This window comes from Cervus elaphus, chromosome 23, assembly GCF_910594005.1.
Source record: "Cervus elaphus chromosome 23, mCerEla1.1, whole genome shotgun sequence".
Lineage (NCBI taxonomy): Eukaryota > Metazoa > Chordata > Mammalia > Artiodactyla > Cervidae > Cervus > Cervus elaphus.
The window spans coordinates 66,289,792-66,353,251 of record NC_057837.1 but is presented as its reverse complement, the minus strand read 5'-3'; the positions used below and the strand labels follow the sequence as shown (position 1 = coordinate 66,353,251).

The window sequence follows — 63,460 nt, the reverse complement described above, 5'->3', positions numbered from 1 at the left end:
ATCAGATGGAAGACCTGATCCTCCATGTTACCTCAGTGATGGTTAGGACCAAGTGTGGGAGACGTGGCAGAACAAAGAGAGCATGTAGGTTAGAGAACGTGCCCTCATCTGCAAGTAAAGCACAACTAACTGACACAGCAGCCTGAATCAGAAGGGATTTAGTGATTGGTTACAGGAGTCTAGAGGTAGGGAGGTTCCTGTCTGGCTAACCCACCAGATCAAAGACCCAGTCTTCTCCCATCAGTCTTTTGCATCTCAAGTGTATCAGCTGCTCTCCACATGGCTGCCCAGTGATGGGAGAAATTCCCAGCTTACATGCTCAGAGGCTAAGCAGCAGAGGAAGAAAGTATGACTTCCTTGTGTCTCCTCTTAAGAAACTTTTCCCCAGAGGGACTTCCCTCTCCCTCCAAGAGGTGGCTGCTTGCATCTCATTGTGAATGTGACATATCAGGTCACATGACACTTCCTAAACTAGTCTCCAGCTCAGATAATGGAACCGCCCAGCATTGGCGTAGGCCAGAGTTAATCTACCTCTTCTGTGCCAGGGACCCCTTTGGTGAAACCTAGGGACCCCTTTCCAGAATACTCTACTTAACCTCATAGAATAAAAATGACAAAAGAAATCAATTGTATTGAAATACAGTTTTCAAAGTTATATTTTTTAAGTGATTTAAGAATAAACTTGCTTCTTTACTAGTGCACTAAATAACAAAATCTAGCAGCAAATCTAATAACAACCATAATTCTTAAGTAGTGATGAAGGTAAACAATTTTCTGAGGTACCTGTAATAACTGTTTTGTGATACGAAAATATTTGTGATTTCCATTGGTGACAGTCACAAGTTACTGCTAATGATACTGCGGTTTGTTGCTTACATTCATAATAGAAGGAAATGCTAAGTTTCAGTTGGAGTTTAATGCAAAGAAAGACAGTTTTTTTTTTTCTTTTTTTCCCCAGTGCAAGAGTGTGAATCTCAAGCATTCCATCCACAGACCCTTGACAGGAGTGGTCTGTGGACCCACATTAAGAGCCTGTAGCTTGGATTAAGTAAGATTTGTATTCTGAGTCTTATTGCTGTTGTTGTTCTGTCGCTCAGTTGTGTCCAACTCTTTGTGACCCCGCGGACTGCAGCACACCAGGCTTCCCTGTCCTTCACTGTCTCCAGGAATTTGCTCAAAACTCATGTCCACTGAGTTGATAAAGCCATCCAACCAACTCACCCTCTGTCGCCCCTTCTCCTCCTGCCCTCAATCTTTCCCAGCTTCAGGGTTTTTCCCAGTGAGTTGGTTCTTCACATCAGGTGGCCAAAGTATTGGAACTCCAGCTTTAGCATCAGTTCTTCCACTGAATATTCAGGGTTGATTTCCTTTAGCATTGACTGGTTTGATCTCCTTAGTGTCCAAAAGACTCTCAAGAGTCTTCTCCAGCACCACAGTTTGAAAGCATGACTTCAGTGCTCAGCTTTCTTTATGGTCCAACTCCCACATCCATACGTGACTACTGGAAAAACCATATCTTTGACTGTATGGACCTTGGTCAGCAAAATGATGTCTTTGCTTTTTACTGAGTCTGGGAATGGGCAAGTCTTTACTGAGACAAGTGACTTCAAAGATGTGTGAATATCTCTACTAAATCAGGAAGAGGGACTTCCCTGGTGGTCCAAGGGTTAAGAATCTGCCTTCCAATGCAGGGGACGTGGGTTCAATCCCTGGTCAGAGAACTAAGATCCCACATGCCTTGGAGAAACTAAAACCCACACTGCAACCACTGAGCCCAAGTGGCAGCTAGAGGAGCTGCCGTGCCTCGATGAAGATCCGACACAGCCAAATAAATAAATAAACAGTTTTAAAAATGAAAACTAAACTAAATCAGGACTAGCAAGCAAAGAAAAGAAGTGAGAGTGGGAAGAGGGTGGGAGAGTAAAGTAGAGGAGGAGTGAGTGTGAACATGACTCCAGGGTCTGCTCCATGTAGAGTCAGCAAGGGCTTCTTCCAGAAGGATAACACTGGAGGAAGAAATGTTGTCAAGGGGACTCAGATATACTAGGATAGCTGCCAACCTTGACATCTTACATTCCATTCTTTTTATTTACTTTTGTTTCTTGGTCAGTTTTCTTTAAATATTTGTATGTATTTCAAGGTACAGATATTCAGCCCCCTGGAATATATCCCTTTTATCCTAATCCTTAGAAGTGACCACAGCTCTCAGCTAAGTGGATATCTTTTCAGACTACTTGCTACGCACACATGATATCCCACCAGCTTACACATTTTTATTTATTTATTTTGGGCTGCGCTGGGTCTTCATGGAGGCCCTTGGGCTTTCTCTAGTTGCAGTGTGCAGGCTTCTTACCTCGGCGGCTTCTCTGGTTGCAAAGCACAGGCTCTAGGCTCATGGGCTTCAATAGTTGCAGTGTGTGGGCTCAACAGCTGTGGCGCATGGGCTTAGTTGCTTTATGGGATGTGGAATGTTCTCAAGCTAGGCACAGAACCTATGTCCCCAGCACTGGCAGGTGGAGAAATCCCTTAGTTTTAAAGTAGTCTTTATAAAAGCAGACAAAAGAAGTCCTACACAAAACAAGAGAAAGTTACCAGGGAGAGGAGTATTTTATTATTACTTTTTTTAAAAAAGCTTTTTTGATGTGGACCATCTTTAAGTTCTTTATTAAATTTGTTACAATATTGTTTCTGTTTTATGTTTTGGTTTTTGGGTGGAGAGGCATGTGGGATCTGGGATTTTAGCTCCTCAACCAGGGAGCCAACCTGCACCCTCTGCATTGGAAGGTGAAGTCCTAACCACTGGACCACGAGGGAAGTCTTGGTGGGAGTGTTGAGATACTATAGGAAGATGTTGTCGTAAAATGTAAGTTCTGGTCATGTTAATTTACAAATTTTACTGATGCAACCGAAATAACAATCAAATTCTTTTTAACTAGACAAGTTGATTCTAAAGTTCACGTGGAAAAACAAAGAAGAATCCACGGAAGTTCTAGAAACAAAAATTAAACAAAAAGGGAAGTAGGAAACAGGCTTAGACTATATCAAAATACGTTATAAAGCCATAATAATTGAAACAGTAAAGTATTGACCCATGAATGAGATCGGAGGTAGAAAAGAAAGTTGAGAAAAGGTCCATATATATGTGGGAGTTTGAAATATGATAATGATGGCACTTCAAATTAGTGGAGGAAAAATAGTGTTGAGATACGTGATAGACATCTAGAGGAAAATAAAATGGGAACCTTACCTCATACTTTGAAGCAATTTGAATTCCTGAAGGGTAAAATTTACATTTATAGACATGAAACAATACAGAAATCACAAATAATGCTTCATAGATATAAAGATTAATAGACTAATCTTATTAATAGATTTATAAAGATTAACAAATATAAGGTACTTAGCAATTTTTAAAAAAATTTAGTTGGGAGAAAAAACAGAAAAGAAAGCCAAAACACAAAGACTGAGAAAAATATTTGCCAATCAACTTACAAAAAATTCCTACAAATCAATAATATGACAACCAACAACAAAAAAAAATAGAAAAATGGGCAAGGATTATGAACTGTCAGTTCACAGAAAGGGAGTACAAATGATTCTTTAGCAAAAAGGTGCTCAGTTTCACTCATAAGGAAAATGCAAATTTAAACCACCACGAGATCCCATTTTAGCCAACAGATTGATCAGGATCAAAATATTTGATCATAGTGTTGGTGACAGTGGGGGGAATCAGGAAATATGGCCGCTCTCTCACATATACAGCTTGTGGGCCTGTAAGTTGGCCCAGCTTCTGCGGAGATCAATTTTGCAATATTTACCAAAATTAAAAATGCAGAAACTCTTTGCATCAGCAATTCTAACTTCTAAATATTTATCCTACAGATATATTTGCATATGGGTGCACAGATTTATACTCTGGGAAATTCACAATAAACATTGTTTATGATAGCACAAGATTGAAAGCAACCTCAATGTTCCACGCTGGGGGACTGACTACATAAATCATGGTTCATCCACATAATGGGCTATTCTACGGCCAATAAAAAACCCATGTGGAACCGTCAGGAAGGTAGATGGTTAGGTGGAAAAAGCAAGATTCAGAACTGTGTATATCATACTATATCATACAAGTATTTTAACACACACACAGTTACACAGAATTTAACTGGAAGGAGGGTAAGAACTTCCTAATGGCGGGACTTCCTTGGTGGTTCAGTGGTTTAGAATCGGCCTTCCAATTCAGGGGACTCGGGTTCGGTCCCTGATCAGAGAACTAAGATCCTACATGCCCAGGGGCAACTGAGCCCATGTGCCGAAACTAGAGAAGCCCGTGAATCGCAACAAAGATCCCAGGCAATGAGAGACCCCACATGCCACAACTGAGATCCAGCTCAGTCAAATAAATAAATATTTTCTTAAAAAAGAACTTCCTAATGGTAATTGTCTCCAGGAAGAATTGAGAAATGGTGGATAGGTGGGAATAGAATGTAATTCTCTATAAACACTCTTGAACTTTTAACATTCATATCATGTGCTCTTATTACTTATTAAAAAAAATTTTTTTTAAGATAGTCAAGGTTGCTTGGGGGGAGCAATTTGATAGAATATCTGGTGCTAGCAATTTCATGTTTAAGGATTTCCCCCACACTCTGAAATACCCTGAGAGTGCCACGCTGCTCACAGAGCCATACTTGGGTAATCATTACCCGTAATAGCAAATCATTAGAAATAACTTAGATGCCCATCAGGAGGAGAGTGGTCAGGGTAACTGTGGTACATCCTCTGCTGAAATACTCTCCAGTGAGCAGTGAAAATGAGATAGGTCTGTATGTGGCATGAGGTTAAGTGAAACAAACACCCACCCTTATAAAAAAAGTATTATATTTTAAAGTTATACATGTTTGTTTCTTAAAAGAATCATATAGTGCATTACTTCTCCAACTATACTCCTCTGGCCACCTCCATCAGAATCCTATTGGATGACGACTTCCCTGGGGGTCCAGTGGTTAAGAATCTGCCTGCCAGTGCAGGGGACTCCAGTCTGATCCTTTGATCCCTGGTCCAGGAAGATCCCACATGCTGCAGGACAGCTAAGCCCCTGCACCACAACTACTGGGCCTGTGCTCTGGAGCCTGTGAACCGTGACTGCTGAAGCTTGTGCGCCTACAATTTGTGCTACATAAGAGAAGCCACGACAATGAGAAGCCCATGTACCACCCCTGGAGAAAGGCCACACCCACCAACGAAGACTCAGCACAGCTAAAAATAAGTAACCCCTTCAAAATTCCTGTTGGACATACAGATTCCTGGGCTCCACTCTAGAATTAGTCACCCCCAATCCTCGATGGTTCACAAGCTCCTGTGACTCAGATGGCCCTGGGTTTAGGTGATGTGTGGGCCCCAAGAGGGCAGGGGACCTCGCCCATTCTCAGGGTCCCTAACAGGGCTCCTGAGTTCCTTCCTCCTCCCTCTGGACCAGGCCTTCAGCGTCCCTGCCCCATGCTGATTCTTCACTGAACTGCTTGGATGATTCTGCGAGGTCCCTGCCTGTCTGGTTTGCTGATTTCACAGCCAGCACTTACTAGGGACTCAGAGGGCAGTCAGTCCTGCCCTGTGCTGGGGGGGTCCAATCCCTGGCTGAAACTCACTGAACACTCTCTAACCTTCTGAAATGGGGAATCCCTGCCTCCCACTCTGAATCCTGGGGTGAAGGAGCAAGAACTGGGGTAAGGGGGTAGAGGCCTGATACTTTGCTGTCAGTTTCTCCCATTCCCACCCAGCAGGGAATGGAAAGGAAAGTTCTGCCATAGAGTTGACAGGGGAGCCCTGAGAGGGCCTGCACCTGAGGGCAGCTGGGGAGGCAGGATGTGCGGGGATTGGGCCAGAATTCAGGGCCTCGGAGACCGAGGGAGCTGGGCCAGGGCTAGAGTCACCCAGGAGCATGAGAACCACCAGGGGCACTAACCATAGAGGTGGGTGCCTGCGGATCAGAAGGCCAAGAGGGGTCTGGAGTTCTGAGTTTGCAATAAGCACCTCCCCCAGGTTACTCTTATACTAGGGAGCAACTAACTTTGGGATGCCAGGGGAAGTTTCTGAGCATTCAGGGCAGGGCCTGGGGAACCCCTTTAACTCTCCAGACTCCCTACTGGCCCAGTGGTTAAGAATCTGCCTGCCAAAACAGTCCCTGGTGCGGGAAGATTCCACAGGCCACCACAACTGCTGAGTCCATGTGCCCTGGTTATTGTTCCACAAGAGAAGCCACTGCAATGAGCAGCTTATGCACTGCAACTAGAGAGCAGCCCCCGCTTGCTGCAACTAGAGAAAGCTCGTGAGCAGCAACAAAGACCCAGCACAGAGAAAAAAAAACAAAGAAAGAAAGAACTTCCCTCTCTCAGGTCTGCTGTTTCTCTGCTACCCCCCCCAGTCCCACCCCTGGGCTGCCACTTTCAGCTCTGCTCTGAGGTCAGCACAATTTGGCTGTGGCTTCTACATAAAAATCACAGCAATATTAACAGAAGCCAGAATTTTCCAAGTGCCTCCCAAGTGTCTGTTGTGGGCACGTGGGTGCTTTGCTATCGTTAAGAGGATCCCATTTCCCTCAACAGCTTTATTGAGATATCATTCACATACCGTACAGTTCACCCATGTGAAGTGAAAAGTGAAAAAATGAAACTGAAAGTCACTCAAGTCGTGTCCAGCTCTTTGAGACCCCATAGACTATACAGTCCAGGGAATTCTCCAGGCCAGAATACTGGAGTGGGTAGCCGTTCCCTTCTCCAGGGGATCTTCCCAACCCAGGGATCAAACCCAGGCCTCCCGCATTGCAGGTGGATTCTTTCCCAGCTGAGCCATAGGGGAAGCCCATTCAAACTGTTATGATGATTTACATTGTATACAATTTTCTGTGCTGTGCTGTGCTTAGTCGCTCAGTTGTGTCCGACTCTCTATGACCCCATGGCCTGTAACCTGCCAGGCTCCTCTGTCCATGGGGATTCTCCAGGCAAGAATACTGGAATGGGTTGCCATTCCCTCCTCCAGGGGATCTTCCCAACCCAGATATCAAACCTAGGTATCCTGCATTGCAGGTAGATTCTTTACCGTCTGAGCCACCAGGGGTGGTGTTAAAATTTCATTGGTTTTTTGTTTCTTTACAGAGTTGTGTGTTCATCACCCCAAATAATTTTAGAACCTTTCCATCCCCCCTAAAAAGAATCACATACCCAATCAACCCCCACTTTCCTTCCCCCCAGCCCGGGCGACCTCTGTTCTGCTTTCTGTTTCTGTAGATTTTTCTATTCTGGACATTACACAGAAATGGAATCCTACAGTATGTAGCTTTTCGTGTCTGGCTTCTTTCACTTAGAGTAACGTTTTGATTATCACTTAGAATAATCCATGGTGTAACAGATATCAGTACTTTGTTCTTTTTTCTTGCCAAGTCTCAGTAATGTTCCACTGTCTGGACACACCACATTCTATTCACCCATTCATTGGTTGATGGGTATTAATGTTGTTTCCACTCTGGGGCTATTATTTATGAGTGAATAAATAATATGAGTAAGTATTCATGCACAGGTTTTTGTGTGGATATATGTTTTCAGTTCTCTCGGGTACATACCTAAGTGTACAATCGCTGGGTCATATGGTAACTCTACGTTTAACATCCTGAGCAACTTCCAGACTGTTTTCCCAAGGAGCTGCATCATTTTATCATCCCACCAGCAGTGTATGAGGGTTCCAATTTCTCCACAGCTTTGCCAACCTTTGTTATTCTGTCTTTTTTTATTAGGCATTTTTATTTTTAGCTAATTAATTTTTTTGGCTGTGCTGATCTTTTTTGAGGTGTACAGGCTCTTTGTTACACCATGTGGGCTTTCTCAAACTTCAGCACACAGACTTCTCTGGTTGTGGCTCAGGATTAGTTGCCCCGCACCATGTGGGATCTTACTTCTGCGATCAGGAATCAAGCCTGCGTGCGCTGTGTTACAAAGCAGATTATTAACCACTAGACCACCAGGGAAGTCCTGTGTTTTTGATCCTTGCCATCTTAGCGTATGCCAAGTGGTACTTCATTATGATTTTGATATACATTTCCTTGGGAGTGTTCCCATTTTACAGAAAAGGAAACTGAGACTCAGAGAGGTGAAGAACATTCCCTGGGGTCCTGAAACAATCATGGGCAGAGGCAGGATTCTATCCCAGGCGCTATCTCTCCCCTGAGCTGTATTCCCAGCGGAGCAAGAAAAAGCCCTCTAAGGAGGTGGGGACTCCCCTAAAGAGTGAGGGGACTGTAGATGAGATACCGGCCCTTGGGAAGGTAAAATGAGGTCCCGTGAAGCCTCAGGATTTCCTGTGGCAAAGTCCTCCCTGGCACAGTGTAGGTGATCAGGACCTGTAAGAATTGTCACCGCGCTAGCACGAACCTGTACCCCCCAGACCTGCCCAGAGGGACCTGGGCTTTTCAGGCCTGCCTTGCACTTGGGGATTTCTGGAAGGGATCATGTTCACTGAATAAAGGGACCATGTTCACTGACTGCTGGCCTGAAAGGACCATAGGTCACAGACCATCCAGACCAGGGATCCTACAACCAGTCCGAGCCCTGCCGGCTTCACAGCCTCGTTGATACACATCCTCATTCAACCAGCCATCCTCCAGCCTGCTCTTCTCCGAACTTCAGCTTCCTCATCTCAAAACTGAGGATACATGTCTCCCTTGGGGACTGCTGTGGCGGTCAGCACAGTGCCTGGGGCACACTTGGTGCTCAGCCAGCGTCAGTCATCATTTCCAGCATCTCCCAAACCCTGCTCTTGAGGAGGCTCACTCAATCTGGCTGGCAGGGGAGCTCAGGGACAGGCAGATGCTCAAGCTCCATGTGGGTGATGCCAATGGTTTCTGTAGGGGCACAAAGGGGGTGCCATCTGGGCATGCTGGCTACAAAGGCTTGACTGATATACCCCCAGGCAGATTCTCAGCAGGACCGAAGTGGGCAGGACTCTCGACTGGGATGAGCAAAGGGGAGTCCAGAACCCAGGGCATGATGGAAGCAACAGTCAAGCTTGGCAAAACAGATTTCATTAGCTTAGCCTCTCTGAGCCCATTTCCTCAACTGTAATATGGGGGTGTTGATACCTGGGGAGAAAATGAGATCCCTAAAGTACTGTGCCCAAACTTCCCGACTGACCAGTCCACGTGCTCACATGCAGGGCCATTGATTACAGTGCACCCAGATGGGACCACAGATTCTTGTCAACAGTATTAATGGATGAATAAATTGATAAGTTGTAGGATTGTCAAGCAGTAATAAAAATGGACACATTACAGACACATGAAACAATCCAGATGAATCTCACAAACATAAGAGTGTATGAAAGAATAGATACGGTATGATTTCATGCATATAAAATTCCAAAAATGTAGATAAAACTCAACAGTTTTGTTTAAGACGACATACATATAGGTAGTAACACTGTAAAAAAAAGAACACTGAGAATGGGATTACCTTAAAAATTAGGGTGGTGGTTCCCTCCGGGAGAGAGGAGGGGTAATCTGGAAGACACACGGTAGGGGGTTCTTCTCTGGGGCCGCCTGGTGAGCTGGTAACTCACCCTTACTTCATTTATAAGTTATTTATTCACAAAACAGTGTAAACATGTTTTTTGTTCGCTTCGGCATGGGTAATGATCTCAAAATCAGAATAATTCAAGTGCCTGGTAATTGGATTGGCGCTGGACGAGGGCTGGTTTTCTTTCTCCTTGAGCCCCTACTGGAGTTCATTCTGTGCTTGGGGAGTGGAGAGCAGGAGCGAGATGGGACTGAGTGAGGCGCGGGTGTGGGCTGGCCTCCCCCTGCCCATCTCCCCCTCCCTGGCGGCGCTGTTCCCAGACGTGAATGCCCCAGAAAGACGCTGCCCAGAGGTTTTTGCTTAAACCGCTTTATTCAGGTCGGCTGGTAGTCACGGACTGGATCATGTGTACAGGGTAACCCACACCCCCCCAGGCAAAGCCTAGGCCTCTCCCACATCCCCCGACTCCATCGCTGAGGGGTGGCCAGAGGTTCCAGCCAGTTCTGAGGGTGTGTGGGGCTCAGTAGAAATATTTACAAATCACCAAGGGGGTGGGTGCCCCCCTGCTCAGGAATTGTGAAGGGATTTGGTATGGGGGGGCCCTTGGCTCCCAACAGCCCCAGGCCCTTGGGGGGGGGGTGTTCAGCATGGGTCCTGGGAGGGGGCTGGGATGATAGGAACTGGCAGAGGGGGCTCCTGGGGAGCCTTGAAGACCCTCCAACAGGTCCCGCTGGTGCAAGACTCTGCGTGGGGCCGAGGGGTCAGAGGGAAAAGGCCCTCCTTCTGACTTGCCATGAGAAGGGGCAGATCCTGGGTCCCCTGCCTCTCCGGTGGGTGGGACAAGGGGCTGATTCTTAGTAGGAGGCTGAACATGAAGGACCTACCTGCAGGCAGGGGGAGGGGTCTCCCCGTCCTCCCAGCACCCCTGTGAGCCACTCGGCTAAGGGATCACGGCTCTCCTGGGGGCCTCTGTGCCTCACTCCTTCACCAGAGGCCCTGATTCTGCTCAGAAGATTCAAGTCCACATTTGGGAGGGGTCACCGCTCCACACCCCGGGGTCCAAGCAGGGGATGGGAGGAAGGAAGCAGAGTAAGGCTGGGAGGTCCCCGGCTTGGGACGGGATGGGGGACAAGCAAGCAAAGCGAAACACTGGACTCAACTGAAGCTGGTGACGGATGGGGGGCAGCCCGGTCCCGGTCTGGTGCCCCAGCCCAGCGTTCCGGGGCGGCTGTCCCCTGGGTGCCCCGGGCCACCTTCTCCAAGGAGCCAGGTCGCGGCGAGGGTCTGAAGGGGGAGGGTTGGGCGGGGCTTACATGCTGAGCCGAGGGGTGGCGGGCGCAGGGCCGAGGAGGGGGCCACAGGCCGTCTCGGGGATGGGGAGGAGCTGGACCCGGGCAGCCCCGTCCCCGGCGGTCCAGCGGCTCCTCGTGCACTCGATACAGCCGGAGGGGCGCGGGGCCGGCCGGCGGCGAGCTGGGCATCAGTCTAGAGGCTGCAGGCCTCCTCGTCCACCGAGCGCTTCCGCAGCTCCTTGCCGGGCTTGGGGGGCGGCGGGGCGGGCGCGGCGGGCGGGGCCTCGGGCAGGTGCAGGACGGAGTTCTCCCCCGGCTGCACCCGCAGGTAGGCCTTGACCTTGTGGTGCCGGGCCTTGCCGTCGCTGAAGTCGATGACACGGCACTCGTAGGTGCCTTCGTCCGTGGGCTTCACGCGCGACAGGCGCAGCTTGTGGGAGATGTTGCTGCCCACTACCTTGACCACCTGGGGGCGACACAGAGACAGTGACCTTGGCCCCTGGAGTCCAGGGCCCGCTCCGCAAGCGGGGCCCCACGGACACTCCCATCAGGGCTCGCGGAGCTCAACAGCAGAAAAGCCGAAGCAACTTAAGTGTCTATCAACAGATCAGATAAACAGGCATTGGTCCGTTCATTCAGCGGAATATTACATAGCAGTGAAAAAGCATGAGTTAGAACTAGCCCGGTTAGAGCTCAGGGATATGCAGGGTGAAGAGATCTCATTGCAAAACTTCTGCTGTGTGATTTTCAGCTTTTTAGTTTGAATTACGGACTCAGAGAAAGTTACAAAGAGGTCAGAGTCCCCTGTCCTCTTCTAGCTTCCCCAGTGATGTATCTGATAGCTGAAAAAAAGAGAACTTTGCCCTATAAAGTGGGGGTGGTGTGAAAGGGGGCTTCCATCCTTCTTATCCCCTTCTTCCTTAGAGCCAAAAGAAGCCTCTCCTACAGCTCCCACCCCATCTAGACAGAACAGGGGAGAACAGTCCCCAACACCCAGCTGCTGACCCCCATGCTCAGTGATGCCATTACCAGCCAGCACTGCAGGCTCGCCAGGGCCAGGATGGAGCTGAGTGAGCCCCAGACTGGTAGCCCCAGTCCTGAGCCCAGCTTGTCCTTCTCCCCTGGGGGGGAGTGATGGGGACAGATACCCAGCCTACCTGTTCTTGCCACACCCCAAATTCTGTAGGAGGACACCCTTGCTGATCAGCCTTGCAGTGAGGAGGCCAGGGTGAGAAAAAGGACGGTGTCTGAGGTGGTGTGTTCACCATGCAGCTGAGCCCTCACACACATGACTTCTAATCATCCCATCAATTGGCTCTGGCTTCCCTGGTTCCTTCCTCCTGGATGCCAGGCTCTTTCTGACCTCACAGCCTTTGCTGGTCTCTCTGCCAGAATGCTGTCTCCCATCACCTCTTTGACTCCCATTCATTCTCAAACATCACCTCCTCCAAGAAGCCCTCCATCACATCGTCCTGTCTATTTCTTTCCTAACACTCATCACAACTGGAGAACCATTTATTTGTCTGTTTACTTGATTTTTGTTTTTCTCTTTGGCTAAACTATAAACTCCATGAGGGCAGGGATGATATCTATCTTTTTCATCTCAGTGACCACTGCAGAGCCTGATACCCTGTATATAATAATAATGAAAAAAGAAAACATTTAAATGTTTAAATGGACTTACTCTAGTTCCTCCTTTCTCCAAATGAAGTGGTACCCAGATATCATGCTTGTTAATTTTGGGTCACATATATATAATCATACCTACTTTACAGATGGTGAAGTTAAGGCTCTGAAAGATGGCTTTCCCATGGGCATTGAGTCAGTGAATCCAGGTTGCCTTGGCACACTCTAAGCCTTCAAAGGTGTGATGGGCCCACAGAGGGTCACCCAGAGCTGGCAGGGCCATGGGGCACTTCCCAGGCTCCGGAACGGGAGAGAGCAGTGGGCAGCTGCAAGGAGCCTGGCTCACCCTCTCTCCTTCTGACCGTCCTGGCTGGTCATCGTCCCCCGCAAAGCAAGAATACATGGGCTTATGGTGCAGCAGGAGGCAGGAGGTGGGACAGAGGCAGAACTGCTCACCTTCTCTGTAGAACAAGCAGTGGGAGACTCTTCCAGCCGCCCCCCTGGGTGTGGGATACCCCTCCTCCCCGGTACTGGGGCAGGGCCCAGCTGGAGGCCATCAGCCCTGCTGGTTCCGTCACCTCTGACCAAGGGCACAGAGAGGTCCTGGGGCCCTGCCACACTCTCAGGCGAGTTAGGAGACGCCGTTGCAAATGCGCAGCGGGGAGTGAATTACCTCAACATCTGTTTCCCTCACGGATATTAATTATCCTTCATTTGTCAACCCTACAAGGCGCTAATGGAGTAATAATGTGAAGCGCTGGGAGGAGCGCTGGGAGGAGCGCTGGGGAGGGAGCACCACGCATGGCCCACCCCTCCGCCCACCCTTTCCCTTCCCAGGACTGGAAGCTCTGGTCACCAGCTCCCTCCTACCCCGCCACCCCTGTGTGTGACCTCCGCCACTCAGGGAGGAGAAGGGAGACAAGGAGAAGAGCAGGCAGTGCTGGGAGGCTGGATCTGACCCTGACCCGTCCCCAGCACCCTGGCCTCAGTTTTCCTGGGCTGGATTCATCCTTTCAGTCGACAAGACCATGAGCGAGGCCCACTCCGAGCCGGGCGCTGGGGATACAGCTGCGAGCCAGCCAGACCCCTGCGACTCCCATGGAGGCTCCAGGTCTAAGGGAGAACCCAGACCTCACATCCGTAACCAAGCACCCCGGAGAGCCGGCTTCCACCAGGGCGACAGAAGAGGACACACATCAGTCCTGGGGCTCTGCATCTCTAAGCACCACCCAGAGAAGGCAAATAATAAAAAGAGTAACAACAGTAGTCAGCAGCAGAGCTGGCAGCTAATATTTATGGAGCACTTGATCCCCGGGAGATGATGTGTTAAAGAGTCTACACCATATTTAAACCCCATAATAAATAACCCTATGACGTAGGCACTACTGGGATACCCATTGTGTGGGTCAGGAAACAGAGGCTCAGAGAGGTAAGGTGATTTGCCCAAGGCCACCCAGCTGGTGACAAGAACCAAGTCTTAATCATATCCCTGGGGAGCCTCCCAGGACCAGTAAACAAGTCTGTCTTTCCACCACACCCCACCTCATTCCCTAGGCCCACAGCCCTCCATGTCTTCAGGGAGCCTGGCCCCTTCCTCAGAAGCATCTCTTACGGGAGGGAGCCAGCATCTTACCCAGGCTTCAAGGGGGTGGTGGAGCAGCCTGTTGGATTTCAATATTCACAAACTGGGCAGAAAAATCCTGCAACCCAGCCCCCCAGCACGGGGCTGTGAGGTGGACAGATCCCCACGCGGAGGCCTGGCTGTAAATCATAATCGCCTCGGCACGGGCATCGACAGGCCTTAGCAGTGCAATTAAGCACCTAATTATGCTGAAAGAGACAAGGCCAGTCCATGCCATGACCAAGCTCAGCCTCCTTCCTGCCTGCCCATGGCCCAGGCCTCGCTGGACACGGCAGGAACCCACAGACCATCAGGTGGGTGGGCTGGGATCCTTCTCCCGAGCTGTACCAGGAAGAGTGGATGATGGCAAATTATTCCACAGTGCCAGACCTCTCCTCCATGTGTCCTCAGCCTAAGAGTGACATGGTGACCCTGAGAAGGTGCCGGGTGGGGAGCAGGGGGTCAAGAGGTCCCTGCCCCAGGCTGGGCTCTGAGCTCTGCCACTCCCGAGCTTCCATCAGCAACACCCAGCCAATTCACCAGTGCCCAGTTGGTAAAGAATCCGCCTGCAATGCAGGAGACCTGGGTTCGATCCCTGGGTTGGGAAGATCCCCTGGAGAAGGGAATGACTACCCACTCCAGTACTCTGGCCTGGAGAATTCCATGGATGGTATAGTCCATGGGGTCACAAAGAGTCGGACACGACAGAGAGACTTTCACTTTCACTTTGGCAAGGCCAGACGCCAACTCAGAGTCCCCCAAATCTGGGCCCCAGAAGCCCTCACCCATTGCAGCCAGGCCCTCCCAAGTCATGACCCCCATTTCTCCCTTCCCACGGGCACAATCCATCTCTGAATCCCACTGATCTTCCTGCTAAACATTACTGGTCCTCCCCTTCTCTCTGGAATCCAGATCCCCATGCACTGGCCAGGGCAATATCCCAGCCTCCCCCAGGGCCTCTCCAAAGTGCTTTGGCCCCTTCCAATCCATCCTCCCAAGACAGTCAGACATATCTTTCCAAAATGGCTCCAACTTAGAACCCTTCCTGCGATGGCTCCCCATAGTGGCTGCTGGGGGAAACTTTAGGGTCTCATCCTCTCCTTTCCCTCACCCACCAACACACGCAGTGTGTGTGTTGCAGTTCCTCCAACACACACACACACACACACACACACAAACAGACACACACTCAGAGAAGTTCCCTCTACTCCAAGTCAACCTCCCTACACTCCAGTGCTCACTTCAAAGAACACCTCCTCCAGGAAGCCCTCCAGACCCCTCAGACTAGGTCAGGTCCTGTGACTGGCTGCACTCCTTCTTATTTTGATAGTCACAGTTGTAATTTTACTTTTTATCATGTGTGATGGTTGAGTTATCATCCATTTGCCACACCGACTGGGAGTACCCTGAGAGTGGGGACTGGGTATGTGTGATCATGGCCTTCACAGAATAATCTTTGGGGCCTCAGCCAAAGGCCGGCTGCTCTGTGCCTGTTTCAAGGGATTCCCAAGATGGATGGAGTGATTTCGACTCCACATGAATCTTGCCTCCCTTTCAGACTTCAGAATTCCATGCCCTTTGTATACTGTGGATCACTGCAGGAATTTTCAAGGAAATATAGAAATGTCTACTACAGAAAATAAAGTCGTAGTACACCATGACCCACTGCTTGGCCTGTTAATCCTTCATGAAGAATGCAGACCTTGTGTGCTGCTCTCGTTCCCAGCCCCCACTCCCTGCATCAGAAAACACACAGTATTCATGTGTATATCACATGTATGGGGTAGGCAGGCAAGGCAGGCAGGGGCTTGATCTGACAAATACTGCTGCTGCCTTTTAACCATTTATGCAGATTTGGGGGCCCGGGGTTGGGGGCTGCTGTTTGCTTTCCACAGTTTTTCAAAAATCCAATTAGGTCCCAACAGTTAAAAATCAGGGGCTTCCCTTTGCAATGCAGGGGACACTGGTTCGATCTCTGGTCCGGGAAGATCCTACAGGCCTTGGGGGCTGCAGCGTGCTTGCTGAGGCCTCTTTGGCTGCCCCCCGGCTTTTAGGGCTTGGCTGGAGTGGAGGCAGGGCTTAGGATAGCGGGGATGGAACACAAGGCCACCTGCATATTGGGACCCAGGCTGCCCAAGGCTGTTTTGGACTGAAACAGGTTACATGAATCTACAGCACAAACAACTGCAGTTAGACCAAAAGAGAGACTAACAGTAACAAAGGCAGGTGAGCCTCCTGGGAAAAAGGATACATGTGGGGAATTTCACCTTATTTTAAAATTCAGCAGTTGGGGGCCATCTCTACTTGCGAAATTGTTAGTTAAGGGGACATTAATTCCAAAACACAGAACTTTAGTGAAGTCAAAAGAAAAACTTCCAGAACTTGAAAATGGACACAGGCAGAATTCATCTGAGCCCCAGGAATGAGGCCCTGATAAGGGAATCTTCAGCATATACAAGCTCCCAAGGGAGATAATTTTTAAGGCCAGGGGATCCTTCCCCAGGCCCCAAGTTAAATGAGATAAATCACATTGTAAAGCACTCATCATGGTTCTTGACATATGGCAAGCACTCAATAAACGTTAGCTGCCTTGTTATTATTGTTATCAGTGCTATTATTACAGGTGCCTGTAATTTAAACGATCTCTTTATGAGATTCTGAGCTCTTTTCTTTCCTTCTCCCGTTTTCTGCAAAGAAGCTGGGCCTCCTTTCCCTGCTCCACACCCCTCCACCCCCAATTCTGGGAATAGGAATCATGTGATTTGAAAATTCATATTAAGTTTCCACTGTAGTAATCACTGTCATTTACATGGCCGAATCCAGAGGACTTTACAGTCTCCATAGTGCTTTTCATATATTTGCTAGACAGCAATGAGCGGGGGAGGGAGGCCCAGGGAGGGGGCAAAGCTGGACCAGGACTCAGGTGGTCCTGGGACATTCGGTGTTGGCCCACTGTGTCCTCACTGACCCACCCCTGCACTCAGCGCTGCTGTATCTCAACCTCCCCAGGGCAACCATGGTGGACCCAAGGGGTTACAGCACCCATGATGGAGCCCTGCTTCCACCTAACCCCCAGAGACTCATTTTACTTCCTCCTCTGAACCTGGGGCCCCTGAGGTGCTGACGCTGCCCAACTGGGAGACTGAGTTGTTTGCCTTCCACAAAAATCAAATTAGGTCCCAACAGTTATAAAATCAGGACTTCCCTGGTGGTTCAGTGGTTAAGAATACACCTTGCAATGCAGGGGACTCGGGTTCGATCCCTGATCCGGGAAGATCCCACATGTCTTGGAGCAAGTAAGCCCGTGTGCCACAGCTGTGAAGCAGAGGGCGTGCTCTGCAACAAGAGAAGCCACTGCAATGAGAAGCAGCTGGGGAGTAGCCCCGCTCACCACAACTAGAGAAAGCCCGCAATCAGCAACGAAGACCCAACACAGCCAAAAATAAAATAAATTTAAAAAAAAATCGGGAGATACTTCCTGGAACTCGGGATTTTTAGGTGACATAGGACTCTGGGGCCAGCACTCCTGCCTGGCTCATCTGGCTCCTGCAGACACAGGGCGTTCATTCCCAGGCTCCACCTTCCCAAACGACCCCTGCACACATACACGCACAGGCACGACGCGCATGGTGTTGGCATGTCCGTGTATCAAAATCTGTGTCTGGCTTTGCGCTGCCATTGGCCTGGGTGTGTGTTTGTGTGTGTGGCAGTCACTTGATAAATATTTATTGGGCGCTGACTACCTGCCAGGCATGGTGCCAGGCTCTGGAAATCAGGCAGGCACAGTCCCAGCCCCACTGTCTCCAGGGAAGGCAGGCCTGAAACAGAGGCTCACAAGCACAGATCAATACAGACAAAAATGCAGCCAGCAAGGAGAAGGAAGGGGCGCCGGCTGAGTCCCAGGGTCCAGGGAGGCTTGATAAGCTGAGTTCTGAAGGAAGAGAGAGGAACCGTTTTCTGACATGTGCAAATGTCAGGAGGTAGGAAGGAATGAGAGGCTGGGAGGCAGCCAGGTTTGGAAGGGACAGGGGAACCAGGTCCAGCAGACGAGATGGCCCAGAGGGTGAGCAGAGTGAGTTGTACAGAATCTCGAAGGCCATGGAGAAATCTGAGCCTTCTCTCGGGCTGCAGGAACCTGGGGTGTGCTGCTGCTCACAGATGTCCGTTAACTGTGCGTCCATGTACTTAAGAACTATCACAGGCAAGATGCTGTCTGCACAGGGAGCTGGGTCTGTGTTTGCCTGGGAATCTCCTAACAGAGCCCCAGCTGGTGCAGGAATCGCCAGGGATTATTGGGGTGGGGGTGGGTATTGCATGATCATGCTGAGTACATTTATTTTATTTTACTAATTAGCATCTTTGCATGCCCCTCACGTGGGGCCCAGCAGCCTTGAATTCTAATCCTCTAAGTCAATTAGATTATTTTCTCCTTTGCCTTAGACGCTTCTTAAACCCCAAACAAAATCATCAGTGAGAGAGTTGCCATGAACGGTGTATATTAATGTACACAGAGGTCTCCACCTGGTCAGGCTTAAGTGATGGGTGTTTGGGCAAGAAACAAGGTGTTACGCATGGGCGTGCCCTTGGCAGAGGATGAGGGTAAGGGGCCAGGGCTTTAGAGGCGGTGGGCCAGCAGCCGCCCTGAGCCAGAGATGATTTACATTTTCCTAGCTCAGAAAGGCCCCGAGGGTAGATAGCACATATGATGCTTTGAAGGCCTTTTTCTGTCATCTGCCCATCTCCTGTCTGAACCTCCATGGGCGCCTCCCTCCCAGCCTCCCGGCCTCTGTTCTGCCACCTCCAGGGCCTGGCATGGCACCTCACGCCTCCCAGTGCCCACTGTTTACACTGTGACTTCTGCTCTGGGGGATCCTCTGTGTCTAAGTGGCCTTGGGGCCCCAAGCACCCCCACAAGTCCTTGATGGGCTTGGGAAGGAGCAGTAGCAAAGAGTGAATCTGGAGGTCACTCCCACAAATGCGTGTCCATACCCCTGTGGGTACCCGCATCTTCTGGGCGTGTGTCCAGTTGACTCCCAACCTCCTGCCAGGCTGACTGCATGCCCCTTGCACAAAGCCAACCTGGTCCCATGGCCACGCGTGTCACCAGGTCACTCCCCTCTCCTCAGCCTCTTCCAGACTCTGCTTGGGGCGCCCTTCTCTACAAAAACTGGCACTCCCTGAGTCCCTCGCGTGCCCTACCTCATAGGGCTCCAGCATAGCCTGGAGACAAAAGCTCGAGGCGGCTCAGCCAAGTCATGACCTCCAGCAAGGCTTTGACCCCTCTAAGCCTCAGCTGCCCCACCTGTAACATGGACCAAAGCTTGCCCTTCCCTCGAGAGATGGAGAATGATAAAAATGAGTCAATGCATTCGAAGGCCCAGCCAGCCCTGAAACCCTTCAGCTGTAGTTCCTCCGTCCCGCCTCACGTCCGGAGCCAGATGACCCAAGTGACCATGAGATGCTGCAGCTGTCATTTGTGATGGGCCGAAAAAAGCCGACTCAGTCTCCTTAGTCCCTCGTTGGCTCCCCAAATAAAAAAATGCTGCTGAGACAGTCACGAAGCATCAGGGATGCACACAGCCTTGGCCCCGACAGGAGAGAATGCATCTTCTCTCCCCCTGTCATTTGTTTGTGCCTGTCATTCAATGAACTTGAAAAATCTCTGGCTTTTAAAAAACAGAGCCGGGCCAATTTTTCCCCCTTCTTCTTCTTCTTTTTTTTTTTTTTTTCTTTTTTCCTTCTCCTCCATCTTCTTGCCAAAGCTCCCTGCTGAACTAGACCAATTTTTTTTTTTTTTTTAAATTACAGCTGCGTCCTCCATTAGAGCCCTTGTAAGAAGTCAATATCAAAACTCACACTTATTTTGGTGGCGTCCTTCCCTGCGTCTTCCTGCTGAGATGCTTTTAGCTGTTGGGAGCAGAAGGGTAGAAAAAGCAGAGACAAGGCATTAGCATCACAGGGTGGGGGTATGGGCCATGGCTAAGATTCTTGAGACAGCAGGTGATGCTCCGGGGACCATGGGTCTGGAGGCAGGGCTGCGGGGGAAGTCCTTCAGCTCTGCATCCACTCAGGGATGGAGGTGAGTCAGAGCAAAGGAAGATAAAGGAGGTGTCTATAAAACTGACTGCATACACGCTATGCATTCTGATATGCAGGGTATTTGGAGATACATAGGGAGGGTAGGTGTGAACAGGCAAAAATGTAATTTGGGTTTGGGGTATCTGTAGGATTGTCTGTCTGCACACTTGCGTCTCTCTCCATCTGTGGATGTGGCCTGTTTTCAGGTTTGTTTGTACAGATGCTGCCAGAGCCCTGTCCACATACTATCCCCTGCACACTGACCCCAGAGGCTTCCAACTGCAAAGCCTGCAACTCCATGCCTAAGAATTTTCTCTGACCACTGGAGTCCTCTAAGCCAGTGTGCTGGGGAGTGGACACCCCCAGGAGCTAGATGATTTTAATATGTATTTGTGAATATGTTAGAGGCCATTTCATGAAACATGCAAGAATGTGTGAGCATGCCTGTGTGTGCATATGAGGGTGTGTCATATATGTGTTCATATGTGAACAGGTGGGCAGATACATATATGTTTGCATAATACTTATATACACACAAGTGTAAGAATGAGAGTGTCTTAGTTTGCTCCCCCAGAAGCAGACCTTGAGACAAAGATTCAAGTGCAAATGATTTATTTGGGAGGTGATGCCAGGAAACACCAGGAGGCGAGTGAGTGAGCAAGTGATACCAAAGAGCCAAGGAAGTTAAGATTGGGTATGTCCTCAAGCCAGTTACCGCAGTGGGCAACTGGAACTTTCTCCCTCTGAGCACCTGGGGATGCTCTTCAGTTATCCCAACTGAAGGGCGAGGGAGCTGGGGTATTTACCCTCCAACGGCTTGTCAGTCATTGGTGGAGCCCTTCTCCAGCCTGCCTTGCCTTCCTGCAGGCTCTGTAGTCCGGAGAAAACCCTCAGGCAGTGTCGCAGGGGTTGGGAGTGGGGCTGGTGGTAGGGGATAGTGTTGGCCGGGCAGGTGGGCGGGGACACCAATAGCGTCTGCCTCCGCGGTGTGTGTGTGTGTGTGTGTGTGTGTGTGTGTGTGTGTGTGTGTGTGACTGTGAGTGTGTACATGTACCGTGACTGGGCTGCCTCGTGTGTCTGCAGGTATGTGGAAGGGCATGAGTGCACACGTGTATGTGTGTGACAGAACTGGGCAACAAGACTGTCCCGTGTTTAGAGGGCCATGGCTCAGCTGGTAAAGAATCCGCCTGCAATGCAGAAGACCTGGGTTCGATCTCTGGGTTGGGAAGATCCCCTGGAGAAGGGAAAGGCTACCCACTGCAGTATTCTGGCCTGAAGAATTCCATGGACTACCCATGGGGTCTCAAAGAATCGGACCGACTGAACGACTTTCACTTTCACTACAAAGCAAGTGCTCCCAGGGCTTGGAGACGGTGAATCAGGAGACCCGCCTTGCCCATTAACCTGGAGCCAGCTTCCGTCCTTCTGCACTCAGTTCCCCCACCTGCACCTGAAGGGCGGGACTCTGCTCCCTGTAGGGCCCTACAAGCTGCACGCTTCCCAGGTGCACAGCCTGGCCCCGCCCCCAGCCTGGCCCCGCCCCCACCCCACACCCCCACCAAGCTTCCATTCCAGGAAGAAGGCAGGGAGACCGCTGGGGGCTGCAGAGGACGAGCACAGCTGGAGCCCGTGCCCTCAGAGACGATGAGGGGCAGAGACATACCCCCTCCCCGGGAGTGGGCGGGGGGCGGGCGGGATCCTCCCAGCCCCACTCGGAAGTCTCCCCCGGGAGGTACCTGGTTCGAGGCCCACGCCTGCTTGTCCGTCCAGTCCCTGTGGCTCCGCACGTACCACCACTGGATCTCCAGCGAGTACGAGGGCGAGCCGCTGCCGCGGAAGGAGCAGGCCATCTCCACGTCCTCGCCCGTCCGCGCCGTCATGTCGTGGGGCGTCTCTGTGAACAGGGCTGTGCGGAGACACCGGGGGAAGGGTGGCCAAGGGCTCAGGAAACCTCAGGGCCGGCGGCGGGGGGTGGGGTGGGGGAGGAGAGGGGTGGGGGGGAGAGGGGTGGGGGCGGGGGGGTCCGGCGGCAGGTGGGGCATCTGGACCGGCTCAGCGCGGCTGGGGAAGAGGGCTGGGCGGCGGCGGCAGGCGGCAAGACTTGGGGATGAAGGAGGAGGTCCGGGGGCCCCGAATGTCCCACACGGGCCAGCCCTCAACCCCCGAGATCGCGGGCACCAGATTCTCTGGAGAGGGTAGTAACAGATCCGAAGAGGGCTTGGTTGGAAGGTGTGAGCAAGGAGGCCAGGAGACCAGGGAGGAAGCTGCCGCTTTCATCAATTCTTCCCAGTTTCTCCGCCAGCCCCCAGCCCTGGGGGGTTCTTCTCAATCCCAGGGCACAGCATTCAACACAGTCTTTGAGAAAACCGGACCAGACCTGGGCCCCTACCCCAATCCAGGAACCCCTGCTGGGGTCCCCTCTGCCCAGGTTGGAGGGCAGGCCACTCCCACCTTCCCCTGGTCTCCATTCTGTCCTATGAACAGGCCTCCCTTTTCCTGCCTCACTTTGGTCTCCGCTGTTCCCAGTGCCTGAAATGTGCTTCCCTTGGTCCCTCTTTGGCTAGGCAAGTCACTCAAAGCTCCGCTGAAACCTGGCCCCCTCAGAAAGGCCTTCCCTGACCGACTGGGTCGGTTCCGCTCAATGCCCTGATCATGGTTACGGTCATGCACACCCCCTGGCTGCAGGCACTGCCTGTCGCAGCTGCAGGACAGCAGGGACCGGAGCTGCCTCACTACACATTTCCTGGCACCTACGAGATGCCTCGAACAGGTGGTAGAGTCTCCATCCTCTCAAGGCCCCCAGGGGGCGGTGGGAGATGCACCTGCCTCCCGTCACCCGCGCCCCACCCCGAGCCGGGTCCAGCTCCCCAACAAAGCCCGGAGCAGCGGTTCCCCAGACCCAGCAGGACCCCCACCCACCGCCACCCCCGCCACGCTGTCAGGTAAACGCGAAAACCGGTCCCCACTGGGTGCAGTTCAGCACTGCTCCCACCATATGTTCTGTCTCTTGTCTTTCCAAACAAATACTGTCCTGAGACGTAATTAGAATTCTTTCCTCTTCTCAGGATGGATTATCTCGCCCTGGAAAGATGCCTGGCAGCGGGCAGGTCACCCAGGGAATGTTGCCTCTGTTGGTCCCCGCCACCCCATGTCTGTTTTGCTGCTGCCAGGCGCCCCCACCCAGCGGGCAGACAAGCCCACCTTGCAGCCCCCGAGGTCCCTCCTGGCACTGCTCGCCTCGGAGCTGGAGGAAGACAGAGCCTGACTGGAAGCGGGGGTCCTGCTCTGGGGTCACCTGTCGCCACCCCGCTCCCGTGATCCCAAGCGCTTTGGGAGGGTCAGGATTGATAAAATCCTATTGTTTCTGCTGTACACACAGGGTTTCCAAATGGAGCTTGACTCCAGCAATGAGCCTGTGGGTTAAGAGAAAGTCTGTGACATCCTTGACCTCCAAGGTCATGGGTTCAGGCTGCCCATGTTCTCTGAGGTTTGCGAAGGACTGACTGCCATTGCGTAACAAAGCCAGTGTAATAAGAGCGGATGTTGTTTGAGTTACTGAACATGTATCAGGAGTGGTGTGTCAGCAACTGAGAGCTGGGACTGTCCTTGTTTCCAGTGGGCAGGAAACACATGGGCTCCTGGAGGAAGGTACCTGCCCACCCAACTTTGCCCTCCAAGTGCCCAGGCCCCCCAAAAACTGTAGGGTCTCCCTTGCCTCCTTTGTTCTTTCTCTTATGCCCCCATTCGGTCTCTGGGGAGTTCCATGGGTTCTGTCTCCAGAACATCTCCCGAATCAAGCCCCTTGTCCCCGCTTTCACTGCCCCACGCTGGGCCAGCCACCACCATCTCTCACCCATGACCGTGGGGGAACCACTGGTCTCCCTGCCGCCACCCACCCTCCTCACTGATTTATTTTCAACACAGCAGCCAGAAAAAATTTGGCAAAACACCCATCAGTCCCCCCAGCTCTCAAATCTCCCATGACGCCCTCTCCCTAAGATGAAAAACCAAAGCCTTTACAGTGGCTGACAAGGCCCTCCATGTTCAGGCCAGTCCCCTGTGGAGGAAAAGCTTCTACTTTCCCCCTTGCTCATTCCAGTGCTGACACAATGGCCTCCGTGCTGTTCCTCAGACATTCAGCTGAGATCCTACCTCAGGACCTTTGCACTTGCCATTCCCCCTGCTTAGAACTCTCTTCACCCAGATTATCACCGGACTCCTTCCTCCCCTTGCATCAGGACTCTGCTCAGATGTTGCCTCTTCAGCGAGGCCTGAGGGCTTCCCAGCTGGTGCTAGTGGTAAAGAACCTGCCTGCCAATGCAGAAGACGTAAGAGATGAGGGTTCAGTCCCTGGGTCATGAAGATCCCCTGGAGAAGGAAATGGTAACCCACACCAGTATTCTTGCCTGGAGAATCCCATGGACAGTGGAGCCTGGAGGGCTACAGTCCATAGGGTCGCAAAGAGTCGGTCACAACTGAAGCGACTTAGCACACATGCACGTGCATCGAGGTCTACCCTGACCACTTCACTTAAAGCTGCATCCCTGGGAATTCCCTGGTGGCCCAGTGGTTAGGACTCGGTGCTCTCAGTGCCAGGGCCCGGGTTCAATCCCGGTTTGGGGAAATTATATTCCACAAGCTGTGCAGTCAAAACAATTAATTAAAATTTTAAAAAAGGAGAAAAATTGCAAAATATAATTTGCATTGGGGAAAAAAAACAACAACAACTGTATCTCTTGCCCCAACCCAGAGCTTTGAAACCCTCTTCCCTTCCAAAGTGCTGCCCACTAGGACTTCCTGCAATGAGGAAAATGGTCTATATCTGAGCTAACACAGTGGCCACCAGCCACATGTGTCTGTTAAGCACCTGAGATATGTATGACTAGTGTGAGTAAGGAACTGAAGTTTAAGTTTTACTTCATTTAAATTAATTTAACTTTAAATGTAAGGACTTCTATGGTGGTCCAGGAGAATAGGCCTGCCAATACAGAGGACACGGGTTTGATCCTTGGTCAGGGAACTAAGATCTCATGTGCCGAGGGGCAACTAAGCCCATGTGCCACAACCACTGAAGCCCACGTGCCCTAGAGCCCATGCTCTTGCAACAAGAGAAGCTGCTGCAATGAGAAGCCTGTGCACCACAATCAGATAATAGCCCCTGCTTGCTGCAACTAGAGAAAGTCTGTGTGAAGCAACAAAGACCCAGCACTGCCAAAAATAAATATTTTTTAAAAACTTAAATGCAGATGGCCACTTGTAGGGGATTGTTGTCGTTCAGTCAAGAAGTCGTGTCCGACTCTTTGCAACCCTATAGACTGCAGCACGCCAGGCTTCCCCATCCTTCACCATCTCCTGGAGTTTGCTCAAACTAATGTCCGTTGAATTGTAGTTAACAGTTACTGTATTGGACAGCACAGCTAATACACTTATTTTATGTATGTTTATGGTCTGCTTTTCCTTCCAGGAGGCAGGGTTGGTGCCTGTCTTGCCTACTGATATTTCCCCAGCTCCTAGAACAATGCTTGGCACATAGTAGGTGCTCACTAAATACTGATGCCGATTCGCCAACTCGAGCAGGACTGAAGGGGGCTGCCGAGGACCTGAGCTACCAGGAGGGCTGGGAGGTGATCAGAGTGAGCCGTTGGTGCCTGGCCCTGGGGACAGCCGGATTCTGCTTTGATCCATGCCCCTACCTGCCCAGCACCTTTGCAAAAGGGGGAAGGATGAGAGCGGTGAGGCCCCCAGTTGGATCCGAGGTAACTGGCAGTGTGACCTTCCTGGCCAAGAGATAGTGAGAGTGACACTGCTGTTGTAACCCCCTCCAGGTGTTCCTGCCTGAGCCATGGGAATCAGAAAGTAACCACCATCTTCCCTCCTGCCAGTGGAGAAAGGGGATCCAGAGCTACTGTGTGGAGAGGGGCTTGCTCCCCACCCCCCCCACCCCACCCCCAGGATCACAGACCTAGGAAGGGCAGAGCCAGCCCTAGAAACTGGCTGTGTGACTCAGCCATGGCACTTCTCCTCCCAGGGCTGGGGGAGTTCTTCCCACAGGAGGATGGGAAATGGTACTTGTGGGTCTCACGGGTGGAAGGAAGGGCAGCGATGGGTTTCCCCAAGGAAACCCCTTCACTGGGGTTTCCATCAGGGTGACGTGGGGAGGGGCTGGCCTCCATCCGCCTTCACTTAGCCTCCCCCTGCCCACAGGCCCCCCAGCTGACTGAAAACCCTGACCTTGGTCCTCCAGCTCTTCTTATGGATGCAGAAATCTGGCCCAGGGCTACTCAGCAGCCAGGGGTGGGCAAGGTCAGCCCCTCTCCCCCAACCCGGATCCCAGTAATCGTCCTCTAGAGGGCGCTGTCCAACAGACAGGGAATGTGAGCCCCTCACCAAGACAGAGGGAATTTTCAATTACCTGTCACCATGTTTTTTAAAGTAACCAAAAAAAAAAAAATTTTTTTTAAGAGGTGAAATTAATTTTAATCATTTATTTTATTTAACCCAAGATATCAAAAAATTATTTCAACATGTATAAAATTATTCATGAGAAATTTTACATTCTTTTTTGTGCTAAGTCTTGGAAATCCAGCATGTATTTTACATGATTACAGCACATCTCAATTTAGGCCAGGCACCTTCCCAGTGGTCAGTTGTCATGTACGGCAGGCGTCCTGGCAGGTGGTGACTCTGCCAGCCTCAGCTCCCCACTGCTCAGAGGAGGCAGCCCAGACCCAGCGTAGGGCAGTAACCCTTCCAAGGTCACACAGTGGAGCCTGGATTTGAACCCAGGTCAGGCTTCCCAGGTGATGTTAGTGGTTAAGGAACCCGCCTGCCGATGCAGGAGACACAAGACATGGGTTCGATCCCTGGGTCGGGAAGATTCCCTGGAGGAGGGCCTGGCAACCCACTCTAGTATCCTTGCCTGGAGAATCCCATGGATAGAGGAGCCTGGTGGGCTACAGTCCATGGGGTTGCATGGAGTCGGACATGACTGAAAAGACTTAGCACACTTGCACACATGCACTGTCTGATTCCCAAGGCCATGTGCTCTTTCCCACAGAACTCAAACTCTTTTGGGTGGTAGGACTCTTTCTTAAAAAGGAACAGTCCCCAGTGGCCAACCTTGTTCTGGAAAGTCCTGAGGAGGAGCCTTCCTGTGGGGCCAGGTGGGGAGTCTGTTTTATTCTGAGTGTAAAGGCCTAGGGTGGTACCGAGGAGGCATTTCACCCAGCCTGAGGCAATCAAAGGAGGCTTCCCAGAGGAGGTGCTGCTCCCCACCACCCCCACCAGCCCCAGGTGGGCCAGGTAGTCCTGAGCCCAAGTGGGGAGGGGCCCTGGCTGGGAGGATGGAGGGAGAATCTGCTCTAAGAACTCCTGTGAGCCAGGAGAGTTGGCTGTAGGTTCAGCCACCGGCTCTCCTTCTCCCCAGGGGGCTCTGGTCCCTCGCTTTCTTTCTCTCTGATCCTCTCAGACCCTGCCAGGAGGCACAGTGTTGGGTGGGTTGAAGGAGGCCCCCTCAGGAGCCCATTGGCTCCATCCTCCGTGATGAAGGGGGCAATGCGTTCTCAGGCCAAGTAGGGAAGCTGAGGCTCTAGGCGTTTGATGGCATATCTGAGTCTCCATATTCCAGAGGCAGCAACATGAGGGTTTGTTTGGGCCCCACCCCAGAGAGCCCCCTTCCTGAAGGGAGAAGCCACATGCAGGTGAGTGCCAGGACTTGGAGCCGGGGAGGAGGGACTGAGCCTGTTTCTGCCATCAGACTTGCTGTGTGACCTTGGGAAAATTTCTCCCCCTCTCTGAGCCTCGGTTAGCTCCTCTATACAATAGGGTTAGTCCTCACAGTATGAGACCCCCACCAGCTCAAACAAACCCAAGGGAGCCAGGTCCTGGGCACTGGGAAGGGGAGGGGTCCCTTCCACTTGGGGGAGGAGGGGACTCTGGGGGAAGAGGAGGTGACCTGGCCCTTCAGCTGCACCCTGAAGGAGGGGTGAATACCAATAAGCAGAGGTAGGGAAGGATAGTGTGAACCAAGGAGGGAGGAGGGGAAACTCAGGGAGCTTTGTTAAAAAAAATAATAATAAAAATCACACCTTTTAAGGGGCATCTACTAGCATGATGCTGACATTGTCTCTAACAGTTTCTAATCCACTCACTCCCATTTGACAGATGAGGAAAGTGAGGCTCAGAAAGATGACATCATTTGTCCAAGATACACACAGAGCTGGATTTTGAGCTTAGGGTCTGACCAGCAGGCGTGACCAAGACCCTGGGGGTCCATCAGCTCCCATCAGAATTTGGTCTGAATTATCAGGTCAAGTTCAGCCACCAGATTCCATTCTTCTGTGTCCCATTTGCACACCTCCAGAGACGGGGAGCTCAGCTCCTCCTGCCTCCACTGAAGGTGGGCGGCTCTAGTTGTCAAGAGGTTCTTGCTCCCTCTGCTAATTCTGTGATGAGGACTCAGCATCAGCACCAGAGACCAGAAGGTGATCCACCTTAATTTTGATGATGACGATGATGATCTCTGACAAATATGGAGTGCTTGTTAGTATTCCATATTTGTTAGAGATCATCGTCTCTAACAAAGCCCTCTGCCAAGCTCTTTACACACCTTTTCTCATGCTCCCATCAGGATGCTACGGGGGGGAAGTGTGATCATTATCATCCCCATTTTTCAGATGGGGAAACTGAGGCTCAGAAGGGTTAAGTGACTTGCCCAAGGCCCCAGAGTCAGTGGTTATGTATGAACCCAGCTCTAGAGGACTCCAGAGTGGCAGCCCATAACTTCTAGACCATGCTCCTATAACCCTCTTCCCAGTCCCTCACCCCGCCGCTTCCTTCCCTCTAGCCTCTCAGACCCCTCCCCCACCTCCATGTCAGCATCCTTGCTGAGTTTGGGATGTTCAAATCCTTTTTCCTCTTTGACTTCCTCCCACCCCTCCCTGTTCAGATAACTCCTCCCAGCCAGGGAGGCTGATATAATTATAGATGTTTGAGAAGGATATTATTGTCCTCTCCAGCCCCAGGGCCCTGAGCAGGGCTGGGCTCACTGGGAAGACAATTAAAACCACTGTCCACAAATTAGGATTCTGCAGGAGAAGGAGAAAGGGGCTTGATTGAATGCAACATCTCCTTCCTTTCTGCTTTTAATTGGGGGAGCAATGTATTAATTAACCCCAGGCCTGGTTATCGGGCATCATCTGCAGGAAACAGCTTGTGGCTACAGCCGGAGTCACTGAGTTTGGCTTCTGGAAAAGGCAGGAGATGATTTGGAAGATCTCACCCGCCCTTAAAGAGCGGGACTCTGACCTCCTTCCTAACCTTTCATGCCCGGTTCAGTACAAACATCTAGCGTTTGGCCTCTGGCATGGCTCTGAATCCTGTTTCCTTGAGTTCAGTACAAACATCTAGCGCTTGGCCTCTGGCGTGGATCTGAATCCTGTTTCCTTGAGTCCCTAGCTGTGCGACCTGGACAAGCCCCTTTACCTCTCTGAGCTTCAGTTTCTTTAGCTGAAAAAAGGGAAGAATAAGAGGATAGAGAGAGTTGCACAAGGCAACATATGCCTTATGCCTGGCACATAGTAGGTGCTCAAGAAAAAGCACTCCCTTCTCTCAGTTTCTAGCTCAAAATCCTACCATCTCCAGGAAGATGTTTAAAGATGCTTCCTTGTAGCTTCATCAGATTATGCAGTGGAGGCAACATCTGTATTTCACTCACACCTGGACCATGACATCCCTCATCCATCAGGCCTGTACTCTCCTTCCTCATTTGCTCCCAACAGTCATCCCTGCCAAGCCAGGGGGATTCACGCAGGTCCCAAGGAGGTGTGTTGACCAAGGCAACCCTAGCCCAGTCCCCATGTCCCTCCATCTCTGAGCTCAAGTTCCTCATCCCAGACACTCTGGTCCAGCCCCAGGTCTCCCTCTCACAATCCTTTCTGCCTTTCCAGTCTCCAGGTTACTGGACTGGAAGAAGTTCCTCTTCCAGGAAGCCTGCAGAGACTGGCCCCAGCCCACCCATCAATCTTTGCTGAAGCTAATATTCCCCTGGGAGACTGGTGGCAGGGGCAGCTCCTTGTCAGGGGAACCAAGGCAGATCTGGAGCTAAAGAGAGACAAAGCGGGCAGAACAGAGAGAACCAGTGTGGACCCTGGGGTCCCGAGGTCATCTCTGTCCCGGGTCCAATCTCTTTCCGGGAAATACCGAGTTGAGTCTTGAGTCGCTGCTTGCTTAAAACCTTCAGTGATAAATGGATAAGCAGGATGTGGTCCCTCCATACAATGGAATATTATAGTCTTAAAAAAGGAGATTCTGACATCTGCTCCAACATGGAAGAACCCTGAGGACATTAGGCTAAGTGAAATAAGCCAGTCACAAAAAGATAAATACTGTATGATTCCACTTCTATGAGATTTCTAGAGTAGTCAGACTCATAGAGACAGAAAGCAGAATGGTGGCTGTTGGAGCTGGGGGAGGCAGGCTGGGGACGTCACTGTTGAATGGCTATAGAGTTTCACTTTGGGATGATGAAACATTTACGTAAGTGGATAGTGGTGATGGTCACAGTAATCTGAATATATTTGATGCCACTGAACTGTACACTTAGAAATAGTTGAAATGGTAAATTTTACATTATGAATATCTTACAATTGTTTTAAAAAAAAAACAAAACAAAACAAACCCACTTCCTGTGGCTTCCCAGCTCTGCCACATGGTTTTTATCAACAAAAATTTCCCTGCACTAGTGTCTAGAATGCTCCCTCTGCCCCCCATTTCCATGGGGGCCTCTCACTTTTTTCATCTTTGCTCAAATGTCATCTCTTGTATCTTCCCTGTCCACGTCTCCCTCATATTTTTCCTTACTGCTTACTAATATATTATATTCTCACTTAACGTCTCTCATGTACTGTCCCTCTTCCACCCAGGGTGTAAGCTACTCAAAGGCAGGAGATTTTGGTCTGTTTTGTTTACTGCTGCACCCTGCCTGCTAGAATGATGCCAGACACATAGTGGTTGTTCAACAGCAGAACACTCTGCTGTCACACAAAACATACGCAGCAGCTCTGGTTAAAGACCGAGAAAGGATCCCATCCTCCCTGCCCTGGAGGATCAGCAGGGAGCTCCTGAAGGTACTCATGCTTGGGATGCCCCACTGAGAAACTGCCAGCTCTCAGGGTCAAAGTCAGACTCCCAGGTTGAGCATCCGAAGCCTTTAGCTCTGGCCCCGCCCAGAACCCAGTTCAGCCCCTCCTGCCCTTGGGCCATGTGTGTGTGTATCTCCCTCGGGGCGCAGCCTTGCACGGTTCCTGGAATCCCTACTCATAAGGGCCCTCTGCCTGGAGACGCCCTCTCTCCCTGGACTAGGGCAGAAACCCTCCTTGGTGCCCCCAATGGTCTCTGAGTCCTCCATTCGCTGCCCCACTGGCCTGTGTTATATGGCAGGTATTAATCAGGGTGTCTGTGTCTCCCCCAAACTGGAAGCTCCCCCAGGGCAGGGCTCCATATTGCCCAAGATAGAGGAGGCACGCAGGCAGTACTGCTGGGCATGTGCTGAATGAAGGAAGGTTAGACAAAAACTTAAGAGACTTAAGTTAGAAACTTGAAAGAAAAAAACGAGATGGAGACATCATCCATTCATTCATTCATCCCGTCATTCACCCACCCACCATTTACTGGGCGTCTGCTATGTGCCAGATTAGAGTCTGGGGGGACAGCACCCACAAGTGCAGATGTATGGACACAGGCAGCCAGGGAGGTCCCGAGTCGGGCCCCCACAGACCCACCCTACCTCCCACTGGCCCTCACAACCACCAATGCCCAAGTCCAGTCTGGCCCACTGGGTTCAGCCAAGGGGCTTCCCAGCAAGCTGACAGGCAAGCTGGAGGCTCCCCATGATGATGCATCAAGTTGCCATGTGAAATGTGACCAAGGGTGAACAGGGCAATAAAGAAAAGCTGAAGCTCCAAGAAGGGCCCACAGCTCACCTGCCCTTGAAGCCCAAGGATCAGCGCCATCAACCTTGCAGGGTGACCTTCTGACTGGAGGCCCACAAGGAGCCAGAAAGTTGAGATGCGTGTTCCCAATAATCCTCACAGCAACCTGCTGGGCAGGGGTCACTGTCTCTTTATTACAAGCGGGGAAACTGAGGCTCAGAGAACCTGGGGGCCATTGGGGACAGTCCCCTGCCCCAGTGTTGAAGGGAACCTCTCTATGTGGCAGACACTCTAAACAGGACCCCACTTCATCCTCCCACAGAAAAAGGAAAGAAAGATAGCACTAAGTCATGTCTGACTCTTGTGATCCCATGAACTATATAGCCTGCCAGGCTCCTCTGTCCATGGGATTCTCCAGGCAAGAATACTGGAGTGGGTTGCCGTTTCTTTCTCTGGGGAACTTTCTGATTCAGGAATTGAACCCTGGTCCCCACATTGCAGGCAGATGCTTTACTGACTGAGCTGCTTGATGCTATTTACTATCAGTCCCTGCTCACAGAGGGAGCCACTCAGGCTCCATGCCTAGGGAGGCAAAGTCAGATTTCAATCCCAAGGCTGACTGTGGAATTTCCCAACCCAAACTTGAGTCCTCTTTCACCCACTCTCCTCTTGCAGCTCTAGAAAGTGAGAGTCACTGGGGGACATTTCCAGAAAGCCTGCTCTGTGACCAGCTCAGCAGAGTGCTGGGGCCGAAAGGGTGTGTGACATGGGGTCAGAAAAGCCCAGAGCCTCCTGAACTCCCAGCTGGGAGGCAGAACAGGGAAAAGAACTGTGGAGGGAGTGTTGTTTGGGAAGCTCCATCTCACATGAGACTCTCACAGAACTCCTGAAATCAGGGCATGTAAAATGTCCATAAGAGGAAAACCTAAAGAAGTGGAATGAAAAAGCCTCCAGGGAATGAGAAGCCTGGTGGGGATGGGTGCCTGGTGTCTGCTCTGGGATGGGCCCGGGGTGGGGGGACACCCAAGGGTTCCCTGTTTCCTCCTGGGAGGGCAGGTAGCCCGCAGCAAGAGGGATCGAGGTCATGGAGGCTGTTTCATCTTGGAGTGGACAGGTGTCCTCTTCTCAAGAAGTGAAGAGGAGGGAACTTTCCTGGTGATCCAGTGGCTAAGAGTTCATGCTCCCAATGCAGGGGGCCCGGGTTCAATCCTTGCTCGGGGACTAGATCTCACATGCATCAATGAAAAGATCCCGAGTGCTGCAACTAAGACCCGGTGCAACCAACAAAATAAATAATGATAATAAAAAGAAGTGACAAGGAGTGCATTTTGTACAAAAATTTGAGGAACTGAGTGTGCCTTCTTGGGATGATGGGGGCCTGGGCATGTGGTAGGGACTCAAGTCCTCCCTGCAGAAGAAATGAGAGATCAGCATTCACGGATGTCTACACTGGGCCAGTCCCTGTGCTGGGCTTCCCAAGATGCTCAGGCCAGGCCCTGATCCTCAAGAGGCACACATTCTGCAGGAGCTACAAACACACAGACCAGTAACTATTGTTGGGACTGGGTAACTAGAGGTGGGACTGAGCCTGGGTCGGCATGTACGGTTGTTCAGGGTGTGCACCATTCACAGAGCCAGGAATCCTAGTGCTCTGCAGAGACGTGTGGCACACAAGTGTATGCAGAAGCTCTGGATGGAGGCACACGTCCTCGAAGAGGAAAGCTTCCGGGAAAACGGGACAGGGTTGGACTTGAACACTGATGGGATTTGCACAGCCAGGGTGCTCAGGGACCAGAAAGGGCATAGGAAAGAGAGTTTTGCAAGTCCAACCTTTTGGCGACCACTTTACCATTTCTGCAGGATCCCTGTATCACCTGCACTATTATTTACTTAATATTTATTTTCAAAGCATCTTTCTCTTTTTCACTTAAATAAATTTCGCTTAAAAGGAGACTTTTATTACTGCCATAAATGGAAAATCAGCATCACTTGCCATAAAGAGAGGGTAACAGTAAAAATAAACACTATGAAAACCAAACAGCGTTCGTAAATTCTAGCCAGGGAAGGTTGCCTGCTGAAGGCTACGAGCCTCCGTCCCTATTTCCTCTCATTAACAGGGGAGATGGGTGAGAGTTAGGTGTTAAATTCAGAGTGGCACCAGGAAGACACTTTCTTCTTGATCAGACTGGCTTGGGACGCAGGTCCAGCTGACGTGTGCCCATCAGTGGGCAGTCACCTCCCCCACTGTCACCGGCTCTGGCTGCCTTGGCCACTGGCCCAGTCCCACGATTCATCTTTAGTTGGCACCTCCGAGATCTTGTTCTCTCTGGCCCATAGACCTGAAAGCTTTCCCACTCACCTATATGGGGCAGCATCCTGTCTGATTTGCCAGAAGGTTCCCTGTGTCTTGCATGTGGGGAGGACTAACATCAATTTCAGGAATGAGGAGGCCTGAATGCGTGCTAGTAGGATGAATGACCAAAGAAAGGAATGGAGGGCTCCCTTCTGGCTGTACTGAAGCTTTGGAAGTGACTTTCTGAGGCATCAGTTTCCTTCCCATCCCTCTGCTGCCCCCACAAATGGGAAAAGAACATTACTTTTGTATTAAAACAAACATGAATATATTATGGCATGGAATACAGAACTCATGCATTTTGGATGAAACGGGAGACATCAAAGAAATGTTGCCCTTGGTGGGGAGCTGTTTACTCTCCAGCACGAGGCGAACCCCTTGTCAAGGACCTCCATCCCATCCAATCGGAGGCTGCCTTCATCTCTGCAGCCTCAGGCTCTTCAGACCATGCTCTGTGCACTGGAGGGTGAATGTGTTGGGAAAAGGGGCAGAGGACTCAGAGGAAAAAGAGGGACTGGGGACAGGTGAAGTCCAGGATTTACAGATCTAGATGCCTTTTCATCCATACCACAGAGCCCTTTTCACGAGTCCAAGCCCAATGCAGGGCATGATCCACAATCCTCACAACAATCTTACGGTTTTTCACAGATTAAAAAATCTAACACTTGGGAACAAAGGACTGTGTATCACAGGGCACAGATCCAGTAATGGTAGGGCAAGGATGTGAACCCAAGTTCCAGGAAACTCCAGAGCCTGTATTATTCCACACCAGCCCCTCTCCCTAACATGTGGCTCCACTCTTTCTTGCTGTGTGACACCGTATAAGTCGCTTCACTTCTCTGGGCTTCAGTTCCCATGTGTGTCATTGGTTAAAGGCTTATTTTGAGGATTACATGAACTGTGCAGGTGAAGAGCCTGTTTCGGTGTTCTGGACACAGTAGGGCCTCAACATCCACTCACTGCTGAGTTTTAGGGACACATAAGCACATTGACCTAGGTGGGGTCCCTGCCCAGCCCCAGCTGATTGCCCACCCAATAACAATTCAAACTGCTAACACTTAATGTGCCTCGGTTTCCCCATCTGTAAAATGGGGAAAATAATAACAACCACTTCAGAGGCTGATGTAAGGTTTTTTTTAAATTAATTTTTCTTGTAGTTGCTAATGTGGTTAGTTTCTGTATACAGCAAAGGGAATCAGCTATTGTTTACATCCATGCCCTTGTTGTAAGGATTAAATCCATTAGCATTTTTATAAAGTGTCTGACTCCAAGTATGTGCTTATAAAAGTGTTTCCTTTTTATTTATTTATTTAGTGGTAATTGAAGTGAAATTCACATAACATAAAATTAACCATGTTAAAGTGTACAAGTCAAGGGCATTGAGTACAGTCACCAAGTTGTGCGACTACCATGTCTATTTAGTCCCAAAACATTTTCATCCTCCCACTAAGCAGTCACTCTCCCTTCCCCCAGGCCCTGGCAACCACCAATCTGCCTTCTGTCTCTATGGATTTGCCTATTCTGGATATTTCACATAAACGGAATAATAGAATATGTGGTCTTTGGGGACATGCTTTTTTCACTAAGCATAATGTTTTTGAGGTTCGTCCACATTGTAGCATATTATCAGATTTCATTCCTTTTTATACAGTTGTTTCTTTAATGAAATATCTCACAGAATCCCTAGCACAACCTGGGAAGCAGCCACTGTCACCCTCCTCTTCTTCAGATGAAGAAACTGAGGCACAGAGAGGGTGGGGACTTGCCCAGGCCCCCTACCAGGCAGCCCCCACGCAGCAGGGCTGGCAGGCTGGGGGCGGGGTGCCTCCCAAGGCCACCAGCGCATATTGAAGGAGACAGCCGTGGAATTACAAATCTGGGGAGATTTCAGGAGAGTGGAAATGTTCTGGCACTTGCAGGATTGTGGAAGTTGAGCAGGTTTCCCCAATGGAATTCCCGCCTCCTCTTCCCACACATCTAGGCCACAGGGGATCAAAGGGCTTGGGAGGGAGAAACCAAGTGTGGGGATGTTCATGGAGCCAGGGATGGGATGAAGGCTGATGGCTGCGCGGGTACCCTTTCTTTTCAAGCTCACCTGCACATCCTGCAAAGCCGGGGCGGGGGGTGGTGAGCCACCCACTGCACTGATGACTAGTGAGGCTCAGAGAGGTTGGCGGGGGAGGAGGGGCCAGGATTTGAGCCCCGGGGTCTGAGCTCAAAGTCCAGGTGCGTACCCATCCTCAAGGATTGTCACAGATTGCAGGGGGTGTGGATGGAGGAAGCACAGGGAGGCTGCATCAGCCATAGAATGAGAGGTTACCCCAGAACCCCAGAGAGAAGCTTCCCCAGATCCACCAAGAAGGGGAAAGAAAAGTCTGGAAGCACCCAGAGTGGAGCGAGGGAGGCCGGGACCATGCAGGACAGAGCAAGAGAGCGGCAGAGACGGGGGCACCTGAAAGCCAGGTGCAGACAGAGGCTGAGGCAGCGCGCCCAGGGACGCTTCAGAGCAGAGCTTCTGGGGATGCCCACAAGGCAGGGGCAGAGAGCAGAGTGGCTATGCTGCCGCCTCCTCCACCCCCTCTCCGCCGGCACTGGCCTAGTCAAACCCAGCTCCCCCAGGGACCCAGTTCCTGCCCCCACCCCAGTCCCTCCTAACTGCCCAACTGTGTCTGAGAAATCCAAGACTGTAGCAGTAAACACGTGGGCTCTGGAATCGAGCTGACCTGGATTTGAAACCCAACTCTACTTCCCAGAGGTCAGCCAAACTCTGAACCCGTTTCCTCATCTGTAAAATGGGTATTGTGGGGACTCGAGGGGATCACACATACCTGTAAATGTCTGGCACACGGCAGGCTGCACAGAGCATTGTCCCGGCGGCTGCTATTCATGCTGCCTCTCTGGCAGGGCGGGGGGTCTTGCTCCAGCCCCGCCTCCCAAAGGCTCCCACCTCCTTTTCCCTCACCTGGAAGACTGGCCTTTAGGGAAGGCTTTTAAGCCCAGTGACTATTCTAGAAGCAAATAAGCCCTAGCTGAAGGGTTCTGCCCTACCCCAGGGCCTTTGCACTTACTGTTCTCTCTGCCTGGGAGGGGATTTAATAGAAAGCAGCAGAGCTGGGATGGGGTTGGGGGCACCCAGTGCCTACGTGGAGTTCAGTGACCACTGCTGCGGTCTCTGGGGAACATGAGGAGACCAGCTGCTGAGTCTCTGGGCCCTGCCCCGAGAGCCCTGCCATCAGCCAGCCTGTCCGCCCCTCCCTCTCGTCTGCCTGCCCGAGACCATTAGCGTGGCTTTGCTGTGAGCACTATTTCCACCACCATGTGCTCTGGCCACCGGGCCTCCATTAGGGACCCTTTCCTGGGGCCGATGACAGGCGGCAAACAGCTCCCCAGCGAGCCAGCTGTAATTGCTGCCGCCTCTAAGGTCGGAAATGATTTTTTTAAAACCTCACAAAGCAAAACAGACACCCTGCCGCCTGCTCTCTCCCTCCCCACCCTCAGCCAGGAACCAAGCCTGAGGTTTCTGAGAAAGGGGGGTGCAGTTAAGATTCCCCTCAGCCCAAGAGACACCCTTAACATGCCAGGCAGGGGACAGCAAAGTTTGGGGCTCCGATCCCTTGCTTTGAACTCAGTGTGAGGCCCCAACATCTAAGCCACCCCCCGTTTCCTCCTGGGCAAGACGAGCGTGTTGATGGGTATCTGGGGTGCCTGCCAGGGTGACCGTGATGGGGCGCTGACAGGAGGTCACGGGCCTCTCCGTGAAGCAGAGAGAACCGCAAGGCAGGAGGGGAAGGAAGAGAGCCCGCCAAGAGGAGAAAATCACTCGGGAAAAGGTTCTGAGGAGGAAGGAGCTCGTGTGTTCAAGAATGGAAGCCAGCGTACTTCTACACACGCGTGCGCGCGCGCACACACACACACACACACACGTGCACACACACCAGACACCCGGCTCCCCTCTCCTTTCAAGCCCATATTCCCATCAATCCCTGGGCACTTAAAAACCAGCTCCAGCATCCTATGAGCCCAGAAACTCAGCCCCTCTCCCCACAAACAGCCTCTCCTCCTCCATTAGCCCCTCCAGCCTCCAAGGCCTATTTAAGGCCCCCACTTCAACCTGCAGGGCCAGCCACGCCTTGTGCCTTCACCACCCAGAGATCCTCCAGGCCTGCCTCTGCCCTGGGGATCAAAACCAACCCTCCCCAGCCTATTCTCAGCACCTCCAGCCACGGCCTGCTTTTCCGGGTACGCCAGCAGGCCCCTCCAAATGAAGCCCCTGCCAGACCCAGACAGCTGGGCAGGGCTCCCTGCCGATCACCAGATTCTCCTCTCAGCCCTGATGGTCCCTGGACGCAGGCAAGGTGCCCACCGCCCCCAGGAGGTCTTCCCTGACTGCACCAGGACACAGCAACCACTCTTGCTGGGAACCCCCCGGAGATCTCCCTCCTCTGTGGCTCACCTGCCCTTTCTGTGGCTCTCACCTATGGCTGAATGTCCTCCATTATGTCTCCCTAAACTCACTTCTGCAGACACTCACCAAGGAGCTGCCGGGGAAAGGAACTGAAGCTTCTTCCGAGGCCACCTCAGGTCACAACGAGAACAGTCCCGGGGGTAGGGGAAAGACTCCAGAGCCTGGCTCTGCTTCACACCAGCCCTGTGTCCTGGGGCCAGCCTGGAACCTCAGTCACCCCCCACCCCCTGCCCCGTGACATGAAGGCTGCTTCCCCTGAGGTCCACAAGGGAGCTTTGGGGGTCCTCAACAAGCCCCCTGACACTGGACCAAACCATGTGGTATTTTCCTGAGGAAACAACCCAGTTTTCACCAACCAGTCCAATTCTCAAGAGGATCGTGCCCTCCAAAAAAATTAGGAACCATTAGTCTAGACCAGGTCCAGTGCCCCTTGTAGCTTCCCCGTGTGGTCATTCACTCGTTTATTCATTTTGTTCATTCAGCCGGCATTTCCTGGGTGCCTGCTCTGTGTGGGTGTCACTGTGATACACAGAATCCGTGCACATGTAAGCCGGAGATGTCACCTGAAGAGAGGAGTGTGTGTGTGTGTGTGTGTGTGTGTGTGCAGAGAGACAGAGAGAAAGGGCAGACTGAGGTGGGAGAGATGAGAAGAGAGAGGAAGGAGATGGAGCAGACACAGGGAAAGGGACAAAGAAAGATGGAGAGAGATGGAAAGATGCAGATAGAGATCGAAAGAGAGACAGACAGACAAACCCATAGAAAGAGATCCGGAGGAAGGGAAGCAGGGGAGCATGTGGCACCGAGGGGCACTGCCAGGCCCCTAATTGATGGCTCTGAGCGAGGCCTCTTGGCTCCAGCTCTAACCTTCCAGATGCTCCCAGAGCCTCCACACCTCACATCCCAAGGGCACCTGCCTGGAGGGGGCTGGGGAGGCCGGACCTGATGCAAAGGCAGAGGGCACCTGCCTGGGCCCTTAGGCCAGTCCGATCAAGGACCACCCAGGCCCCTTCCTCCACACTGCCACAGCTCCTCCAGTCACACATGAGCAAATACCCGAGCGTTCACTCCAGACTCAGGCTCAGACAAAGACAGCAGCCCCCGTGGGATCCAGGCAGGCGTGACCCTACTCCCACCGCTCCCCACTGATGATGCCAGACTTGGATCCAGGACCCTAGACTCTCAGCCCTGGGCTCTTTCAGCCAGAATGGGCCTTCTCAGCCTTTTGGCATCACGGGCCTTGACAGAATCCCATGAATCCAGGGCGCGCTGTGGAACAAAACACTGGCCCACAAGCCCAGCTGGTTTGGCAACCAGCAGAGGACAGATGAGCGGGTTAAGAGCTGCAAGCTGGGCTCCAGCCCGGCTCAGCCATCCAACATCTGCGTGTCCTCAGGCAAGTCGCATCACTGCCCACCCCCGCAAGCCTCAGTGGCTCCGTCTATAAAATGGGAGTGCCCTCTGCACAGAACAGGCAAGGACTGGATGAGAGGAGGTAGGGAAGGGGTAGGCACAGAGAAAATCCCCTGTGAGCCCTGGCTGGTGTTTTGGTTCAGAGCCTGCAAGGCCACTGAGAGCTAAGTGGCAGGTGCCAGATGGAATGCCAGGCCACCATCGGCTCCATCCTCACCTGTTGATTGGAGGACAAAGGACAGCACTTGGGAGGATACAGATGGAGGTGTTCCAGATGCTTAGACCTTAGGAGAACTCGGCGCTGTTCAGGTGGGAAAATGAGGCCCAGAGAGGGGCAAGGACCTGCCAAGCCACCCAGAAGCTGGAGGCAGGGGGAGGGTGGATAAAAACCCAGGTTTGACTCCCTGCCCCAATTCTGGCATTTTAAGTGGGAGCGGAAATGATAAAGGAATCTCTCAACACTGGGAGCAGCGAAGGCCCCCACCCCCACCGTGTCCCCAGTGTGGGGCTGGGCCTCCTCAGTGTTGGGAGCCCTGCCCAGCTCAGCCCTTGTCCCAGCCCCACCACTAAACTGCTGGGTGGCACATCTCATTAACACCCACTGTCTTCTGGCTTCTGCCCACGTCACCAGTCTTTGCTTATTTGGGAAAGAAGGCAGGCTTCCCCTCTGTGATACCCCCAGCTAATAACTGGTTCAGCTTGCATACCTCCTGTGATGGGGAGCTCACTCTTGGTACCTTCACTTCTCCAGGAGGAGGGTGCCCTTCTCCAGGCTGAACATCATTCCTGCTCCTTAACTCATCACAATTTACACTTACATATATTTTACAAGTTTAGTTGTCTGAGCAAGAGCCCTATCTGTCTTCTTCACTGGTATATCCCCAGTGGCTAAAAGAGCCTGCTCCATGGTAGGTTCTCAACTATTAAGATATTTGTTGAATGAAGAAAGGAATGAATGAATGATCTTGGAACTGTTAGGCCAGCAGTTCCCAGTGTGAGGAATAGGAGTATGAGGTGGGAGGGGGTGGCCTGCAGGCCAGCACCCCCAAGTATGGTGACCCCCATACATGAATGCATCTGTGTACCACCTGTACTATTATGTCCATCATGCTTTTCTATAAATGAACTCACTATGTTTTAATATCCCTGTTAGGCTCATTCTAAGCAATCATATCTGTGAAATCGCAGTTTTGATGTGCTGGTTATATTTTTCCAATCCACATTAAAATAAATGCATAACTATTAAAATGTAAGAGGTTTGTCTGTGTTCTGCCTAAAACCATCTCTCAGGTAGGACCCAATCTTGCTGGAAGGGGTCTTCTTGAAGAAGGGGATGGTGGAGCTGAGTCCTCTGCTGGCTTCAAGGAAGGGGAGGGGACACAGCAGTGGACAGGGGGACCTGGAGCAGCAGCAGCCCCTCTGCCCACCCCCTGCCCCACCTCCCTTCTCCACAGCAGCAGGTACCAGAGCGATCCTGGGGTCACCAGCCGGTAAAGGAGTGGATTTATCCCCCTAGCGAGACCATGGCTCCTTTTTCCATTGGAAGAATCCTACTGGGGCTGGGAGAAGAGGCTATATCCTGGGACCCCGTTACCCTCAGGGCTGAAGCATCTCATATGCACCCCAAGGGGCTAGGCCTGGGGGGTCTACCCACTGCAAGAGGAAATCACCCTTACTCACCCTAGATGCCCATGTCGTGGTCAGTAAGGATGAGGAATGGGTTTGGGTTTTGTGATTTTTCTACTAATAACATGGATTTCTTATGAAATTAAAATTAAGTGAATGTTTAAAATGCACTGACTTGGCATGAACAGAAGTTTACATTCAGACCTTAGACTTCTACCTCCTTGCCACCCTCTCCATCACTCCCTGCCGTCTCCCTGGGCTGGGCGTTGTGGTGGGTACCACGACATGAGGGACTCTGGCCCGCTCCCACCATGGAGCCCCGGTCATTACAGTGAGGGTGGTGAGAGTGCCCAGATGCCAGTCCCCATGTGCCCAGCTGGCCCCAAACTCCCTTGGGGCTGAGACACTCTTCCCATAATGCCCTCAACAACTGGTTCAGTCCCTAAAGTCCAAGGTCATGGCTGAGCACCAGGAGGTGGGCTTGCTTCACGTCCCCTTTCCCTTCTTTCTGACACCTACCTCTCCCAAGGGTGCCGATGTCACCGTTCACACCACGTATCCACTCTCCTTACCCATCTGATTTTCTCAACCTATGACAGAAGCTAGAAAGTCACCAAGACAGGTTCTGGCCTGGGGGTGGCCAGGTCCACGGCTGCGCAGCTCGGGTGTGGAATGTAGAGGTCATCATCACGGGGCCAAGGGCCTCTCCCTCCTCTCTGGCACACAACAGCATTGCAAACTTGGGCCCCGTCTGGGCTCCAATACTTGCTAGGTGCGTGACCTTGGGCAAGCCCTTTTAACCTCATGGAATCTCAGGTTCCTCATGAACACAATTGGGCCAGGGGAAGTCCCCTCCCCTTAGGCTTCTTATAAGGATCAAATGAAACAATGCCATTTAAAACCCTGACATGACGATATACATTTGCTTCCGTATAATTCTCACTCTCTCTTTTTTTTTTTAAGTATTTATTTATTTGGCTGTGCCAGGTCCGAGTTGCAGCATGTGAACCCTTGGTTGCAGCATGCAAACCCTTGGTTGTGGCATACAAACTCTTGTTGCAGCAAGTGAGATCTAGTTCCCTGACCAGGGACTGAACTCAGGCCCTCTGCATTGGGAGCCCAGAATCTTAACCACTGGCCCACCAGGGAAGTCCCCTCACTCTCTTTTTGTACAGAGGTGGGTCAGGGGATCCCCAAAGCCAAGCACTAACCTCCCAGGCAATCTGGGCGCACGCTCTCTTGGCCAAGGCCTTGGTTTTCCCCTTTGTGAAATGGGTAGAAGATGGTCCCAAAGGCCCTGCTGGCTTGGCCTGAGCCTCAGTGATTCATTCATTCCAAGTGCTCCATCTCTTGCCCCGATGACTGACAGGTGGGAGGGGACCACTCTCCCCACACCCCAGGCCCTGCCCACTTACTTGTCACCAAGAGACTTCCCCCAACAGGCCTGCTGTCACGGAGGCAGCGAGTTGAATTCCCAGTCCTGCTGGCCGCCTGCGGCTCCCCTTGCTTGGGGAAAAGGCTGAGGGAGCCGCTGATAGGCAAAGTGTCAAAAGCAATTGGTGTGAAGGACTTGGGGAAAACTGCTTGCGAGGGCCAATTCCCCACAGGAGGCCAGGAAACCCTCAGCCCAGGGCGGAGTGTTTACGGGCGTAATTGATAGAATAATCACCAACACCCGAGACAACGGCGAACACATTTTTAACATCATAACCTTCGGGAGACAGCACTCAATTTTCTCCATCTCCCAACCACCAAACTAGCCAGCTTATTGATGGGGAGATACCAACAGTTCGGGAAGGAACGCAAGAAAGCCAGGGTCATTTTTCAGTGCACGGGCTGTTTGCCAAATGGCCTGGCGGCCCCCACCCCCTCCCAGCATCCCGCTGCACCCTCCTGGCAACAGAGAAAACCTCAGGACAGGGAATCACTCAATGGACAAAGGCCCGGCCAAGCCAGGATCCTTGTCTGCATTGGGGTGTATTAATAATTGAAGGTGCTGGCCTAGGGGTGTGTGTATGTGTGTGTGCGTGTGTGTGTCAGGGCGAGGGCGGGAGGATGGATGTTTGCTGCAGTGAAGGGCTTCCTGGGGCTCCTCTGAGGGTCCACATACCCATTCCAGGCGGGACTCTTCCTCGTTGGCAATCCAGCAGCCCCTGGCACCAGGCAATTTCCCATCCATACATGTCTCATCAGGTTGGGTGAATAGTTAAGGCAGTGACTCTAAGACTCCAGGCCTGGGGAACTTATTGAAATGCAGATTCCAGGGTCCTCTCAACAATCATTTTGGCCAATGAATCTGTATTTTAACAAACTCCCTGGTTGCCGGGAACACAGGAGATCCATAAAGATCCTCATTAAAGATCCTGCCTCCTGAGGACTTCTCTGGTGGTCCAGCGGTTAGGACTCTGTGTTTGATCCCTGGTCAGAGAACTAGGATCCTGTGTGTGGTGCGGCCAAAAAAATTAAAAAGATCCTGCCTTCCAGACCCCTACTGTGAATAAGATCTAGGAAGAGTCCTGAAGAAGAAGTCTAATCCAGCTTCCTGCTTCTAACTTGCACGTGGCCTCAGCAAGATCTCATCACCTTGCTGAGCTGCTGGTTCCTCTTGGTGGAACCCACTGCTTTCCCAGTTCTCCGGGGAGCTGAAAGGCAGTCCCTGGGGTAGGGACGGGCAGGGGAAGGAGTTACATCACACGACTGGCCAAGCCTGCCTGACAGCTGTGCTGGGGGAGGCAGGTTTGGAAATGCCAGACACACTTTCATTGTAGGCTCACGCTCCCAGCTCTCTGTACAGACTCAGTGACCTTGAGCAAGTCACTGGCCCTCTGTAACCTTTGTTTCCTCCTATGCTGGGTGTCAGCCTTAGTGAGTAAACACTGGTCAGGGGTTTGGAAGCACCTACCACACCGGAGGAAGTTCATAAATGCCAGCTCTCTTTCCTCCCACCTGCGCTGTGCTCAGGGCAATGAGCTAACCCTATCTGATCAGAAAAAATCAAATTAGCTGCTATTCATTGAATACCTACTCAGCATAGATACTGACCATCACCACCCTCGCCTCCTGTTTCCCGCTGTCTCCCTAAGAGACAGGGACAACTCCCTCCCCATCACTCCTCATGCCTTTAAAATCCCCTCTGCGAAGTGGGCTGAGTGGAGGCAGCCAGGAGGTGGGAAGTGAGACCGATGTCCTTGCCGACCCATATGACTGTGGGCTTTCCCTGTGACAAGCCCGGGGCGAGCGGGAGGAAGGCGTTAGCCTGGTGGCCGGGCTGGGCTGGGCTGAAACTGAGCTGGAGAGCAGCCACCAAGCGGTTGGGGTCAGTGGACTCCTCCCCGGGAGCCCCCACTTCCAGCTTCCCACCCCGACCCGAGGCACAAAGACACCTCCCCAAGCCAGGCACATTTCCTGAATCAGCTGAGGACACGCAGAGCCCAGGAATAATGGAACGATCGGGCTCCAATCTGCTAAACAGCAATTTCTGGGCTTTTTCAGCACACACAGCTTTTATCAAATTGGTATTCTCCTCCTGAACACAAACGGCTTATTAGACATGACCCACTTATCCACCGCGTCTCACTATCATTAATAACAGTTTCTTTTTGTGATTAAGTGAGTGGCTCCGGGCCCTTCCTGTGGTGTTGGGCGTCTGGCCCGGCAGAGGGGCAGCGGTGGGGGCTCCTTGGCATCAACTACTTTGTGACTTTGAACCTGGTAGTGATGGGAGCCGGCAGTCTGGACCCTGCAGAGTGGTCCAGCCTCTTCGCTTCTTGAGGGACAGAAAGAGCCCTAGAGGGGTGACTCAGAACTGCACGGTGGGTCAGGGAGAGAAGCCAGGCTCTCCTGCAGCCAGCGCTGTGTCCTTCCCATCCAACCCCTCCTCTGGGCCCTTGCTGGACCTCCCCAGGGTGCGATGGGGACAATACAGCCAGCGGGGCAGAGCTGTGCCCTAAGCACGCCTGGCACCAGGGGGCAGGCAGAGACTGCCACACAGGGGCGAACTCTGCTTCCCGATGAGGGGCCACCTCGGGGCCTCAGGAATGACAGAGAGGCACCCACAGCCTGGGGGTCTGTGTCTGCACCCACAGCTCCAGGCATGGGATGGTGGCAAACCTCAGAGCACCACTCCTTGTATCTCTCGGGACCGAAAATTCAGGAAAGCCCTTCCTTGGAACACCCTCCTAGTGTGAGTTCCAACCGTGCCAAGAAACTGAGCGGAGCCAGGAGGGGAGCGGGAGGAGGAATCCCTAGTTTCCCTTGAATGGAGGGAACCTGACAGGGAGATGACTGTCCTGGAAAAAGCACTGTCTTTGCCCGACGACTCTGCAGCCAGTCTCGGTTCAACCACTCACTCACTGTGTGACCTTGGGCGAGTCTCTTTACCTCTGAGCCTTGGTTTTCCCATCTGTATACTAAAGATCGAAATAACCCTTCCCCTATTTTACCACTGCTCCAGCCAGGTCGGTAGAAATTAGATGAGGGATAAGAAAGGTGTGCAAATGGTACACAGAGCAGTTACTATTTAACCTGGTCAGGAAGAAGGGTGTAAGGAGTCATAGTTCCTCAAAAGCAGAGACCCTGAGAAGGGCTTACTCTCCCAAGCAATTCCAACTCATACGTCACGCCCCAGCAAAGCCTTCTCTGATCTCCTACCACCATAGCCCTTACTCTTTTCCATCAGAATAAATCATCCAGTTCTCTGCCCTTTGTGCAAACCTGTCCCCAGTCCTGGGCATACACTGCCCAACATGGGTGCTGCAGCCTCCCCTACCAGCTCAGAAACCCTTGTAGGGAAGAGACGGATGGATGAAGCGTCTCCATTTTCATCTATGCCCTGGTCCTCATGCAAGAAGGAGTCCACTTCACGGAGGAAGGGGGAGCCCCTGCAGCTGCTGGCCTCAGACAGTCCAACTCTACCGCCAACTTGGGCTCCTCTGGGGCTGGAAGGAGCTTCTAACACTCTGGCAGCCAGTGCTGGGAATGCTCACTTGCTCCCCAGCTCCCACGGAGGCTGAGTTGAGAGGTCCCACCTTTTAGTCCTCTGGGGTCAAAGATGAGGATGAGAGGGGACCCTACAGAAGGATGGCAGGGGGCTTCCTGCCCACCCCTAGAGGCAGACAAAAGCTCCAGGCTTCCCTCTTCCCCTTCCACGCCTCCGGCTGGAAGCAGCAATGCTAACTATTCCAGCGTCTTTGAGGGGCTCCCACCAACCCAAGATGCTACCCACCTGATGGGGTGGCTGCAGTCCAGACTACCAGTTCTCAAGAAGCGGGCTCATCTGTCCCCCAGGACCCTTCCCAGTGGGGCAGGTGCAGAGAGGGAAGGGACAAGGACAGCTACCAGGTTAAACCCACAAAGGGGAAAGGCAGATGGGCAGAGAGGGGTGGGTGGGCAAAGTGTGTTCACAAGTGTGTGTATTTTGCCAGTGTGTCTGCAGGAAGGCGGGCAGGCAAGAGTTGTGCACTGGGGTGCCAGCTGGCAGGGTGTGAGCCCTCTGGCTGCACCTGCTGTGTGTGTAGTGGGCACAGAAGTGAGGGCGATCCAAGAAGGTGTCTGGAGATGTGTGAGGATAGGAGTTGTGTGAGAAAGCAGCGAGTGTGGCTGTGTGTCCGTGGCTGGTCATGGAGGTGTATGTGTCCGCGCGAGTGTAGAGGGTGGGAAACGAGCCCTCCGCGTGAGTGGCATGGAGGTGGCACGCGAGGTGCACCCTCGTCCGCAGGAGTGGCCAGGGAGCCAGGGCCGGTCCGCAGACCCGGCAGGGGGCGCCCCCCCTCGGACTCCCGCCACCGGCGGCGTGGGTTCGAGCCCGAGGACGGCCAAGTTGGAGCCGCGCGGCCCAGGGTGGGGTTTAGTGGGGAAGTCCGCGGGGGCGGCGACCCAACTCACCGTGGCCGGAGATGTGATTGTCCCAGGGCGCGTGGCCGGCGGGCCGCGTGGCGCCGCCGAGTTGCAGGAAAAGTGCCAGGTAGTGGAGGGCGCCCAGCGCCACGGCGAGCGGGGCCCCCATGGTGCGCGCTCGGGCCGGAGGGGGCGCCGCCGCCTCACATCGGGGCTCAGAAGACCGCAGACCTCGCGCCCTCCGGCCCCTGCCCGGTGCGGCCTGGCTGCCCGGCTGCGGCTGCTGCCCCTTCGCCCGCAGAACCCGGTCGGGCCCCGGTTCCGGCCCCCGCCCGGCTCCGGCCCAGCCCCGGCTGCGGGAAGCGAGCGCACGCCCAGCCGGCCGCCTCCGACTGCGGGACTCTTCCCTTCCGCGGAAGGCCACTCCGCTCGGCGCCGTGCCGCCGCACCCCCTCCCTCCCGCTCCCCCCGCCCGCCCAGAGGAGGCGGCGGCGGCGGCGGAGGGATCTGCCGCTTGATTTATCATCAAAGTTTTGCCCAGGCTGGGATTTTTAAAGTGGTACCCGCAACTTCTCCCCGCCCGAGAGCGCAAGTGGGGGCGAGATGGGATGGAGGAAGCCACCCCAGGGACCCGGTTCCTGCAAAGCATAACACTACTGGTTCCAGGAACTCAAATGCTCTCCAGTGGGATAAAGAGGAAAACCAATCGACCAGACCCAGCGCGCTCAAGAGGGATTCCTCAACTTTGCTAGCTGGGCGGTGCCGAGGTCAGGGAGGCAGGTGGGGGTGGGTGGGTGGAGGGGAGGGGGAGGTAGAAAGAAAACCTGGGCTGAGGCACAGGAGACCTGGTTAATTAGACCTGCCTGCCGCAGGCAGTGTGATCGTGTCCGAGTGTCTACCCCAGGCTGAGCTTCAAGGTCTTCATCTGAGAAGTGGGAATAAATAGCTGCATTCAGGGATCTTGGTGAGGATTTGCAAAATCGTGTGTGTAAAGCGCTAAGCATAAATGCCGCCCTAGCGGTAGGAGCTCAATAGTTATTACTGATGTTTTCCCTCTCTCTGGGACTCAGTTTTCATGTCCGTGTAGTGGGTGTAAGGCAGGCCAGTTGCTGGGTCTCCTTCTAGAGAGGCTGGGCCTTGTGCAGTGGATTGGATCGCCCCCTTCTGGACTGTAGGGCTCCCTCCCTTGGACAGAGTGGCCTAGAGGTGTTGGTGAACGAAGCCACTTTCATTTCCAGGAGCAGGAATCCTAGGAGATCCTCCGATTCCTCCTCTGACTGTTTTACTGGGGCTGTTGAGACAGACCTCCAGTACAGATATAAGGCGGACCTGTGGCTTCATTTAAAAGAAGACTAAGCACGTTAAATCAGAGACGGAGCTTCTCCGAGGACCTCAGCGAGTCTGGGGCCAAGTTCCTGGCTCCCGGGCAGGATCTCTCCTACTCTCATCCCTTGTGCTTCATCAGGCATCGTTCCGGGCATAGCCCTACCCGCCGCGGTTTCAGCACCTCGGAGGAGGACAGCGTCCACCCCGACACCCATCTTTTCAACCTCACCCACCGCACCTCTTCGGACTCTTGGATGGGAGGGTTCAGCACCATGGACAGACCTTCTGATTGCCTCCCACGCCCCCGCCGAATGGAAGTCAGAGCTAGAGAAGGCCCCACAGCCCTCTCCAGACCACACACAGGTGGATCCAGCATTGTGGACATCACCCCAATTTTGAGAATAAGGTTAGAGCCCGAGGGACAGCTTTCCTCCTCACCCCCGTCTTTAATTTGTTCTCTCATACCCCTTTCCAACAATATGGCGGACGACACACCCGTTGCGGCCTCTGTTCTCCAGCAACAATACAGTTTATTCGAAACCATGGACAGCACCCTGAAGGGTCGCGCACTTAGGAATACTGCTTCTACGCAACTGACAGCATTCACAGAACCGGCGGCGCGGCGCTGCCTTCAGCACCGCGGACAAACCCCGTCGTCATCTAGCTCCTTCCCGGCCATATTCTCTGGAGTAAGGGCCTTTTTTAAAATTTTTTTTGGCCTGATTAACTTACTTATCATTTCCCTCCCACGCAGAGGTAGTATTTATTTAGGATATCCTGGAATGGCCTCGCGTTTTGGATCCTATGAAAGCGTTTCCTCATTCATTAATTCACTTTACCCTCCCTCCCAGTGAAATGGTTTTCATCGCCCCTGTTATAAAGATGGAGAATCTTTTGTTGTTTGGCTGCACAGGGTCTTAGCTGTGGCAGACGGGACCTTTGATCTTCAGTGCAATTGCGGCATGCGGAATCTTTAGTTGCTGGCATGTGGGTCTAGTTCCCTGACCAGAGATCAAACCCTTGCCCCCCTACATTTGGAGTGTGAAGTCTTAGCCACTGGACCACCAGGGAAGTCCTGAAGCTAAGAATCTTCAAGATCACATAGCAGCTGGTGCTATGACTGAATCCCGGGACTCTTTCAATCCCAGCCTGAAGCCTCTCCAGTAGAATGCTGCTGCTGCTAAGTCACTTCAGTCATGTCTGACTCTGTGCGACCCCATAGACGGCAGCCCACCAGGCTCCCCCATCCCTGGGATTCTCCAGGCAAGAACACTGGAGTGGTTGCTACTTCCTTCTCCAATGCATGAAAGTGAAAAGTGAAAGTGAAGTCACTCAGCCGTGTCTGACTCTTAGCGACCCCGTGGACCGCAGCCTACCAGGCTCCTCCCTCCATGGGATTTTCCAGGCAAGAGTACTGGAGTGGGGTGCCATTGCCTTCTCCACTCCAGGAGAATAGAATGCCAGAAATGGGGCCCAAACCCAGGGTTTTCTCCTCTTAAATCTCAAATTGGAAGGAAGTGGGCAGAGGCAAGGGCACAGAGAGAGAGAAGAGAGAAGAAAGGAGAGAAAACAAGAGACTCTTCGTTCAGACTGCAGAGGAATGAGGTCAGAGCGGGACAGCAGCCCTGCCCTCACCCACTGACCCACCTGCAGGCACCCTTTATTCTCACAGTCTTTGCTTAGTTGCTTAGTTGTCTACGACTCTTTGCAACTCCATGGACAGGCTCCTCTGTCTATGGATTCTCTGGGATGGGGTTAGATCTCATAACCCCTGAAGTTCCTTCCAGTACAGATTTCCAGGGATTCAGTGGCTTCCCTGGTGGCTCAGAGGTTAAAACGTCTGCCTGCAGTGCAGGAGACCTGGGTTCGATCCCTGAGTCAGGAAGATCCCCTGGAGAAGGAAATGGCAACCCACTCCAGTATGCTTGCCTGCAGAATCCCATGGAGGGAGGAGCCTGGTAGGCTACAGTCCATGGGGTCGCAAAGAGTCGGACACGACTGAGCGACTTCACTTCACTTCACTTCAATGAGTTTGAAAAGGCTGCTGCTGTAATGGTTCTGCTCAAAAGCCTCCAATGGCCTTGTCTAGTAGAGAAATCTGACATCCCTGGTTTGCATTCAAGCTCCCAGCCTGCCTTCTGCTGCAGGCACCGTCCCCCCTCCATGTTGTCTCCCTGAACCCACACTAGCTTCATCGTGTCCTTACCATTCCCTGTGATTTCTCCACGTGCATGCCTTCCCCTCTGTCTAGCTGAGTCTTCCATTGGCCAAGGTCCCGTCTGAATCCCTCACAGGAAGACATGCCTGCTGGCTTCTCCCAATCTCTGAGCCTCTGTTGGCCCATTACTGCTTACCCAGTGCCGTGCTACTTAGCCGACTTAATCCTCTGAATTACCAAGCCAGATAGGGTAGAATAGTGTGATTTTAAGTGTGGAATCTAGTTTTGAATCCTGCCACCCACCCACTAGCTGTGTAGCCTTAGATAAGTTACTTAGCCTTTCTGTGCCTGAGCTTCCTTATCTGTAAAATGAAGATAATAATGCCTCCATCACAAGGTTATCATAAGGATTAAATGACTTGCTACATGGAAAGCACTTAGAACACTGCCTGAAGAAAGTGGAAGTGGAAGTGAAAGTGAGTCGCTCAGTCAGGTCAGACTCTATTCAACCCCATGGACTGTAGCTCTCCAGGCTTTTCTGTCCATGGGGTTTTCCAGGCAAGAATACTGGAATGGGTTGCCATTCCCTTCTCCAGGGGATCTTCTCAACCCAGGAATCAAACTTGAGTCTCCTACATTGCAGGCAGATTCTTTACAGTCTGAGCTACCAGGGAAGTCCAGAACACTGCCTGTTATTGTTATTCAGTTGCTCAGTCATGTCCAACTCTTTGTCACCCCATGGACTGTAGCCCACCAGGCTTCTCCATCCATGGGACTCTCCAGGCAAGACTTGTGGAGTGGGATGCCATTTCCTTCTCCAAGAACACTGCCTGGCACAAAGTAGATAGTAACACATAGAAAATACATAGTCATATAGTTAGTTAGTTAAGTTGCTCAGTTGTGTCTGACTCTTTGCGACCCCATGGACTATAGCCCACCAGGCTCCTCCATCCATGGGATTCTCCAGGCAAGAATACTGGAGTGGGTTGCCATTTCCTTCTCTAGGGGATCTTCCTGACTCAGGGATCGAACCCAGGTCTCCTGCACTGCAGGCAGACGTTTTAACCTCTGAGCCACCAGGGAAGCCCACATAGCCATATACATGCTGGCTATTATTATTATTTATACATAAGTAAACAGGTGTTCAGAGAGGTTAAATATCTTCTCCAGTGTCTCACAAGACAATTGCAGAGTGTGGTATTTTGATTCCAGAGCTGATGCCCCTGGCATAATACCTAAGCACATCCACCCAGCTTAGGAAACTAAGACCCAGAGATGATGAATGAATTCCTCAGAGTCACACAGCCAACCATGGCAGAACTAGATCCAGGACTTCTGTCTGTCAGCTTAGGGCTCTCCCACAATACCATACTGTCCTGTCTGCATTTTCTGCAGCACCTAAACTGTACTTTTCAGTTTATAAATCACATTTACACTCATGCCCTCATATAATTTATGCAACAACCCCTGAGGCCACTATTATTACCTTCCTTCTTATTAAAAAATATTTATCTATTCATTTGGCTGTGTTAGGCCCTCATTGCTGCACATGGAATCTTTGTCGCATCATGTAGGATCTTTTTCTTTTCAGCGCATGGACTTTCTAGTTGTGGCACTCAGGTGCTGGAGTGCAGGCTCAATAACTGTGGGCTTAGCTGTTCCCCGCCATGTAGGATCTTAGTTCCCCCACCAGAGGTCAAACCCAAATTCCCTGCACTGCAAGGAGGATTCTTAACCACTGGACCACCAGGGAAATCCCTACCTTCCTTCTTTTACAGATACGGAAACTGAAGCTCATAGAGATGAAGTAACCTGTTCAACATTGCACGGGGAGGCAGGGCAAAGGCTGAATGTGAAAGGACAAATCCTCAGCCCCCTATTCCTCCTCTGTGAAATTGTGCTCCTTTTCTGCTTTGCGATCCAAGTGCAGACTACAGACACTGTGGAAGCTAAAAGCCTCCTGGAGGCACAGGGTAAACGAAAACTGTTCCAGGAAACAGTCTCTAGGAATTCACTAGGGCGGGTGGCTGTTGTCACTCATCTCACTCTGGGAATGCTCCAGGAGACAGTAAGCTTCCCATCCCTGGAGACAATTAAATAAGCATCTAGTGGTCACGTGGATGCCAGGAGGCAAATATCACAGCTATTTCCACCGCCCAAATGAGGCTCGGAAGGTGAATATCATGTTAGGTATTTCAGTCAGGAAAGGCAATCTTTTTAAAGTTTGCCCCAAGCAGTGGAACTTGCACTGTCCCCTAGCTCTGATGCAAGCCCCCTGGAGAGTCCCCAGCCTCCCCTTGACTCAAGGAGGCCACCCTCCCCTTCCTCCTTGGGAGGTGTCACTTGAGCACCATGGCTCTGTCAGTGGTAACAGCGGTAAGATTTGTCCTTTTAATCCAGAATCAATAACAAATTTCATTTAAAAATAAATTAAACCAGGCATTGGAAATCATTCACTGTGTGGGCCAGGGCCCTCTATAGTGCCGTCTAAATGGCTTCCTTCTGCTCATCTATCAATGCCAAGAGGGGGGAAATACCTAAGCTGCCTGATTCATGGAGAAACTACTTGAATGTATCAGCTCCTAACAATGAGCAATTGAGCCCTGAGTTGCACCTTTTAACACACCAATAACATGTGGAGCACGGCTTCATGAGAGCTTATCGGAGACCCCACGGTCGCTGGCTTGGAGGGAGCCCATTTATAAGGGGGAACAATGGCTTCAGTATGTAGCCGCCTAATTTCCAGAATGCATTACTGAGCTCAGAGGAGCAATGGAATTCTATTAAACTCTTATCTGCCATGGGAGGGTATGAAACCGGCGGGGAAATCCAGACTCAGGAGAGACATGGCCAGAAAGGACTGAGACTGACCCTAGGAGGTGGGTGAGCAAACCTGGAGGGGAAGAGGGGCAGGCGGGGCCCCGGGTGGGTAAAAATATGTGCATTAATAGAGCTCCGGTTTCCAGCGATTACGTTTACATCAGCGAATAAAACTTGGCAATAAAACATCGGAGCTGCGTCTCAGACAGCATTTCCTTTTACAGCCTGGTGTATTTCATTCATTATAACAGGAGGCAAGGAGCTTGAGGTGTCCCCATTTCTCCCCCTTTAATTAAATTTTTAAATTACTGCCCAAGATTTGGATAAAGGAAAAGACTTACAGCTTTGCAAATCGCCATCCCATCCAATCTCAGCTCCCATCCCATCACAGTGGTGGCCCTGACTGTACCAGGATCCAATATTATTAAAGTGAAATACTGTGGGCATTGCCTGTCTGGGCTCTGGTTTGTAAAAGGAGATGCAAATTTGGGAGAGAAATTGGCGCAGGCTCAGAAAAGAGGCCTGGGTTCTGAGACTGATTTTTGCCATCACCTCGCTGTGTGACCTTGGGCAAGTTACTCCCCCTCTCTGAGCTTGACAAGTTCCCTTTTCCCCGACACATCCATCTGGAGGCTTTTAGAATTGATTAGGGGCTGGGGGTATCCCCCCCAGGGCACACTGGGATGTCTTAGGGAGCTTTAAAAAAATAATAATATTCAGTGCACACGTGCTAAGTCACTTCAATCATGTCCAGCTCTTTGTGACCCTATGGATTATAGCCTGCCAGGCTCCTCTGTCCATGGGATTCTCCAGGCAATACTGAAGTGGGTTGTCATTTCCTCTTCCAGGGGATCTTCCCAACCCAGGGATCAAACCCGTGTCTCTTTAAGTCTCCTGCATCGGTAGGTGCGTTCTTTACCACTAGCACCACCTGGGAAGCCATAATAATGTTTAGATCTCACCCCAGAAATTCTGACCCAACTGGTTTGGGTGAGGCTAGTCCTGGGTATCCAGTTTTTTCGAAATTCCCCAGGTGATCCCAGTGCACAGCTGGGGTTGAGTACCACTGGCCTAGACACAAAATTATGTAATATTAATGGGCTTTAGACTCTCTGGGGAGACTGGTTGTGCCTGCACTGGCCCAGGCCCCACTCCTGGGGCAACCCTCCTAATCTGGCTGGGGGAGATTTCTGGGGATCTGCCGGCTCACCAAGCCCCAAGTGTACCTCGTGCAGGGATCCAGTGGGCCACAGAGAGGACCCCAACAGGATGGGAGGACCGGGGCTCCTCCTCCTCTGGTCTTTGAATGGGGCCCAGTCAGCCTCTTGGGGTGAGGGGGCTACCTGCCCCAGCTCTTATCTGCAGGGTAGTGCTGGGGGCTGAGCGGTGACCTCCTCCCCCATGTCTGGGACTCTCCTATCCTCTGATAATCTATTTCTTTATCTGTTCCCCAACAAGCTGGCCTCTGCAGTCAGGCCGTGTCCCACTCACATTAGCCTCTAGGTTCTGAAACTTCTCAAAGATGGCTGGCCATCTTTGAGGCAGACCCAGGTCCTCCTATTAGCATAGATTCTGAGCCTTCCTCTTCATTCTGCCTCCCTCAGAACTCGTGGGGCACGTAGGAAGCCCCTAGCTAGGATGAGACCAGGGGCAAGGGGAGGTCAGCTGGCCTGGCCCCTGTCCTTTCTAGGCTGAGAAAGCCCATGAAGACCCTTGGGACCACTCTGGGGTTTTCCTTCTAGATGATAGCCTGGGTGGACCTTATAGAGTGAAGATATGATCTGAAACTCAGAATTTAAAATAGTCCCCTTTTTTAACAGAAAGGGGTCATCAAGGATCAGGAGGGAGGGGACATATGCATACCTATGGTTGATTCATGTTGATGTATGGCAGAAACCAACACAACACTGTAAAGTAATTATCCTCCAATTAAAAAGAAATAAAATTTTCAAAAAGAATCAACCACCATTGCCGCATTGTATAGATGGGGAAATTGAGACCCAGAGAGGGGTGAAGACAACAAGCCTAAGACCTCACAAGGAGGAAACGGCAGAGCCAGACAAAGGACTGAGGGCTCCAGGCTCCAACCAGGCTCTTTCCTCCCCGTGTTGTGAGGGGAGGAAGCTCTGCAACCAGGCAGCTCCTCCACAGGCGTTCCCCTCTGGGGGTTCCCAAAGGGGGCACCTCTCTGAGGTCCGGAGAACCCTATGCTTAGGCCTTGCCCTCTGATTTGAATCCAAGCCTGTAAACTGTGCTCTACCAAGGCCAGTAGAACTCACACTAGATGCATATCTGTGTTGTCCCAGCAAGGAGCCTGATGATAATCCCCATCAAATGCAATTAATTGCATCAGAAAGAAGGGGTTCCTAGGGCCCTTCACCCTGTGAACCGGGTGCTTATTAAACACGACAGGACAGCAGGGTCTCTGCCAATTTTGAGACTCTGCTTGTGGGAGTGTTTTAAAAATCCTGAAATGACTTTAATGGTGTGGTTAATGCCAGTCTAAATATGCCGTGGCTGTGAGTAATTAGCTAGACCAATGCTGTCCAATAGAAATCAGATACGAGCTGCATATGAAATTTCAATTTGGGGTGACTCCCTTGGTGGTCTAGTGGCTAGGACTCCACACTTTCAGTGCTGAGAACTCAGGTTCAACTCCTTGTCGGGGAGAACTATGATCCCACAGGCTGCATGGTGTGGCAAAAAAAAAAAAAAAAATAGCAGGTAAAGAACCTGTCTGAAAAGCAAGAGACACAGGAGCACAGGTTCAATCCCTGGATTGGGAAGATGCCCTGGAGAAGGAAACGGCAATCCACTCCAGTATCCTTGCCTAGGAAATCCCATGGACAGAGGAGCTTGGCGGGCTATAGTCCAGTGGGTTGAAAATTATGGAACACAACTGAGCACACAGACAAAAATACATGCGTGTGTGGGCCTGCATGCTTAGTCCTGTCTGACTCTGTGACCCCATGGACTCTAGCCTGCCAGACTCCTTTGTCCATGAAAATTTCCCAGCAGAAATAGTAGAATGGGTTGCCATTTCCTACTCCAAGGGATCTTCCCGACCCAGGGATCGAACCTGTGCCTCTTGCCCTGGCAGGCAGATTCTTCACCACTGCATCACCTGGGAAGCCACACATAATCATACATGACAATAAATAAGTAAATAAAAGCTTCTAGTAGCCACAATACAGAAAAGTGAAAAGAAACACTGCTCAGTGGTAAGGAATCCACCTGCAATGCAGGAGACTTGCAAGAAATGCGGGTTCATTCCCTGGGTTGGGATGATCCCCTGGAGAAGGAAATGGCAATCCACTCTAGTATTCTTGCCTGGGAAATCCCATGGACAGAGGAGCTTGGTGGCTGCAGTCCATGGCATTGCAAAGAGTCGGACACGACTGAGCGACGAAACAGCAACAGAAAGAAACAAGTGAAATTAATTTAATAATACATTTCATGTAATACCCAAGTATTATTTCAATGGGTAATCAATATAAAACATTATTCACGAGCGGCTTCACATTCCCTTTATGTATAAGCCATTAGGATCCGGTGTGTCTCTCACGCTGATGGCACACGTCTATTTGGGCTGTCCTCATTTCCAATGTCCAGTAGCCACATGCAGTGCTAAACTCCCCTAGCAGACAAAAGAGGATCCCTCCAAGCGGAGGCCCAGGACTTGCATCTAACAGATCTCACACAAGGGAAGGGAACAGGCCTCTACTGAGCACTTACTGTTTGCCAGGCACCAGGATCGATGTCACAAAACCCCCACGACATATCTGGAAAGTAGGTGGTGTTCACCCTATCTTATGACTGGGACAACTGAGGCTCAGAGAGGTGAAATGACCAGGCTGAAGTCACACAGCAGCTGGGACCAAAGTCCACTACCCCAGGCTTCTGCTGAGGCTCAGTGAGGTGGCCTCACGTGAGCCCCGAATCCTCAGGAGTTATTTCCCTCTCGTCTCCCCTCTGGGTCACAGTGTCTTTTTGAGATCTCTGGCTGCAGAGCAGAGGGAGCCTGTGGAAGGGGTTTGCCCAGCCGTGTCCTGAGCTCTGGAGAGGGAACAGAGCCCCAGTGCCAGGGTGGCAGCAACAGAAGAACCCTTTTCACAATTTTAATTAAGCAGTTAGTTGTACAATGAGCTGCCAGTGTCTGTCTCCCCTCCTAGACCATGAGCTCTTATAAAGGAAAATAATGTCGATCTTTTTTTCCACTGTATTCTCTAGACGAACAGAGCCTGCCCCAGCCAACTGCACCTGTGGGTCTGGGTTCGCTTCTTCTGGAACCTCCTCCATCCCAAGGAGCCTGACAGCTCCAGGGGAGGCCCCTTCCATCTCTGACAGGTGCGATTTGATTGAAAAGGCCGCCCCATGCCTGGACTTGAGCTCTTGCTTGCCCATTTACTTACACGTAGTTTGGGACAAGTCACTTAAGCCTGCTAACTCTCAATTTCCTCAACTCTAAAATGGGAATAAAAGAGCCCATCTCGGGACTTTTCTGATGGCCCAGTGGTTAAGAATCCTCCTGCCACATAGGGGACACGGGTTCAATCCCTGGTGCGGGAACTAAGATCTCACATGCTACAGGGCAACTAAGCCCCTGTGCCACAGCTACTGAGCCCATGAGCTGCAACTCCTGAAGCCCTCACACCTGGAGCGCATGCCCTGTAATGACAGAAACCGCTGCAATGAGAGGTCCTTTCACTGCAACTAGAGAGTAGCCCTTGCTTGACACATTTAGAGAAAGCTGGCATGCAGCAAGGTAGACCCAGCGCAGCCAATAAATAAATGAACAAATAAAATATTGAAAAAAATATAAAAGAGTGGTCCATGAAAAAAAGAAAAAAGCCCATCTCCTGGGGTTGTTTTAGGATCAGAGGGAAAGACACATGGGGAGCCCTTTGTTCTCTGCTGTATCTGTACTGATGACCACCGATGACTTTATTGATACAGGCGAGGCCTCAGTGGACCCTCTGGACCAAAACTGGGGACTCTGTGCCTCTCGGATATTTGAAGACAGGGATCAGGCTGCCATGTTCTCTTGTCTGTGCCCCAGGTGTCCCCAGCCCCCTCCACTGCCTGACTGCCTTTATTTGCTTTCTTTCCTTCCAAGTGTGTCTGGCGTGCCTGCACTGGAGCGAGTCCCGAGTGGTCCTGAGGCTGGGACCATGCTGGTGACTCTTCACAGCACTCATCTCCTCACTCAGGCCGAGACCAGGCTGCTCACCAGACCTCACAGAATGCATCAAGACCTGGGCAGGTCATGCATCACCTGTCTGCCCGTATCCTCCTTGTCGTCCCCTCACCTCCCGGGCTCCAGCCACGCTGACATCCTCGCTGCTCCTCAAACATTCCAGGAACACTCCTGCCTCAGGGCCTTTGCATTGGATGTCTGTGCCCCCCCCAGAACACAGTTATTTCAGACCTTCCAGCCTCTGATCAAATGTCTCCCTGAACATTTAATATAAAACCGCAGCCCCCACCCCTCTGAAACCCCTGACTTTTCTTTGTCTTTCTGAACAGTGACCATTATCTGTCACATTACATGTCTATTTCTTGACTCTCTGCGGCCCTCACTACAATGAAAACCCCATGAGAACAAGGGCAGTGGCTGTCTTGCTCTCCAGCTTGGGTCCTGGAGCAGAGTGGGTGCTCAAGAACTAATTACTGAATGAACACACAAATGTGCTTTTTGAAACGTGTTCGTGCTGGTCTCCCCCATGGACTGGGATGTTCCTGAGGGAGGGGCCAAGCTGCTTTTGCTCATGACTTTGCTCCTGTAGGGCCAAGCACACAGTGGGCCCTCAGCCGCTGCTGGCAGAATGGAACTGGACCCACCACACCCCTGGAAGGGGTGTAACCTCTGTGCTATCATGACCCACAGCTGTCGTTTGCCAAGGGTCTAGAAGGTGCCAGTTCATATGTCAAGTGCTTACCTGTCTTTCCATTAAATCCTCCTAATGCTGAAAGATAGATATTTCATACCCATTTTGCAGATGAGGAAACTCAAGGCTTGAGAGGTACTCTAGGTCTTCTAGCTGACAAGTGTGGATCTGGGATCCCGCTCGGGTCTTCCTGACCTCCAAATAGGGAATAACACTCGCTGCGCAGGGCCTGATGGGCGTGGACCACGGTCACTGTCTTCCTCGCAGTCACAGAGACCCCGGGAGACCCCACCACTGACATCTCTGTTTTTAGTTATTTATTTATTTACTTTTGGCTGTGCTAGGTCTTCGTGGCTGCTCGGGCTTTTCTCTAGTTGCAGCGAGCAGGGTCCACTCTTCATTGCGGCCCACGGGCTTCTCACTGCGGCGGCTTCTCTTGCGGAGCGCAGGCTGTAGGCGCGTGCCAGCTGCAGTCGCTGCAGCACTCGGGTTCACTAGCTGCATCACACTGGCCTAGGTGCTCTGCGGCCTGTGCCATCTTCCCAGATCAAGAACCGAACCTGTGTCCCTTGCACTGGCAGGCGGGTTCTTATCCACAGGACCACCAGGAAGTCCTGACATTCCTGCTTAAAGATGAGCAGCCTGAGACTTAGAGCGATCGGACTGTACCAAAGATGACACGGCTGGTGACCACCGAGTGATCTGTCTGTAGGGCCTGAGCTCTTGATAGCAAAAGGTTCCTTCAGTTTCAAGAGTATCATTTGGAGCCAAAATCTCTGTTGACTGGAGGGGAGGGGGTCCGCCTGGTCCATTCCTGCTGATCTTGGGACTGGGTCCCTTCCGTCAGGTGGACCTGGGAGTTGGGCAAGCCCGGCCCTAGCCAGGCCCTCTTCCCCTGCATTCTAAGTCACCCCTGGCAGCCATCCTCCTCTCTGCACCACAGTCCTTCTCATCTCGAGAGTGGGAGGGTATAATTCAATCTTCACTACAGAGCCCTTCCAGATCAACACTCTAGAAGGAAATGAGGACTTGTGACTTGACCAAAGCATACATTTCCAACGTAGATTACTTTAGATACCTGGGCTGTTGTTCTCCACACTGAAGGAAATGCCCTTTAAAGCCAGAACTCTAGTGTTAAACCAAAGGAATGGCATTCTAATGGTGAAGTTTCAGGCAAGGATAGAGGTAGGGACAAGTATTGGAGAACTTGACCCAGGCTCCTGGGGCCAGGACAGGGCAGAGGGGCTTCCTCAGGGGTCCCTGCGGAAGTGGAAGCATCACCGGGCATCCTGGGTCTCTCATATCAATGATCTATTGGGAGAATCCGGTGGAGGTGCTGGGTAATTCTATTTAAACGGCTGCATCCTGCTCCAGGGTTTCACAGCACTTGCCAAGACCTGTAAATCATGCCACAGCAGCTCAAGGAGGGGATAAATTCCCTTCTAATTCAGGAATATCTTTAGCTGTGATCTTGAATTCAGTGTAGCATCTGGGGGAGGGGGTGCTTTCAGCGCCCGGTAGACAGTGGTTCAGGCTCAGGCAAGGTGGCAGGGAGGTCCAACTTCCCTCGTGGCTGGTCTGGTTTGGTGGATATTTTCCAGGTGGGCTCAGCTCAGGTCTGGAGGAGCTGAGCGGTGAGGGAAGCTGACGGTCAGGCCTCAAGGCCCTCAGGAGGCTTCCAGCTCCATGGACACCAGAGGTGAGTGGACCAGGCCACGTGGCCACTGGTAGGGTTGTCAGGACAGGCTAGAACAAGGGAGGGGCTGGGCTGCCCTGGTCTGTCCAGCCCCGGTCTCCCCCAGCCCTGCCCTGACTCTTCTGCCCATTTAAGGAGGGACGCTGACTCACTGGCAGGGAAGAGGGTGTCAGGAAGGGGGCCTGCAGACCACACATTTTCTCCTGGGTGAGTTCTTTGGCCTCTGGGGGACACAAGTCTGGCTCTGTCAGCCCTGACCCAAGCATTTCCCTGCCCAGAGCCTGCATCCTCTTGAATGGCTCCCAAACCCAGCACATCCCACCTTCACCAGAATTCCTATCTTCCCCTCAAGTCTGGCCCTCCTCTAAACTTCCTGTCTCAGGAGCAGCCCCCAGCCATCCGTCTATTCTGCCTCTGAGATGGGATCACTCTCCCCGGGAGATGGGATCCATCCCAGCCCTCCCAGATGGCATCCGTCCCCTCAGAGATTGGATCCTTCTCCCCAAGATGAGATGCATCCCCTTAGAAGGGGAATCCTTCCCCGAGCCCTGCCCCCCACACCCCGCACCCCGAGTGAACATTGTCTGAACCCCTTCCCCTACTTAAAACTCTAAATGCTTCCCACACTTAGAATAAAACCCAAACAGCTTTCTTCTGTGATCTCACTACCTATGGGCTCCCCCTCACTTTCCCTCCTAGCCATTTGGCCTTCTGGAGGTTTCTATAATGTACCTGCTCCCTCCCACCACACTTCCCTCTGCCAGGAACACTCCCACACCTCTCCCAGAGTCTGGCATTAGTGCTACTTCTTGGAGGGGCCCATGGTCCCTCTCGAGGCCTCTCCTTAGCCCCTCACCCCTCTCCTTTTCAGCCCTGCCACCCCTAACTGGGCTTGAGCACCCAAGGGTGTGGTCTGATTCTCCTCACTCATATTCTCGGAGCCTAGCACATGGGAGGCCTTGGTGGCTCTCGTTGATCGAAAGAGTTAGGGATATAATGGATACATAAATGAAAAGCTGACTCTTCAGCCTGGGGAGCCAAAGATGTGGCCAAAGATGTGGGGTGGTGGGAGGCCTGATCGCCGTGGGGGAGCCCGGCTGCACTGGCACCAGCTCACTGTGTCTCTGGGGTCTTGGTCCCTCTCTGTGTCTCAGTTTCCCCAGAAGAGTGAGGGAGTTGGGTGAGCTGACCTCTAAGTCTCCTCCTCACCCGGAGCCGGGGAGGGGGTCTATATTCGGGAATATAGAAGGAAGTGGACAAGTGACCAAGCCAGGGCCTAGAGGTAGGGCTGGAGGGAGTTAGATCAGGTCCACATGAGGACCAATGTTCCCACAGTCAGAGCTGTCCTCCTGCCAGACGAGTGGCCTCAGGAGGAAGTGAGCTCACCATTGCTGGAGGTGTGTAAGCATGGGGTGCTGTGGGGGAGACCCCCATACTGCCTGGGCGGTGGGACACATGACCAGGCACACAGCCTGGAATTGGGAGAGATGCTGATTCTAGAGGTCAGTCTCAGCTCATTCTTATTAGCTGTGTGACCTTGGGCGAGTTGGTTAGGTCTCTGAATCTCCCAGAGCACTTAATCTATAAACAGATATAGCCTTGACCTTGCATGGTTTTGAGAAGCTACATAGAGCCTGGAGCTGTGTAAGCGTTTGGTAAGTGTCAGCATCTTCTCCAGCCCAGCCTGTGTGTTGAGAATTTAACTTCTGGCTGAACACAGGACAAGCTAGCTGCTTCTTCCTGAGTCCAGCAAGGCCTGGCCCCCAGTTCCAG

At 52.0% G+C, this 63,460-nt stretch overlaps 1 protein-coding gene across 1 annotated transcript; it reads right to left on the bottom strand.

Moving 5' to 3' along the window:
* Positions 1-9,916: 9,916 nt before the first annotated feature.
* Positions 9,917-48,260, bottom strand: VSTM2L (V-set and transmembrane domain containing 2 like). The gene is made up of 4 exons (XM_043884596.1): positions 47,848-48,260; positions 21,917-22,086; positions 19,959-20,009; positions 9,917-11,321 (listed from the first exon to the last, which is right to left on the bottom strand). Exons 1-4 carry the CDS (start codon positions 47,966-47,968, stop codon positions 11,049-11,051), a joined length of 615 nt encoding a protein of 204 aa, XP_043740531.1. The 5' UTR covers positions 47,969-48,260; the 3' UTR covers positions 9,917-11,048.
* Between the last annotated feature and the right edge of the window lie 15,200 nt (positions 48,261-63,460).

Excerpts from the sequence above, each read along its gene's own strand:
- VSTM2L (XM_043884596.1), bottom strand. The coding sequence starts at position 47,968 with ATGGGGGCCCCGCTCGCCGTGGCGCTGGGCGCCCTCCACTACCTGGCA. Across the intron at positions 22,087-47,847 it reads CAATCACATCTCCGGCCACG|CCCTGTTCACAGAGACGCCC; the intron begins GTGAGTTGGGTC and ends GTCTCCGCACAG. Across the intron at positions 20,010-21,916 it reads AGGCGTGGGCCTCGAACCAG|CTAAAAGCATCTCAGCAGGA; the intron begins GTACCTCCCGGG and ends TGCTCCCAACAG.